The 72,089-nt window shown below is 42.2% G+C and overlaps 1 protein-coding gene across 1 annotated transcript; it reads right to left on the bottom strand.

Moving 5' to 3' along the window:
* TRUB1 (TruB pseudouridine synthase family member 1) lies at window positions 27,980-55,755 on the bottom strand. The gene is made up of 8 exons (XM_021399338.1): window positions 55,504-55,755; window positions 55,288-55,383; window positions 51,976-52,031; window positions 38,168-38,249; window positions 32,640-32,712; window positions 31,274-31,413; window positions 30,124-30,180; window positions 27,980-28,765 (listed from the first exon to the last, which is right to left on the bottom strand). Exons 1-8 carry the CDS (start codon window positions 55,634-55,636, stop codon window positions 28,551-28,553), a joined length of 852 nt encoding a protein of 283 aa, XP_021255013.1. The 5' UTR covers window positions 55,637-55,755; the 3' UTR covers window positions 27,980-28,550.

The following is a 72,089-nucleotide window of genomic DNA, read 5'->3' on the forward strand; positions in this document are numbered from 1 at the left end:
AAATTGGTTTACTGTACAGACACCAAACTACTTCCCTTCCACATACATCACATGCAGCACTATTTGCAGCAAGCATGCCAATTCACTGCAAACACACAGGCTCAGCATCTACAGCCGTAACCACGACAACTGTCCTGCAGCTACACAGGCCAGGAAAAGATCCCCAAAATACTTGTGTCTGCTGCAGCAGGATCTTGTCTTTCTGAGGCAATTCAAAGCATTTCACAAACAAAACGTCAGAATTCATCTGCCTGGGGCACTGTCACAGGGCATACAGAGGTTGTGCTGCAGATTCGGACGGAGGGTTGTGCTGTCAGAGCCACAGGAGCTCGACATTGAACACTGCTCAGTGGTGTTTGCAGAACAAGGTTCCGAGCTGGCCAGAGCTCAGCAGCATCTGCCAGGGATGGGGTCAGCCTACTTGAGCACAACAGTGTGGGCTGCAAAACTTAAGGGCAAGGATACCAAGCACTACAACAGTGCTTTGATTCTACACATTGAACTACTTGTACGTTAGTGTAAATGCCATATCAATAGCTCTTTGTATTTTACCCATCCACAATGCCAAATAGTGCTCTAAATATGTCATCATTTCTAAGATGTCTAAGTGCTCCAGTTGACCCTTTGAACAGCTATGCAATCATAATGTGTTTTTGAAATCACACACTGAACAATAAGTTCTGAGTTCCTTGGTTGGTTGGTTTGCCTTTAAAACAAAACAAACACAAAAACAAAAACTAGAATCTAGTTCCTGTTAAAGAAAAAAAAAATTACAAAAACACTTTCATAGCCCAGAACAAATGTCTTTGGCTGTGTCAAAGGCCAGAGAAGCTGGAGTTCATATGGCAGCCATTCCCCAATGCACCACAAATGCTACCCACAGAACATGCTTTAGATAAAGTTTGCAATTTCCTTTTGCTGTGTTCTTTGGGAGTTTTTTCATTCTGCCTTGGGCTTAGATCTCAACACAAAGGACTGCAATATGCAGCTCCAATTCATGTCAGAATGCCTGTGCCATGAAAAATCTCAGAGCCTTCAATGAGATATCGGTACGTCTAAGGCTTACTAATATGAGCAAGAGTTGATGACTAACATGAGAATCTGCTTCAAAAATACCACTGCTAGAGCTGAGATATTATTATAGACAGTCTATTGTACTTGCAAAAGACAAGTAAAGAGCTCTTGGTTGAGAATACATGTCAGAAAAATGACATGTTTTCATCACTTCCAGCCCTAGTTAAAAAAACTCTGAATACATTAACCAGCTGAAGGAAAAATACTTTCAGCTTTTGTATCACAGTGGGAATCTGTAAATCTGCTGCAGTGTAACCGACAAATAGTTTGAATTCAACAGTTTATCATTTCCAAAAAGTTAATATATTTTTTTAAACATACACATAAAAATGGAGGATTTTTTACCGAGTTCCCCGTGCTCCATTTTTGGGGATCCAGCAAGAAGGAATTTTGGGTGGGCAGGACTGATTCAGTAATTGCAGCTAAGTCGTCATCTAATAGAAAGCTTCAGCTGGTTATTTCATCCCAAGTACATGCTCCTGTATACTAATTCAAAATGATCCCAATCATCATGATGAAAATCTGGTAACTATTTCAGCACGCCACCTGCGTGGGATCCTGGGCTTTGCTTTCAGTAACTTCTTATCAGGAGCGGGTATTCTGGTTTCTTTCCTAGACCAGACTTGCTATTTCCTTTATCCAGAAGGCTTCAGCCATGCTCTGGAGACTGAATTCCATGCATTTGTAGGGATGGTTGTGTTATCTCTAGGAATGCCTGGCACTGCTTCTGAAATGGGTTGCTTATGTTGGCACCAGCAAGCATCTGAACATACTTGTTTTGGCTGAAGTTTTCCTTTTGTAATCTAATACTGACTCAGAATCATCTTTTCATGAAAATGAATGTGCCCGACTGGATGGAAAACACAGGTCCTTCTCCGTGATTCTGCATTTCTTAAGCTAAGCTGGACATCCTTTCTAAATTCAGACCAACAGAATGAGCCTGTTTGTTCCTTAAAAGGAATACACTGTCTAACTGGATGAGAGAGTGGCAGTAAGGTGTCTAGTCCTACAGTCTTTACTCAAATTACTTTCATAGAAAATCACTCTAGATTTAAGAATGAAAAGCAAAAAGAACAAATTAATTAGTTGCAAATAACACACTTCTTGTGGTTTTGTTGCTGTTGGTCTTTTTTATTTAAAAAAAAAAAAAAAAAAAAAAAAAATCACTCTAGATTTAAGAATGAAAAGCAAAAAGAACAAATTAATTAGTTGCAAATAACACACTTCTTGTGGTTTTGTTGCTGTTGGTCTTTTTTATTTAAAAAAAAAAAAAAAAAAAGGAAGGCGACTGATTATTTGTAAAAGCAAATAAAAAGGAAAAAGTATAAAAGTTGTTAGGGATGTGGCCATGGATACAAAAGGCATGTGCACGGCTTGGTCTTCTATCAGAGTCATATTTACAGCCAGGAGCATTACTGAGGTGGCTAAAAGGAACCACCAAGGGGATTCATGCTATGAAAAGTCTGAAAACACAACTATGCATATCATCTCAACAGTATTTGTGTATTTATGTATTTATGTACATATAGCCCAGAACACTCAGGAGGCTGCTTACAGGAAAAAAAAAAAAGCAGCAGCAGCACATCAATAGTGACACATAGTTATTATTATATATCATTTGTGCAGTGTCATAAGTGTTCGTGGCAGACAGGAAAATATGCTTTCCCGGAAAGTACATGTTATAAGGATGTTTAATTAATCTAATGGCTTAGTAGGTGCCATTAAGCACCTCTTTAGGTTAATTTCAGTCTCAGCAGGCAGGTGGATAAATAGGAAGTGATTTTATCCCTTCTTCCAGACAAAGCATCGTTTCATTAGACCAGAAGGGATTGGGCTTTTTCAGTCCTTGCATTTATCTGACTGCTGCGTGAGGTGACAAGTCCTCACTCTGTTTCAATCCTTACAGTAGCATGAAGCCCACTGCTGGAAAGACCCCCAGGTAACAGTTTATGCCTCCACTGCTCTCTTACTCACACACTAAGAAAAGTGGGAATTTAAGGGCAAACTTGAAGCCGGACAGCAGTGTCCATTCTAAAGTGAAATTACACTTGTGAGCACACTGCTGCTCTCAGCCCCAGGCAGAGCAGCTCAATTTCATTTAGAATCACAGAATTGTTTGAGTTGCAAGGGACCCTTCAAGACCATCTGGTCCAACTCCCTGCAATGAATAAGGACATCTACAGCTCCATCAGGTGCTCAGAGCCCAGACCAGTCTGAGCAACCTGATCTAGCTGGAGATTTAACTCCACTGCACACATGATAAGCCACAAGATAAACTGAGGATTCACCCAAACACTGTGATCTCAATGAAGAGAATGACTTGCTGCTATCAGCACTAGTTGTCTCTGGCAAGAACCACCTACGCACGAAATACGAAGATGCATCTAGAATAAACTACTGCAGAAAAGTTCTCAGCATTTTCTAGGCAATCTTGAAGGGTTTCTGCTATTTCAAGGTTAAAACTGTCTATTTTACTAAATGCTACAGACTTCTCTTTATTTTCAAATATTTACTCAGTAACTAGAAGATCTCTTGCTTTCCCTACAGTTCACCTTTTTAGTGAGAACATCTTTTTATACGACCTTGCACAGGCTGAGGCAATTAAACAAACACATTAAAAGACTCAGAAATTGATTTTGACAGAAGTAAAATACTGCACTGAAAATTCAAAAAAAAAAAAATTAAAAAAAGAGCTATGGTTTAACTACATCACCTTACCTTACACGCGAACTGACAAACATATTTCCAGGGCTTTGCATTTATGCACTAGAGTTCAGATACTTAAAAGTTTAAACATTTAAATCTGGATTTACTTGTTATCCTAAGCAGCCTCCTGCAGTTTTACAGCACTAAGTTCTTCAGATTTGTCTAATTGAAGGCTGTATATGCATGACACATTGGAATATCTTTAAGCAAACATACTTGTTCCTGAGCTGTTGCAGGAACCTCAGCTTGTTCTGAAATCAAGGGTGTATCTGGAAAATGTGATATGGACAGTGCTCATCCTGGGCAACCCTTGGTGACCTGTGGTTCCCAATCCTCAGCTGCACTAAGGCTCTTTGTTTGCAAGTAAAGCAGTCATTGAGAAGTAGGCCCTGCATCACCTATAGCTTGGCTTCTAACTGCTCTCATCCCCAGCATCAGAAGGAACTGAAAGAGAAACGTTAAAAAAAAAGAGAGAAAATAAAATTAAAGAGGAATTTATTTTTTATACATTCATCATCTCAAAATTGGAATACAGCAGCATTTCTGGTCACCTTAATATATTAGAAAGAATAAAATGGACCAATTTAACATGAAGTTCACTATAAGACACAATGAAGTGGTAGGAAATTGTTGATAGCCATCAAAACAAAAATAAGGCAGAGATGAGAAAACAGCCTAATACGCATTACCAACATTATCTACAGTCCATGCCGTGTCAGGCTTAGTTCCACTGAATAGTTTCTCTGCTTGCTTATTATCAGGCATTTTTGTGGTATTTAAATGTTGAAACTACAGATAATTTGTATTCCTTTCCCCACTGCATTAGGAAAGTTTAATGTAGAAGATAATATCAGTGTTTGAGTTCCCGTTACGCTCTCAGCAGGGTGTACCTGCTGTGATCGGATGCTGAGAGAAGGCTCTTTGTCAGACCCATTTCCACAAATTCTTTGCTCATTTTTTATTATAAACAGTGAACATTGCAAAACAGTGCATACTTCAAAGAGGCACTTAGAGGAAAGCGAGATTTTCTTGCTTAGTATCAGCCCTAAGGTGCATGAACCTAAGGAAGGACCATTTCATCCATTTGATGGCCTATGTGCTTACACCCATAAACTTCATTGTGCCTCAAGGCAACACACAGGGGGGAGCAGACAGTGAGTCTCACCCTCATCCTGCAGAGCCTCTTCCTAAACAAAATAAAACCTTAATTTTTGTCCTCGAGCCATGGTTGTCTGCAAGTCCGTGCGATCAATGCAGCTGCCAAAGACGCTGTTATTAAAACGCCCCTTTCAATGTAGCTTCATTCTTCAGATTCCTGAGCCCTAATAGAGAAATGCTGAACCTGTGCCGGAGTGTGTATCATTCAGGTGTAGCTCTGCTGGGATCTATTTTCATCCCACGTGAACACTGTGCTGCTTAACAGCGGGGTTACAGGGGCCAGCTCATTAGTATTGGAGGGAAATGGCAGCTGGGGAAACAAAAATTCAATGCAGAAAGTTACAAATGGTTTCAGCATTATTAGAAGCTTCTTACGTTGGCACTTCTGGGAAAAAAGTTTTCCCTTTTGCTTTCCTTTTTTTTTTTTTTTTTTTTTTTTTTTTTAGGGCAGCTGACAGCAGCAGAACCTTAGCTCTGTAAATACCACAAAGCTGAAGTTTGGCACCTGCCTGCTCCAGCACACACCTTTGCTTTCAATATTTGCTTGAGATCCAAAGGCTGAACACTGATGGAAACATAGACCTGAATGTGCTCTTTTTGGTGCCTACATGCCCGCACTCACACAACAAATGCCATCATCTCCCTGCTGTAAATTCACCATTACCCATTTCAACGTCTGTTGGGAAGTTTGTTCCTGCTACTCCCATTATAAAACTGTTGGCAAGTCTACGTTTCTCTTTTAGTCATTAAAAAAACTGATTTCCAACCTCACTATACTCGGAGCAAGTGGGTATTTACCTGCTATCCAGCGGGTGTCATGATCTGTTCTACCTCAAATACACGTCCTTTTCTGGCGTTTACTCCTCTCTACCACAATTTCTTTGCAACCATCAATGTCAGTGTTTCTCAGACTTCAATAAGAATTACATTTGTTACTTGTCAGCAAAGCACTGAGAGGGTGAGGGAAGCCAATTTACATACACAATTGCAGTCACATAGCTCACATACACAGATTTTTATCCCAAACTACCTTGCACTGACTGAGATGTCTTTTCTGGTAGCCACACACTTAAAAAATTCAGATGACTGTGTTCCATGGGCACTCAACATTTTTCTATTCCACTGGAGTACTGTTTTGAGTTCTGAAGAAAATTCTGATGTATTCTAATGAAAATTGGCCAGCCCCTGTCTCCTCATCATTTCAAAACCTTTAGAAATACTATTTACAAAGCATGCAACTGGAAAGCTACACTGAATAATGTATAAAGAACACTTTTCTTTGAATATCATAGCCTTTTGATGGCAAAAAAACACTGACAGACTGAAAGATGTGATTCTGCCATGTAGCACACAAGATGAAGAGCTCTGTAGAGCTCTCTCTCGTTCAAGCACATCCATCTCATGCAAGTGGATATCTGGGACTCCCATTACATTACACATTTTTGTTTTGTTTTGTTTTGTTTTTTATAAATACTTTTGAGCTTTGGCTTTGTTTTTTTCCTCCTGGGTCCTGGCTCTGTAGCAATAGGGTTTCCTACTGCCTAGGCACTGCCCAGAAGGGGAGGGACTGGCTTCACAACCTCTCTTTCCCATCAATCCCATCGCCTTCATTACCCCTTCTCTCTGCCACAAGGCAGGGAAATCACTTTAGGACGAGCACAAAGTACCGTACATTTAATTCCACACTTTAAAGAAATTCCTCAACAGTGCTCTCTGTTAATAGCCATATCATTACCTGTGTTTTATTCCCACTGTAAAAGTTAGTCATAATATACCATCTGTTCCCCCCTTATTCAGCAGCCAGCACATAGCACAGAGCATCAGCGGGTCCTTTCAGCATGCAGATAAATTCATAGCCATCATTTTGACTGATTCATTTGCAGAAATATAGAATTCTCCCTTTTCAAGGATGATTGTCACAGTGTGCTTCTTCTCCAAAAGTAAAATTATTAATTTAACCCCTGCAGCAGTCTCAATGCACATTGCATATGAGATATTTAATGTGCACAGCTGGTGTGACCATTTAAAAAAATTAGGGAGAAAATAGCTTCTTGGTTTTCAATTTCCTCCCAAAAAGAAAGAAAGAAAAAAAGGCACATTTTGTTCTGCTCTAATTAGTATGTGTGCCAGTGCATGACTTCCAAAGCAGGCAGATGCTCTGAATGAAGTGTAATGTAGATTTTCATTAATCTTCTTTGGCACAAGACTTTTCTTCTGTTATGCGTATGCAGGAAGTAATGACTAGAGAAGATGAGCAATCACAGGCAGTTCTAACCAACTTAAGCTGGCTTTTGTAAAGGGCAGGTTAGGGTCACCAAAGAGTAGGGTTACCTCAGTGTACGACGTCTCCCTGTTTCTGGTTTTTCAGCGTAATAAAGGTTTTGAGGTAATTCCTTTTTAGTAATAACGCATTAAAAAACTCAGACATGCTAACTAAAGAAATTAAATATCAACGTACTGAATAATGCATGCATTTCAATCAGCTACACGGCTGAGCCAAAAGGAAACTACAGACACGCTTTCCTTTCAGTAGGCTCAGAATTAAAAACTGTACTTCCTGAATCTGCATTGATTTCTGGTTCAAAGCCATCATGCAGAGGGGTCCCATCTTGCTGAAACTATCAATTAGAGCCTATCAATAGGCAGTTTAAGGAAAAGTTGGAATTACTTTCATCTTTCCTCGCTTCAATTTAGAGATATTCTCAATTGTTTTAGGTATGACTGAGGGAAAAATAACAAAAAACCTTGAGGCAGAGACTATGGATGTTCGCTCTTATTAAATAGCCGAGCTGGGTTATTCTACCAAAGAGCCAGATTCTGTCTTTGATTCACGTCCACGTGTCACAATAAGAACTAAGATGCTTCAGGCTCATTTGCCAGCAGAAAGTGCTCTCTTGTTAAGAAAAGATTGACAGAAGGAGTAAAAGACAAATACAAACTATGCTTCAGAGACACTCTGAATTATGAGTGCATACCGATGATGTGAATTTTTCCAGTGCTGAGTTTGCATTCAGCATAACATAATACCAAAAAAAACTGCTCCTTTTAGAGATCATTGCTACTATTGCCTTTTGCCTTTCTGTGGTTCCTTCCATGTCTCTCCTTTTTCTTCCAAGAGAGTTGCTGCTTCCCTCTGCGCTCCTTCCATTCATCTGTGAGCTCTGTATCGTACACATGTAAGTTGAGAGCAGTTCACACATCAGATTTGAGGATTAACTCCTGAATAAGAGTAATGGGACAGGGAAAGTCATACTCCCTCAGAGACACTGCCTTGGGCAAACACTGCTGCTCAGCTGTTTGATTTCCACTTTCAGAAGAATCTCTCTCATAACGCTGAGGTCTAAAATGTAGCTTCTGCCGTGAACGTTTCAGCTCTGGCTTCAGCAAGAGGCAAAATGCTAACCACATTACATGGCCCAGCTCCAAGCTAACGATGGCATGTTTGACATCTTCGTGTAAGAGAAGTTAAATTAAATAAATAAATCTTCCTGTAATAACACAATCATTAATTACACAAATGGATTTCTATTTACAGTCTAAGTGAAATTATGACTTAAGAAGATTACAGAGTAATGTGCAGTACAGAACATCGCTTTCAGGAAAAGCACAAGCCAAGAAAACAAAATGAAAAATGCGTGCCATCATTTGAGATAATACACACGGGACACAAAAATAACTTCTACAATTTGAGCAGAAAGAAAGATATTTCTTCCTGACTTCTTTAGAAACAGCCAAGCCCATTAAGCAATGGTACAGGAGTTTTAATGTGCCCTATCTGAACATTAAAATAAAAAAGGAGGAAAAAATGGGTTTAATCTACTCTATGCATTATCTTTTCCAAAAGGCACAGAATAAAGCAAGACATTTTCCCAAAACCAGCATGCATCTTAAAAGGGGAATATTTCCAGGAAATGGAAATGGGAGCTCTTACATTTAGGAAACCCATTTGCTTTAGGACACCAGTGTTACGGTGGTGGGACTGGACTAGATGCTATGTTCCATGGGAATAAAATGATTCAGAGATTTTACGATAAATCTTCTATTTTCACTTTGCAGAGCAGAATCATTGCAATTTAGTTGTCAGGCACTAGATATTAAGTACAATGGCACTGATAAAGACAGAGGGTCCCTTTCTGCTCTTAGGGTTGCAGCCTTCTGCCTACATAGGGACAACCCACCTATGGCAAGCAAAGTGTCAGAGCACCTTTTTGTAATGATTCCTGAACTTTTCCTTGATACCTACCTTCTCCATCAGGTAAAGAACTTAAATCCTAAAGAAAAAAAAAAAAAAGAAGAACTCTTTGCAAGTTCAAACAAAGCTAGCATTTCTCTTCTCCTTTCAAACAGTAGAAATGAAAACGTTGTAGCCTGTGCTCATGTGCAGCTGTGTTACTGCATTGGTTCCTGTAAACCTGGTCTTGTTTGCACCAGGACACCATGGCAGAGCAGATGACAGTTCCAATCTCTGCCCTTAAATGCTTTGTTAAGGGGCTAAATATAAATATATATTTGGTATGCAAGTCTCTTTGCAGTTCATTCTCAGGTATATATCTCTATCTTTTCACCTACATATATAAAGCGATGATAAATCTGTCAGTTCCAGGAATACAAAGTTGATATCATTTAGATACATAAATCAGCATAAACTCACCCGATTCTATCAGAATGAATTGACGACTCAAGCTCAGACAACTTATTTAATATTTGAAGAGAAAGAAATGATCCTCCACAGAACCAGCTCACAACTTTCCTGTAAGCCCTTCCCTGGGATCAGTAAATCACTCAGAAAAAGCACAGTGAGGCCCACTCCATAACTCAGGCACTGAAGAACACTGGCTAGAAACAGCAGATCCATGAACGTGCACGTTAGCTCTAAAACTATTTATAGAATCTATTGATTTGGTAGAGGATGCTGAAACATTGAGGCTGGACTGCCTGCATTTGTACACACGTACCTTACCACATTAATGTGACATAACGAGCTAATCAAAGCAACACAAATGATTTGGTTACTTAGATATTTGAGCCTCCCACACTGTTACATTTCACAAATGAAAATGAAAGGAGATGGGATGGACACAAGCTGCTGTATAGCTAAGAGAAAGGGGCTGTAAAGGAACAATTTTGCTAAGGCTGGCACAATGCACAGTACTTCGCCGACGCAAATAAATAACAATACTTAAGTTGCAGAAAAAAAGAAGAAATTCACCCTACAAATAAGGTTTGCTTCATAAAATGCAATTTGGAAGAAACAATCACGAGGGAGATCCGCATGAGCTGAAGGCTGGAGGCAGGTACACCCGGAGGGAGGAGGGAGCTGGGCAGCGGGCGGTGCAGGGAAGCAGGTGGCAGACTGGCAGCCGCCCTCTCGCAGGAATGTTCTGAATGATTCCAGTTGTCATTACCTCAAGGAAGTTTTCACTTGGATAGCATAAATATTACATATTTTTAAAGAGGAAAATGGCAAAGAATCTGGCTTGAAATCTTTCTTTCTTTCTTCCATACAAAAGCAGCAGTCATTAAGCAGGCTGCTCGCGGGCTGCAAAGAGAGAAGTCAATCCGCCACGCTGTGACCTTAGGAGTCATAACTATAGATCTCATTCATGTAACACCAAGCTGTGCTTTTAGAACAGCAGCTTTGACCCTTTGTGACTCCAAATATTTTGGCTGTGAAGCCTCTCTAGGGAGCTCCATACATAAATATTAAGGTGCCAAGAAAAAGAACCAGTCATAACTAAGCAAACAATTAAGATTAAAAAAAAAAATACATAGCGTGTCATGTGCTTTTATCTACATTTAACATTTCATTAAGGAAACTTCTTTTAAAGGTTCAGTAATAGCTTTAATTTTAAAGAGGTATTTAGACTACGCAACTGTGTTCAGCAAATTGTGCACGTGTAAGGGGACCAGAATAATGCACAGTTCAGCCCTAATAAATAATGTTCCCTGGAGAATTAAGTATTTCAAGCCTTTCTGGAAACAAGTGTGAGATTGAACATTTGTATGCTATCTGAATATAATGTAGGTTGCTCTGAAAGTAATGCCTCCTCTTTGTTACCATGGAAACTACAACAGATACCAAGAGCACAATCACACTATTTAATAGAGCAAATTCTCAGCTACAGACCACTGTTTTCCAGCATAGTCACCACCAGAAGCTATGCATTTCTGCCAGCAATGAGCAAGAGCATGTATGCTACACTCGTAAACATCTGAACCAGCAGAGGTGACCCACTGTCACTGTTGCCACTGCTGAAATGCACCACCCATTGCCTCACTGTGCTCACATCCTCTGTTTGTTCTCCATGCATGTTCACAAGCATCACTGACCGTCAGGGGGCACCATTTTTTCCACCTGGAGGAATTCAATGGCATACTTTCCCTTCCTACACACTTCCATGTCAGACGCCATTCTGTCAGACTGCCCCTCTGCTGCCATCAACAGCAAATGACAACAAAATGTAATAGAATATTGCTGGGAAGGTTCGATCTCTACTGCCATGCCACCAACATCTGCCTCTGACATCGTGGTCCAACATCATAACATAGGAGGCACTACTTTTGGAGTAGCCCTTGTATCTCACTGTTTTTCCAAATTAAGCTGAGCAGAACTTAAACAGGAGATGAAAGACCTCTCAGGCTCAGCTACTACAGGCTGAATCTCCTTGAAAAGGAGATACTACAGTCCCTCCTTGAAAAACATGAAGTACCGCCCTAAAAGCTGAACCTGTTTCCCTTAGCAGCTTGAGGAGGCAGGGTTTAAGTCAGCCAGGATGAAAACGGATCCCCACGGAGGCCAGAGGAGAAATGGGGATTGGTGCTATTGGCAGAACAGTCCAACAAATGGAGGTAGAAAGGGTTGCTGGGGCTGCCCATCGCCACTTGAGTTTTCCAAGAATCATAGCATCATTAAAGTTGGAAAGACGAGTGAGATCATCTAGTCCAACCACCAACCCATGCCTGTGACCACTCTAGACCATGTCACTTAGTGCCACTTTTACCTTTCTCTTGAACACCTCTAGGGATGGTGACACCACCACCTCCCTGGGCAGCCTGAGACCAGCGCATCACCACCCTTTCCTAATCCTAATATCCAACCTGAACCTCCAATCCAAGGCCAATTTGTGTGGACGTAACTCAGGTGGTGAGGACAGGGATCCAAGGACTCTACCCCAGAAATCTGAGCAGAGAAGTTAGAGACAGAGGAGCAGTAGGAAATCGCACACATCCCACCAGCTCCCAGCCTTGTTCCTGCAGCCAGATCCGCCTGCAGAAACCCACTGACTGCAACAAAAACATCATTTTGCAAACACTGAAAACGAACAGAAATTTGTGCTGTGAAAAGGTAAAGAAAATGCAAACTGACAATTTCTTATTACTCAGAGGTAATGAAGTTACGATTCAGGCATACAGAATGACAATGTATCAAAGCCCCAGCCCCAGCTGGAGAATTCACGACTTCTGGAACGCAAACAGTAAAACCCTTAATGAGATGAGGACCGTGGATAAAACTGCTGCTTCAGAAACACCCTGAGCACCCGCAGTTACCCAATTAGTGATCTGGCAGCAATGTGAGCACATTCGGCTCCACAGAAGAAAAATAAATATTTAACATTTGTAAACGCACTCACTCGCTGATCATTAAACATCACCCGAAAGAAACAGGAATATCTTACAATAAACTCACCCGTATTTTTGTTTCCCTTCTCCACATCTTTGTGAAGATTAAAGAGCAAAAGTAAGATCTAAATTAAGAGCTGCAAGTTTTCTTTGAATGTCTTGGTGTGTTTACTGCCGACATTGGAGTACTGCAAATAACTACGCCTAAAATAAAATTTAGGAGTGAGAAAATGCGCGTGATGCTGTACATCCCTCCATCTCTCGCAGGGCTTATTTGGGAAGTAGGGAAAAGCGTTCTCCACTTCTCTCTGAGGTGCAGCTTTGCTTCTCAGAGGAACAGGAGCATGGCACTTCTGCTGCCCTTCACCAAGGAGACACCATGGAGCAACAGCAGAGAATCAGAAGCAAAGAATCACTTGAGTTGGAAGGGACCCTTAAATGTCATCTGGTCCAGCTCCCCTGTAATGAATGCTCTTGGGTAGGTCCCAGAATTGTGGAGTTGGGTCACACACTGCTGGGCAGCTCTGCTTGCTACCATCCTACAAACAACTGCTTACCAAAAGCAAACCAAACCCCCAAAATGCATGCTTGACCTTCCCCTTCCCTTCTGGCTGCCAGCGTGGCAGCCTCAGTGAGTTCAGAGCAATGATGAGCCGCTCTACATCTCATTAAATGTCCCTGCAGCTCTCCAGAATTGCTGATCTGTGTCAGCTGCTACTCAGGCAGGGAGCTGGCTGCCATCAGTGGCTGCCTGCTGCAGGAAAACAGCACTGGAACACACCTGACTTCAAACGATAAGGTTTTCAGGACACAGCTTCTCAATAAAAGAATTTTTAAAAATGCAGTCCAGGTGAAACAACGGGAAGCACGAAGGAATGATACCAGCAGCCACCAAGCTGCTCTCCTGCACCCCGCCATCCACCTCTAGAGCCTTCCTCCCACCAGCTCTGCAGGACCAGGTTTGCACATGTGCTCTCTGCCAGCAGATCCTGATGCACCGAGCCCAAAAGGAACGAAACTTCACGGAGGTGATGTGCTCTTCCAGCAGTACTGAAGCCAGAGCAACCCTCCAGCTCTTCAAACCCGCAGGGCCACCGCTCTGCACACTGCAGCAGCTGGCAGAACTTCCTCACGACCCCGTAGGAATTTGCTACTTCAGGCATTTATTGTTTCACGCACAGCATCCAGAGCGATGAGCTTTTGATTAATCATATGGTGATTAATTACCTGCTCGCTTTATGGATCCATTTCAGCAGAGCAATCAGCTTCTCACAGCAGCACGTTCCCAAGCTCTGAGGTTGGCCAATTATCTGTCACAGCTGCATGTGCGCCGTATTTCTATGCACATTCCTCAGATGTTTAGATTATGGCCTCAGAGCTCTTGCACAAAAGCCATAAAAGTCAGCCCAAGAACACACCAACAGCACGGTCAGTGTCATGCAGCAAGACATCTGAGCCATGTATCACGTTTTAGCTGTCATTGATTCAAGAGGCTGATCCAGCGTCTGTTATCAGGTGTTAGACATATGTGGCTTACCTGGCCAGCCAGTGCATTCTGAAAGCAAACTTGCATTACATACAAACACTTATTTTAGTTAATAATGTAGAATATGCAAGGGGCTGCTCCAAAAGTAGTGCCTCCTATGTTATGATGTTGGACCACGACATCAGAGGCAGATGTTGGTGGTATGGCAGTAGAGGTTGATCCTTCCCAGCAATATCCCATTACATTTTGTTGCCATGTGACAGATGGCAGCAGAGGGGCAGTCTGACAAACTGGTGTCAGACATGGAAGTGTGCAGGAAGCAAAGGTGTGCCATCAAATTACTCCTTGAAGAAAAACGGCACCCACTGACAGTCACTGGTGCTTGTGAACAAATATGGAGACCAAACAGTGGATGTGAGCACAGCGAGGCAGTGGGTGGTGCATTTCAGCAGTGCAACAGTGACATGAAAGCCGAGCTACACTTTGAACGGTCCTGCAGATTTTGACAAGTGTGACATGCAGGCTCCCGTTCATCACTGCTGGCAATGCATAGCTAATGGTGGCGACTATGCTGAAAAATAGCATCTGTAGCTGAGAACTTGCTCTACTGAATAGTGTGATCATGCTCTTCATAGCTGTTGTATTTTCCTTGGGAATAAAGAGGAGGCATTACTCTGGGAGCAACTTCCATACATCTTTCTCTTGAGAAAAGCTTGTACTTCAAAGCAGAGCCTTGTATGAGTGAAGACAATAACAAAATTCGCAAAAATTGGCCATGTAGTATTTAGGAAATACTGTTTAGACAGCTTCCAGCAGGCTGGCAGGCACAGGGTCAGGGCAGCTCACCAAGCCCACCCAGCAGCTCCATGAAGGGCAGATGTTTGCCAGCCATAAGCCTGGCTTAGCACACCCAAGGCCATCCAGCTCGATGAATTACTTCTGACCATCGTGTGACAGCAATGAGTAGCAACTGCCAAAAAAAACGAGAACAAGGACAGGGAAAACACGAAGGGATCCAATTATCCCAATCTGCAGTACCCTGTGTCTCAGACTTACTAAGGAAGAGAAGGCAGCACAGCATTTATCTAGAGAACATGTTCCAGTGCAACTGCAACTCAAAGTTTAACATGTTTCTGGAATTTGCTCTAAACCCAAACGTTCTGATTAGCATGCTTTTAAATATGCATGAGTGCCTTTCTATCCTCTTACCCTCTTTGGAGGTTTAGGGGGCAGGGAAGCACAGCATCTCCTCACGTGTGGGTTCCTAGCCACAAGTTACAGGTTTTGTCAGTAGGCTGTTGGAAACAACTGCTCTCTGGTTGTTACTTAAAAAGAAAACCAGAAAACCTAAAAAAGGAGGTAAATAAACACGAAACTATTAAAGCTACTGCCTTACAGATATTTTACAAAATCAGTGTTTTGTGTTTCCTTCACGCTCCTTTGCGGATTTAGGATTGCAGAATCCTAAACCAGAACCCTGCATCATCCTTAAGCTTAGGGATTTTTATTTTACTTGTAAGTGCAGCCTCCAGGAGACTTACACAGCGATGCTTCCTCAGTCTGCGCCTGCTCACTCGGTGCCATTTCCTGGAGATCTGATGTAGTATCTGAGAGGAGACATCGCCAGGGTAATTTTAGAAGTTTCCCTGGTAACCGCTGCTGACATCTCTAACTCAAATTTTAAGACTCCGGCTCCCTGTGTCACCCTGAAATGGCAAACTGCCTCCTACCAGCGGAGATAAGGGACATCACACCTGAAAATGCAGCTTCCTGGGCTTGTCAGAGGTAAGGTATCTGCCCACAGATAGTTCCTTCTCATAAAGGAAGCTGTCCCACCTCCCCCAACCCACAAAAAGGAAAAAGGTACAGACAAACCTCTCAGAAAGTGATTCAAGGAAGGAAAATAGAGCCTGGAAAGAGGGAGGTGCTGGAGAGAGAGCAGCAGAGACACAAGGCAAGGAGTGAGAAGCTCTGGGGAGCTGCAGCATCGAGACGTCAACAGGAAACCCTGGAATAAGTGGTGAGCTGGCAAGGACAAACTGAAAGGAAATAAATGTAAAGAAATGAAGGAAACAAAAAGGGGTTGGGGGGAGCAATAGTATTTCTAGTTGTTTAAAAATCAGTAATTGCTCCTTCAGTCTGTTTTTGTGAGGATGCTCATCTCTCTCTCTACATCTGGAAGGGAGAAAAAGTGAAGAGGGTCACCATGAGATGCCACTTGTCCCTGTGTGTCAGTGCTTTATCTCTGGGCAATCTTGTCTGCAGAAGGCACAAATAGCTCAGCCATTTCTTGTTGATGACTCAGGCTTAACCCAGATAGGCAAATCTATCTCCTTCATTCAAGCAAAAATCAGAGCCCAATAGTACATCACAGACATCCAGCAATCCTCTTCAGCTGAAATAGAATTCAGCATTTCCCACTCACAAACCCTTTCCACCAGTTCCTCCCATCTTTGTTGTGCCCACCACCACCTTTCTGTTGGGCACTCACGGATGCTACTTGGTTGTTCCCACAGTCAGCAAGGACACAGCTATACGCAGCAAATGGCTTTGCAATAATTTCTTTAGGAACCAGCCCTCCCACGTCCATCTCAATCCTGCAGTCCTTCTGCATGGCCTCAGTGCTCCAACAACCAGCACCCTGCTTCCTTCCCATCCAGCTTCTTTCATGGCGGTCTCATTCTCACTCTCCCAGTGCAACACCTAATGCAACCAAAGCCTTGTTTTCCTTTTTGGAGGCCACCATAAGGGGAAAAGAAGCAGTAAATAACAACAATATAGCTAAGGACAGCAAAAATTTAAAAGAAGACTGGAGAATATCTGCCAATTACCTATATTGCACAGGAAAAACTATGGAGTGCGGCGCTCATTAAGGTGAAAAGAAAAGCAGGCAATAGAAAAACAGATACAGGTAAGTGGGAACGCAGCTGCTAGGGCTCTAACAGCAACAACAACAATAAAAAGAAAGAAAACATAATGGCAAGCCATGACAAAGGAAAGAAAATGACTGTGCATGGAAATAGTAAAGCAGAGAGAAGGAGAGAGCTATAAAGCAGTGCTCCTCAAAGCACCTTCTAAGTGCTGAGTCAGGGAAATAGCACTGCCACAGGAGAGGTGGCGAGGGAAAGTGCTGCAGGCGAGTGATGGCTGTGCCCGGAACAGTTTGGCTGCAATCAGTGCATGGAACAATTCGTAAAAGGACCGAGATGGTCAATGGTAGGGATTTTCAAAACCCTCCGAGGTTATTGGCAGTTTCAACCACAATTCTGAGCAGAGCATGGGACCAACCATGTTCTGACTGAGGCAGCACTGCCTTCCCAAACACTCCCCTCCACGCTCCCCAAGACATGCACTGCAGCATCAACCTTTCAGCATCCTATCTGAACCTTCTAACACATTTTTTCTTAGACAACTAAATGTGAAAATGTGCTTTCCACCATTATCACGTTCCTGTGCCTTCTTTCCATCAGCTTCATTATTTTCCAACTGCTTTAACATGCGTGAGAACAAGCAGCGCACAGGGGCACAACTCGCACTGTAGCAGACATTCATAAATTCAGATTTGAATTGCACTGCTGGTGCCATGCTGTGCAGCTGCTGGGAGGAAACTAGGGCAGCATGCGGAGGAAAAGACAGAAAAGAGACTCATCTCCAACAGCACTGTCAGGTAGAATTGGCTGGTCAGCATCTCCACTGTCTGAGCATCTACGAAGAGACACAAAAAGCCCTCAGCCTCTGTATGTTCCAGTATTATTGCAAAAAAAAAATCTCTGCCAGAGAATCTGGTCTTGTCATTGAGCTTCACGTCATAGAACCTCATGGAGCACGGGAGGCTTAGCACAGCCACTGCTGCACAAGTGTGACTGCAGTGCTGCAGGAGACCCTTCTCTTAAATACTGACTTTCTACATGGTCTAATAGTGACAGGACAAGGGGGAATGGCTATAAACTGAAAGAGGGGAGACTTAGGTTAGATGTTAGGAAGACATTCTTTACTTAGAGGCGGTGAATCACTGGCAGTGCTGCCCATAGTGCAGTGGGTGCCCCATCCCTGGGGGTGCTCAGGGTCAGGTTGGGTGGGGCTCTGGGCACTGATCCGGTGGGGGGCACCCAGCCCACGGCAGGGGTGGGACTGGGTGCTACTTATGGTCCCTTCCAACCTAAGCCATGCTATGATTCTATGCAAATCCACTGGCATCTTATCACCTTGCTGGGGTGCAGTCTTCACCTAGCATTCACAAGTTGTGTCTATATCCCCAAGTAAGAAGTGCAATACAAACACGCCATGCTATAAAACAACAGCCTTTGTGCCCGAACTCCTTCAGCAGGGCAGGCAAGAGGGAATAACTTATTTGCAAGTTCCTTCTTTAAAGAAAGTAATAAAACACAGTTAAGTTTCATCTGCATTTTGACTAGAGAAATTCTAAAGTATATTTCACCTAAACACTGTAAAGAATGCCAGAGCCTTCCCAGCTCAGCTTCACCTTCATGAAAACAGGACAGAGGCCAGGGTTCACTGCATCAGAAGAGTTCTATGTTGAAGTGCAAAATGTCTTCTCAGAAATGGAGCTTCAGAAAGCACTGGGCTTTGAAATACTGCCCTCAATTATGCTTTAAAGTTGTAAGTTAAACAGGATTGCAGATAACAGGTACTTCCAACCAGCAAAGCCTAAGGAGAGGCTGATTTAAAATAACTCCAAAGAGTAACCTGCAGAGATCAGACTGCTGCTAGAAAGACATTCCTGGAGGCACCGGGCTTCCTTCTGAACTAATTCTCATCTGCCAGCTGATAGGACAGCTCTCCTGCATTCCTCCTCTATCACTAGATACAAGCAAATGGGAGGAAACCATAAATGAAATTCAACTTTGACATCATTCATTTAAAGTGAGTTTAGTGAACGCTTTTGGGGTTCCAAGTTCTTATGGCAGATTTACACCCATGTAAATCTGGAATAATGCTAGATCAATGGAAATATTTGGACATCACACAGACAACTTTCAGCAGAACCGATCAAAGTTGATTTAAGTATGAGAGCAGGCCAACAAATACTTTACAGTTAGCTAATGGGTGAGGAGAATGCTGCTCTGAAAATGGAGTCCTGATCAAATTCGAAGGCATTTTGTCATTTAAAGCACATAATGTCGAAGTATGACCTACAGTTAGAGATACTTTAAAACTACTTGTAAGCAAAAAAAGAGCCTCTCTTCCTGCCCTAAGACAAAAGCAAACATTTCCAGTCAGCATATGTGAATCCTAAATTATACTGCCAGTAACATTTCTGCTGGGTGACAAGAGCCAGAAGCCAAGCGGCTCGCTGTTCAGCTCAGCCCTACAAAGTGCTCTGTCGAGCTTCATTTCTGTTGGAGTTCACAACCACAAACATCACTCTGGAGTTTGTTTCCACTCCTGATATGCCTGGGTGATTATTTTTTTTTTTTTAATTTAAGCTGGAAGATACATACAGAGGTAAATATTATTGACTGCTGCGGATACTTACATCATCTGCAAAGGAACACCAATGTTTCACATTGATGCTGTTTCGCATGCACAGGCTCAAATCTATTCCTAATGAACCAAATGCCTCAATAATTGAGTTAAAGCAAAGTTTGACATCACTGTGAGCAGGAGTCAATGCTACCAACTCTACAGTTTGCTTTTTAAATTAAAGCATAATTGTATCTTCATTTCCAGGGCTTGCCCTCTGTGATATGTGTCTGGGCAGATGAAGTGAAAGAAGATGAGCAGCTGAGTATTAATTAAAACTCAGAAGAGCCTTTACATGATGCCGCTTATGGCACTGACAGTTCTTCAATTAAGCACCACAGTTCAGACCTGTGAGCTGAGTTTCTCTTTTCATTCTGACATCAGCCTGCATAAATCGCACAGACGTGCACGTTTGACCAACCAAAGCCAGATAACTTCCAAGAAGACAAAATTTTAAAGCAAAAAGTTAATTTTCCCTCTTCCTCACGCATTTTTTTACAGCATATCCTTGTCCCTAGTGCATCTGGTGCCCTCTGATCAGATGCATCCTTCCCACAGAGTTAATTTGGATCCCTCACACTGAGCTGGCTGCAGGGCAGCTCTGGCTCTGCTCCGTTAGCCCACGGCCCTGGCAGCTCCAGCTGGTGGCAAAGGAGACCCTGGCTGGGAGCAGCCCTCTGCCAGCACTCACCCCACCCATGAGTTGATGGAGACAACAGCGCGTTGAGGATCGTCCTCTGTCCATGTGCATGAACCCATGCTTTGGAGAAGCTCCCTGCTGGCCACGCGAGACTGCTGACAGGTTTATTTCTCAAAGCAAAGGTTTCCAAACGCATTTTTTTTCCCCCTCTTTCAAATCATGCTTTGCCATTCACTTTCGTAAGTGAATGGCAAATTTCATATTCATCAGAAGAATGAAAGCAGCCGTGCTTGGGTTAAGCTCCCCCTGTTTCCCATTCAGATCACCAGGGCTGATGCTATGAGCACAGAGTGTGCATTGTAGAGGCAGGAACCAAGCCTGCCCCATACACCATGAGCACCTCTCAGATTCAGGAACTCCTCCCCAAATTTTCAAGGGCCAACAGATCAGCTTCCACTGAAACAGTACCACAATGTATTTAAATCAGATTCAGACACAAAGAAATCAGGCTAAGTCATGGAAGTGCTCTCCTCCAGTCAAGCAAATGCCCAGCATGGGAGAAGGAGTACGCTGTGTGGCTTATGTATAGTTAAAAAGTTAGTGGATTGACCTTACTTCAAAATGAATGCTGCTAAAACACTTTCCTCACTGAAGAATTAAAGGCACGAAGGCCGAAGATTTTTCACACCTCTTCCTTAAATCACCCCATCCTCAGCATCGCTCTGTGCCCCATGGAAAGGAACCTGGGATGACCCCTCCTGAAATCTACAGAAGCACGCACAGGAGTGGGAGTTCCAGCTTTGCTGGTTACCTGTTGTGCTTTATCTACAGATTTGCAAGCACTCACAGGTTGCCAGGAAATAACCAAATGCTGGATTAACTGAGCTTCCCAGAATGTGCAACCGCGCTTGACCGGATACCAATAAAACCACTTTCCTGAGATCTGTGACACTATTAAGGAAGAGCACTGCTGAGCTCTACAAACACTACAGCAAACCAAAGCACCGCTCCCAGCTGAGCACCACACCAGTTCTCAGACACCAGCCATTTTTCTGGCTTTGCCGAGAAGTCCCAGTGGCTCTCCTGCCCAGCAAGCAGCTGCTCCTGGCCACAGCTGCAGTCAGCAGCATCCCCTCACCGCCAGCTGCGGAAACTTCAGGATCTGCTGGAACGGATCGAAGTGCAGGCTCTGTGAGATGGATAGAGGGAGCAGCGCCTTGAGCGAGGGAGAGTTGGGAAGTTTCCTGCTGACACAGCAGTAAGTTGGGGGCTTTTCTCCTGTGATCCAATGGGCCCAACAGGTGCTCCCCTGGAGCCCCGCTGGGGTTGGTGTGCTCTGCATCAGATGGCACGCACACACACGGGGCAGGCTGCCTGCTGTGCCGCGGTCCTTCTGTGCAGCCATAAAACCTCAAGCGTGAGGCAGAGTGGGGATGAGCTCTGCTGTTTCCACTGATAAAAAGGAACGGTTGGATACCAGCTCCAGCTGCACGAACACGATCTTCTTTCCAGTAATAAACAACATCCTCAACATAGCAGAGAACCAACAAAACTGGTGCAAGGCAACTCTATACGATTCAGCAACAGTTACACATTCCTGGCTCTAGAAACAAATCACTAACACACTCAACAAACAGGTTTATTCATTCTGCACAGCTTTTAAGAGCAGTCTCTAGAGAAATGAATGCATTTCCTAGATAAACACATTTTTAAGATGTAACACTAATTCTATTCCGACAATTTTTAAGTTTTAAGTAGAAAATAGGACTGTTACATATTCATTAGACACAGAACAACTCTAAGTAATGTGCCACATCATTAATATTTATTCTCCTTTTCCCCCTGCAAAAAGAAATACCATTTTTCAACCCATTTGTTTGTATTTCACCAAGAAAAAAAAGGTGAAAAGGTGAAAATTAAATACATAATTCAGTGAGTAATAGCGTACATAGCTTAGTAAAACAAGGCAGGAGTCCTCTCACTGAAGTCAAGAGAAACAACCACGCGCTATAAGGTAGCTGCTTCCCTTACACACCTTGCTGACCCTTTGCAGTACAGAGCACTGCCCTGCCACTGCCCACTCTGCCTTTGCCAGAGGCGGCTGAGCACCACCAGGAGACACGTGGTCTTCTCCTGACTCATCTCTCTTACCTGCAGCACATCACATTGCTGTGCCAGTCCACGAGAAGGCCCACGGGTGGGACAGAGGAGAGGACACACGCTCCTTTCTGCTGGCAGAGGGGCAGACACTGTGCTAGGACATCATAGTGAGCAAACACAGCAGTTAAAGGCAGCAGTCACTCTGTGGGTGAGCAGCTAGGTGAAATGAATCACCCCAACAAGAAACCAATGGTCTGCCAGTGCCCTTTGTCAAATGAGAGTATCAAACTAAGAAGGAACTGTACAAGAAGCAGCGCAGCAGCAGCCAGGCTTCACACATTCTGGGTAACATTTTACTGAAAGAGCAATCTGCATAGCGAAGATTATAGAGCATTAATCCTGTTTTCTAAGTACATTTGGTGTTTGTACACAACGTTCCACTTACACTGCGAATACAGATTCTGTACCTGCAGAACTTGAAATGATTTTGTTGACCCCGAAGAAAGCCAGCTGCAGGCAGGGAGTCAGTGTTGACATACTGCTCACCAAAGAATAAGCCGTGCTGGGGATTTATTGCAATTCAATATAAGCAAAACAAAAACAGGGAAACATTGCTGCCTTTTGAAGGGCATCATAGAAGACTATCTTTTCAACTGCTGAAATGAAAATAAATGCTTTTTCCTCACGTCAGTGTACAGTAACAACCTCTATTATGCATTTCTACAAAAAAAAAGCTTCTTAAGCTTTGAAATGATGTATTTAAGATAATTGCTTTATGTGCTTAAAGAAACAGAAAGGCTAGTAAAAATGGCATCCTCTCCTTACCTTTCCTGCTTTACAATACTTAACGCATTTTCTTTCCTAATTGCCTAAAATGAGTTCATCTATTTCAAAATGTAACAACTGAAATATGCATTCACCTCTTGCCGTTCCTCTTCTATACTCCCCTCCTATTTGAACTATAAAATCATGCTCTGAAGCCACTAAAAGTAGTCTGACATCTGTGAAATGATGCATTTTGTTTTTAATGCATACACTCAGCTGCAGATCTGACTTTGAAGTGCTTAATTCTGAAAGATCAAAAATAATCCTTTGTCCCTGAGAAAGAGCACTGAAGCATCCAGGACTATGTCTTTCTTAGGAAAAGAGCAGTGTCAGGAATGGGTCAGACCTCATCATTTTCAGCTCTACTTTGTTACCAGTCTTCTTGTCCTCCCTCCCCCCAAAGCTGCACAGCATCTTTGCTCCACACTTTCCCACTGCCCTCTTGTACCTGGAAAAGAATTCAAGAGAGGATGAGAGAGTTTTAGGGTGAATGTTTCAAGCAGTAGATGAATTAATGGGATGCAAATAGAAAAGCCAGGCACAGAGCTGTAACCTAAGACGAATAAATCTGGTAAGAAGGAGGCTATTTTGTGAGCTGCAGAGACGTGTGTGTTTGTGCTACCAATTCTATTGCCTCGTTTCGACTCCCACTCTCAGTTACTACTGCCTTCTGGAACAAGCCACACGTGCCCCTTTTCTAGCATCACTGCACTGTTTTATAGCTCACAACACAGAAAGCAAAGTGATGTGGAAAAGTTAGAGAGGCTGCTGATTTGATTTGACCACACTTCTTTCAGGCTTTCCTCTGGCATCCTATGTTAAAGGATTCTCTGACACACTGCAGTATCCCCAGCACGTCTTCAGAAAGAGGACTGGAAAAAGTAAGGTTTCCTTCATGCAACGCAGCCCAGTGTTTTCACAAAGCATTTCTCGTCTCGAGCACTGAAACCACCCGCTGCCAATTACCACCATCTTGCTTTGCTGCTGGACACCTGTCTGAGCCCGTGGCTGATCTCAGAGACTGTCAGAAAAGATGTGCAACCTCATCGCTCCGAGTGAAGGTGTAAGCATTCCAGTGACAACCCTGCTTGTCTGACCCACTCTTAAGTATGGCTGATTTCCTTAACCAGGTCTCACGAAGTGAATTAGAAACAATGTCTATTATTAACAGGGACAGCAATTTTGCCCACAGACTGGCTGAATCCATTCACTGCCTACATGACTTCCCTCCAGAGCTGTTCTGTTACACTCCCACACACACGCACGTGCACCTTCGCTTTGTTTTTCCTAATGCTTTTTAATAAAGGGAGTACTATTGCCAACCAATTCCTTGACTCTGCCAAGCAAGCCAAGAACGGTCCTAGCCATTAAATTCTCAGAGCCATTCACGCTCAGAATAGCAACTTGATCATTTATTACGTTAAAAATAATAAAAAAATTCTACGATATCCCAAAATCTGGCGAGCTGACTTTATTTTCTTCTAATAAACATATAAATCAAAAACAGAACTGCAGGGCAAGATGCTAAATGCTTAGTTATTGATGAAAGCGCTCCTAGAATATTTCACTAATGGCTCCAGCTTGATGAATATATATTAAAAAAGATCCTATTGATTTTACTTAAAAACATTTAAAAAGTGCTCAGCATGCTGGCAGCAGAAAAATATTACAAAACGCACAGAAAAACTACCATTTAAAGCAGGAAGAAAGAGATCCAGCCCAGCAGGGACATTAGGAGGAGATAAATGACAAAGCCATTGTCAATCTCATTGAAGCAGCACCAGCACTGGCAGCAGAGACAAGGCCAGACTAAAGGAGCATAATGCTGTGGACTAAACTCAAGACAGAATATTCATGTCAAAACGCAGGGGTTTTTTTTGAAACAGGATTTTCTCCATGAACAATGCTCATTAAAATGACACAAATCCTTAAGTCTGCGCCACTGAAGTATTTAAGTAGTAAATCACAGAGACATGCATATTTTATGGCCAGAACAGCAACAATTTCTAACTATCCTTTGTACATAAAATACTCTCAGCCGGGCACTTGGTACCAACTTTTCTACTTGTCTCAGAAAAACTGTATATGCACTTTTCCTCTCACTTTAAATAGCCCTTAGTCTTCAGATATCATGATCATCAGTAAACAAGATCCATGATTTTCTTCTGGGAAAGCTTAAGTCTTTCTGTGGATGTCTCACAGTTCCTAAGGCTGGTATCTCAGGGACGTGCATCTTAATAAGGAGTTAAAATGAGAGAATATTTCCCTAGGTTCCCATGGGAACACAACACTTTCAGATCTGGAAAGTTTCAAGATACCGAGTCATTCACTCATTAAAAACACATCTAAAAAAGCTATTTGTATATTTTTCAGTGGCCTCTTAGCTAATACTCATTGGGCCTAATGACTCAAAGGGAAGAGACTCACTAAAGCATAGGGTTACCCAGGAAAGAGCACATTTGTGAGGTTGAGCACCCAGGAAAGACAATGGGAAGGATGAACTGCGTAGGGCTGGAACAGGCCTGATACTCTTCTGTGGTCATAAAATAAGTTGTTATTACATTACTTGTTTATGGCTTTATGCACTCTCCACAAGAAATTGTTCATTAATTCAATATAAAGTTCTGCAAGTATTTCTGGAGGTGACAGAACCTAGGGCTGGGGATGATGAGATCCCTCTCTCCCCCTCAAAAGAAGCTTAAGCTGGAGCTGGTGAAATTCTGTTCCCTACAGAGGAATGAAAGCCTTTAGGGAAGTTGTGTTCATAGACTGAAAGTGCCACCAGTCTTCAGTAACACTGCCTACACTCCTTACGCAGATTTCTGAACATGGACAACTGCATTCCTTGTCTACTCGTGCTTCCTGTACACATTAGGACCTGTGGCCTAAACCAAAGCTTGCTGATATCGCCAGGATGCATTCTTTTGACAACCATTTCATTTCTCTCAGGTAAGTAACCACAGAATAGAGTCTCTCTGGCTCACAGGTCTGCTAGCAATAATTACAACAGACCAGTAGCAAGCTAACCTAAAAGCTACTGAAGATATCATTCTCCTCTGAAATTGCAAATATTAGGGGGTCTTACATGGAACCGCAAGAAAGCCATGCTGATCATTAAACAAATGGATGAGATATGAAATGTGCAAGACACAGCACTCTATATATATACACACACAAATGCACCCTATTAATAGCAAGATTTCTCAGTTGTGCTGATTTTTAAAGGAACCAATCCCTGTAGATGGAACAAGTAGACTAACGGGATTGTATCTACTGGGCTATTTTTAAAAGTGCAGAAAGCTAAATACAGAAAATGAGAACTTATTCTATCTAGAAGACCACCGGGATAATATACATGAAGTTCCTGAAGAGAGACAGATATGGACAAGAGACAAAGTGTTACAAAGTCTTTGATGATTCAAGATAAGTATCGTGAAAAACGAAATTTTATTTCTTTTTTTCTTTATTTCTTTTAAAAATATTTTTTCTTCTCTGTTTCTATCCAATGTACCAAAAAGAATCCCTAAAAGAAACACCAAGAATTGCCCTGTTCTCTTACTTAGCACAACTCTTACTTTCCATTTCTTATATCAAGATTTTTTTTATAACAGTTACTTCACCCACGTTCTACATTAAGTATGGTGCTGCTGCAGTGCTCTAACATTGCAATTTGCGTGCAGCAATTTCAACACTTCTCTTAAGGTCTTTACAAGAATACATAAAAGAAGAAAGCTGTTTACTGGACAATACAAGATAAGCTCTATCCTCCTCCAGAAACAATCAAAAGAGGGCTTCATTAATCTTGCATAGACTTCAATTCCTCATTTTATAGCAAACAAATAAAAACTACAGTTGTCTGGAAGGGTATCTTGCAATAAAAACTTCAGGATATTTACTTCTTTTCTGAAGTTGAAAGCAAAGTTGGAACTTAATCATTTCACATAATACCAGCACACAGAGAAAGCTGCTTTACGTAAGGTGCAGAGATGTAAGATGCAGTGTGCAGATTTTCTAACTGGGACTAAAATGTCACTTCTTTCAAACAACAGAGGTAATCAGCTATTGAGACAACTTACCATGGAAAGCAGTAACACGAGTAACACAGAGTCATTAAATCAAAGTTTCACATTTGTGAAAGATACATCCACAAGACATAACCAGAGTGTTGCCTTTCCGTCATTCAGTCACTAGAGTAAGAGAAACGAGTGGCTGCACTCCAGAACCAGAGACTGATGCTGATGGTGTAGGAGTTCTGCAACCCCACAGCAGTTCACCTGGCCAGCAGCAGCATAGAACTGCAGCCACTCCACTGCTCTTGTTTGGCATTTCAGTGACAATTTCAAATGCAGGGGTTTCTCTCAGACTCTTGTTTTATCCCTTCTGTTCATTATGACAAGGGGAAAGCAGATGCGCTACTAGCTTGTTGAATGGGGACAAATATGGAAGACCTGTTTGGACAGTCTGGCACACAGAGAGAAATAATCCAGGTGCTTTTAGCACTATCAGCCCTGTCATTTAGTCATTTTGCAGACCTCTAGAGAAGCAGCGTTGAGAAACGCTGCAATCAGTGCAATCAAACTGTTGAATATGCAAACTACTGAACAGGCCCCAGCAAACTAAAATGGTTTCAGCAAAGACTCTTCGTTTTGGACCCCGCTGCTGCCCACACAGCTTCTAGTCTTGCTCTGCAGAATTCAACTCCCAAAGCCCTATGAGAGGCAAAGCGGTTGACTATACTTGAAATGACAGATCATCAACATTTAGGATATCGTACCAGAATAGGATATGTACACCTGTAATGATGAATGCACCTTTCAGAGCACTAGTTATGTAACAATTACCTTTACAGACTCTTTGAATTTATAAACTATTCACTTAAAACACCATTTCAGACCTCGCCTAAAACATCAACATTTAGGTTTAATGTATTCTGGATAACATTGGCTGAAAGAACAATCTGCATAGCAAAAACTACAGTAAAGTGGGCATTTTCTGAAATGGATTTCAAGAAAACAAATTGCCACTCCACATTCATGAACCCTTCCAGCTATGAAAGTCTTGTCACCATGGTATTTCAGTGTTTGGAAGCATCTGTAAAGGAAAAAAGGATTTTTCTTTGCAGCACGTTTGGTAAATCCTAAGGTTTGTAATTTTTTTATTGAAGAATTAGTAACAACAGCTGTATGGCACCCTGTAAGTTCTTTAAAAGTTTATGCATACTTTACACCAGTGGCAGAGCAATTTACAGTATATAATGAGGGAAATAGATCAGGGAGCAGCAGGCACTGGATGTTTTCAGTGCATGTTCTAGCCCCAGAAAACAAAAGAACCATTTGTCTTGCACTGCAGTTTGTCACCCTCCCAATACAGACCTGTAAATTTACACAAAAGGCAAGACAATCCCGATCCAATCCAAAAACGTCTCAATCATTCAGTCTTTTTCCTTGACCCAACTTATCACTTATCTTCACAGCTCACAGCAGTTTCTCCAGGATGCTCTGTCTTAAATTTTTTATGAGATTGCTCTCCTGGGAAAAGAGACATGCAATGCTCTAAGGATCGTGCAATTTCATCAATTGTCCATCTGTCTTCATGAAGCGCGTGTTCTTCTAGCGTAAACGGACCGTGTTTGGTTCGGGTCAGCTCTTGTATGCTGGCACAGGTTGAAAGTTCTACAGTACAGGAGAAATGAGAATGTAAAAGAAATACATGGTCAGATTTAAGTCACTTATTTTTGTACACGTAGCCTTCTGCATTATTCTTACAGCTTAGTTTGAAATGAAGATTCATCACTCATTTACATCTCCGTAAGTTTGAGGCAAGGAATTCCTTCGATTTCCAATAGATCTTCAGTGTAGTAAGAGTTCAAAATCTGACAGAAAGCTGTCAGGAAGTTTTCCAGATTTAAATCGGATAGAAAAATAATGACATAAAATAAAGGCAGCACATTCCATATTCACAAGTGACTGAGAGAACCGTGTGCTAATCTTCCATGTACTTACAGGTCTCAGCATTTTTGTCTTCAAGAAGGATTTTTGATATTTTCATCCTGTGCCACTCACCAGGATAATATAAACTAAGATACGGAAATATTTGAAATATAAACAAATCCTCTGATGAGTTAAATGCACGTAGGAAATAATTACATAATGAGGTGTGACCAAAGATGAGAGCAACTGGAGCTGACTCCTAAGTGTATAGGTGTACTAAAATATCCTTGTCCCCCCTTTCAGAGGGCAGGATTTTTCCTGCACTTCATACTTTGAAAAAGAGCCAGCAGGGAAGAGATTTTATCTTGGTATGTTTTTAAAGGACTAAACACAGTCCAGTATACTTAGAAGGCAGTAACAGGAGAATCTTTGACTTGCCTAAGCGGAAGCAATAACATTGAAATTCACAGGGTTCTCTCACACCACTTGGTTTTTGGTCTGCAAATGTATCACTTAATAAAAAATATCGAAAGGGACTATCTGTTCTCCATCATGCAGTTTGATAAATATTGGACACAAGACAAATAATCCTGTGGGAAAGCAACACCATTTGCAGTACAAGGGAAGGAAAAAGAAAACACTAGAAAAATAATCACAAGTGAAGAAGACTTTCCAGCAGACAGGGTTTATTATGTGCATGGTAATGTTCTGTGCAATCTGTTTTCAAAATGCGATGAATAATGTTTAAAAAGGCAGAATCTTTCTTCTGCTTCTTCTCACCCTTAATCTGAGTTAGTTTTAACATATGGAGGAGAGGGAAAAAAAAAGATTCCCACCTTGCCTTGCATTTTCTTGCTCAGTGCTACTCCTCGCTCCATTTTTATCCCCCAGCCCCCAGAGTTCTCTAGCAATTACTTAGCCTTCATTCCTTCATGCTCCCAATGAAAATGCTCTAGCACTTAAAAGCAAGTGATAGCAATACAAACCTGCAAAACAGTACCCAAGTCTGGTGGTTGGACACACGAAAAATGGCAAGAGTTTTCTATAAGCAGACACATTACTTCTTAAAACCAGCACTTTTTTAATTTCCTCGTACCTACCTTTGCCAATGTCACTGACCAGGCTCCTGACATAAAAGCCACCACCACATTCGACATCTGGAATGTTAATAGTGACATGGTAAATTGCCAGTAGAATGTGAAATCTACTTCACAGAGAGACCACACTCCCAAACAAATGGAAAAATGCACTGAGCAAACAACCCAGTGATAAAATATTTATAGGATGCAACATCAATTATTCATCCTGTAACATATGTGCGGGTGAGATTGCTAAACCAGACAGGAGGGAAGGCAAATACAATGGCAACTGAACTAACTCGCTAGAAATTAAGTACTGGCTGTGGTATGTTAGAAAAATGCTTCAGTTCTAGTCATTTTTAAGGTTTCAGAAGGTTGTTTCATATTTCTAATGATGAAACCAAGTTATTTCAGGAATAACCTAAAATATCTATCAATGCTTTTAAGATACTGCACTCGGGCAGCTCTAATGAAAGCTGCTGACATTTTAAAATTCCCCTTTAACTTTCCCTGGTGTCAGTGATCAGCTTCTGGTCACCCAACCAGAAAGTAAGGCCTGAAGTAACACAGCACTGAGATCTGTCACTCAAATCTGCTCACTGTATAAAATCTGGTCCAACAGAAGACTATGGGTCAACCAGGTATTTCCTCAATGCAAAAGATTATCCTGACCTCAGAGTAGCATGAAACATTTACAACAGGATCTTTGATTTATTAATGTGCTTCTTAATGCATGACAGAAGAAAGGGTAAGATCCTGCCTCTGTCAACTAGAAGGAAGCCTGACAGTGGCTGATACTGGCCCCTGATGCACTGGGAGAGATGCCAGCAGCTCTGGGCATCTAGGCAACAGAATGGGTCAGGTGAAATAAGCAGACCTGAGAATGGAGGAGTGAGCTGGAGGTTGCAAAATCATGGACAGATGCAAATAATCCTCTGACCAGCCTCTCAGAATTTTCCCTCACAGAAAGATTACATATAATCAGCTTATCTTAAAACCAAAATATGGCGCTTTTACCGCAAAGTGAAAGTCTCTGCACACAGGCTCACACCAAAATAAGTAGATGAGGGAAACAAAACCCATTTCAATATCTTAGTCCCGTTCTGAGTGTAAATAAGCACTAACAAACAAGCTGGTAGCAGCACCCCATGCAATAATCTTTGGTCTTTACCCAGTGTGAACAGTGGTGGCTGGAACTGCTGGAGAGAGAGGCTGTACACTCTTACTGGCCGAGCAGGCTTTGCTTCAACTGCTTCTCCTCTCTTCACTAGAGTTGATAGCCTTTCTCCATCCTTCTTCAAAGCAGAATAGCTGATCAGATAGAGCAAGAAAAACATGTCACCCAGTTGCAACAGAACAAGCTTCCCATCCTGTTAATATTGTACTACAACAGCATATACTTACTCTTCTTATCCTCTCTACATGCTCCCATACAGAAACGTAAAACCTAGCAAGTACTTCTGAAATCTCTTGGACACAAAATAATCTCATTCACCAGTAGCTATGTGAACTGGAAAACAAGAGATGGTCCTCAATTTACCTCTTGTTGCTCAGATCTAAGTGTTTCATCACTCAATTTGCAGTTTGTGAAAAGAGCTGCTATAAGAGGTACAATACTTGCCGCTGCCTCTAGCATTCTGTCACTCAGAAGTCTACAGGACATGCTGCTTCAGTGCTGTGTTGGGGTGAGCCCTGGGCATTGCTCAGGGAACACCTGTAATTCTGCCTTTCATCTTTACTCAACTCATACCAGGGTCTACCCTGAACAGCAGCTGTCAGGTTATGTAGCCTTGTTCCAGGGTCTTTAAGACAAAAAATTAATTCTTTAGTTTTACTGATAACATTAAATTTTATCCAAAGTTCCAGCTCTGACCCTGACAGAAACACAGCTATAGCAAAATCAAAAATGATCTTAATCAAATTACCGGAAAGTAATTCGAAAAGGTCACACAAACAGAACACCTACTGAATCACTGACCTTACAGGGCTCACAGTGGAGCCACAGTAACCAAGCCATTGCAAATGCAAAGGAAAGCACGTTAGTTTAAATCACCATGAAAGCCATCTGTCACAAGCTAAGCACTTGCATATTGCCAGTTACCGGGGCTCACCTGACTAGAAGAAAACTGTAATGCTAGGGAAGTTTAAATCCCTAACAATTTAATCATACTCAAAGTATTCAGAAAACTAATTTGTAAACGTTTAAGGAACTTCCACGCTGATGCCAGTAAGCCTTCCCCTGTTCTGTAACTGAAATTAAATTCATGAGGCTTTCCCTTCTAAGTGGAAGACAGGACAGAACCCCCCAAGCCCTGCAAGAGCTGTTTAACACTGCTACTCTACTTCATCAACAATATAGACTCCAGGTCACCATTTGTGCTTGATGTTCAAAGCAGCATGACCTGCAGTTGCAAACGTTAAACTTCTAAGTCTACCTACTGCCTCTACCTTCTTGCCAAAATGTCTCTATTTCCATCATAACCGGCTCCTGTTGGCAAGTCCCAACAGCTGAGAGTTCAGGATATTGTGGAACTTACAGTGGAGGAACCTGCATTATGTCCCCTGTGAACTTCTGCAGCACATTCTCAAGATCTCTTTTTGTTATCTGGTCTGTAAAAAGAAAAAAAAAAAAAAAAAAAAACATGTGTTAACAACGGTTATTCACAATGCAGTAATGGCATCGATCACATTTTGCAAACAGATACAAAAAAGCAGTACCTCGTGTCTGAAGTTAGATTGGATGAAAAATGCCAAAGAAAGATAAACAGAATGTAGGTAGGAGTGTGAATTAGCGCAACAAGAATGGAACAAACAGTCCAAGGTGATTAAGACAGTCTGGACACTTTCAGAGGGGCAGAAATCCCAACATACACAGTTCTGTTATGCAGTTTCTCTCTGTCAGTACTATTAATTAATTTTTCTTGGGAACTACACAAAAATTACAAATCTTGTCCTATTCTAACTTTTGCTAAGGGTCTAAGAAGAATAAAATGCTCATCTGACACTGGCAGCTTCTCTTTAAGAGTACCTAAGCACAGGGGAAAAACATGACGGGTTACAGGAGAACAAAAGCATTGCACTTTTTTTTTTTCCCCAGTGAAGAAAAAGACTGCATCTGGAACAACATATTGAACTCCTCTATCAAACATCTAACTTGTAGATGCTCACAAAGGTATTGTTACATATAAGTCAATTGTACTTAAGATATCCTGTAAGAGAAAGTATCCACTTTCAGAAATCCATTCTCTTCAGAGTACACATACACACGTGCCCCACTTTTATTAGATGGCTGCAATTGCAGTAGCTGGTTGCATTGGTCCTCCGTAACACTACTCAGTGGAGATGACATTAATCCCTAATTTGTTTAGAAACTACAAACATGAGATCTGTAATCACAATGCACTTCAGTAACTGTTTAGTCCTCTGCCTCGTAAGTTTTATTTTATTAGCATCACCCTAAGCCAACAGCACCCTAGCAGATAAATAAAATTAATTTATGTTCTGGGAAAGAGCTGCACTTGCAGCCCTTACAAAACAGATGTCCTTCATGCTGAAAATAAAAAGGAAGAGGTTTCTTTCCACTGAAACTTTTGAAGATGGCAATGTGGCACCTCCCTTCCACAAAGCACACTTTGCAGCCTCAGGAGCACACGCTGTCCCTAAGCAGCACCACTGCCTCCAAAAATGTTTTTAAACAGCAAGGTTGCAAGGCACACAGCTCAGCCAGGGATGCTGAGGGAGAGCAACACACAACAGAACATGGAGCAGAAATGACAAAATTGCTTGCGCAGCAAGTCTGAATCTTCTGATCTTCTTCTGAAGAGCCTCTTACAGCATCATTTCAATCTGATTGCATTCCTGTAGTTGAGCAGCGTATCACAAACAAAGTCACAGACAAAAGTTAGCTTGACTCAACTCAATGCCTGTGATCCTGTCAACCTTCTTGGAAACTCCAGGCTGTTTCAGGCTAGAATTTACAATTTAATGTCTAAGGAAAAAGAAAACCCCATGTGAGGAATGATGTATAAAGCCATTAACAAAGCTGTGTAGCGCGTTATCAAACTAAATATTTATAGATGAGTTTGCTGAGATATAGAATAAATCACATTTGCCTTCTGCGATGCGTCACGGCTCAAGGTGGCCAGAATTAAAATAACCCAAAAACCTGAAAACGTGGTGTTCTTACTTCTTCTGCTCCAGCATGCACTGCCATCATGCTAAGGGCTGTGCTGGATTCTTGCTCCTTCCTAGAGCAAGCTGGTGGAGCTTTTACCCAGCAATCTGACATAGACAAATACCTCATTAATCCAGACCCAAACAAACAGTCGCACTGTGTCTACACTGGCATAAGTTCTGTTTTTGTCCCAGGCACCAGCCTGGACTCACGGCTGTGCGGTGCGCAGGGCCCACACTGCAAACCAACTCCTTTACTGCCTTTCAGCTCCCACTCTCCTCAAGTTCACCATGCAGGTAGGAGGGAATTCACTCCTGCCCAGCAGAGATATCTCCTTTCTTGCCCTGTGCCCACAGCTTTCCCTCCCCTGGCCATAGGTTTGAGTTGAGTGGGTTAACAGCTCCTCTTCGCAGCAAGTTTAGGGCAGTGTTGGGACACAGCACTCTGTTCAGCATGGAATATAAGCACATTCATAAAAGATGAATAGTTTCAACAGTTCCCAAAGCTTCTCTCCCACGTGACTTCCCTTCTCTACTCTCTGAGAGCAAGGGGTAGAGAGAGGTTTCTGCAGTACTTACCTGCGGCAGACCCCAATCATTCCTGCTACCAAGAGTTAGCCTACTCTCCCCACTACCCTGATTGCAAATTCCAAATATCCTGATCTCCCATATCCCAGAACACAAGATTTGTTATAAGCTGGGCTGAAGCAGCAGCAATCCACCCTTTCAGAGGAGGTTTAGGGACTGCTGCCCTGCTTCAGGACTGTCTAGGTTCGTCCCATGGGATAACTGCATCCCATCCCCAGGAGTAACGACAGCCCTAGCTTCAAACAAAATGACTACAGCTGCTGTGCGAACACTATTTGAAACACATTTAATTCATCACTGTTTTCTAAATTTCTTCCTAAACTCTTACACCAAGTGTCTCCACAGACTGTTTCTTCCAGTGGAACATCCCTCGCGATTCTACCAGCACCTAAAACTCCTCCAATATCCTAAAAACAACCAGAATGCTTTGGCTCCCAAAATGGAAATTTTTAAGAACAGCGGCAGTTCTGAATGCTAATGACTGTAGAACTATCTTCCTGCTGTAATCATGCAGAAAGCTATAGAAGTTACCAAACCAAAAGGTGCCAAAGCCTCAAGAGCCTCCACTTCAGGGCGATCTTGCCCTGTGCTTGCTAACGAGCTATACCAAAGCAGAACACAGGGCCAGAAGAATTAGCCATGACTGTCCAAGGAAACTACAGCAGCTGGCCTCAGTTCAATCTGGCAGCAATTAGTTGCAAACAGACAAGCAGAATGCTGAAAGGACAACATTTTGAAGTTTTTTGAGTAGCATAATCAGCAGAAACATGTAGAAAACCCTGAGGAGTTCTGTTCCCCAAATCTGAATATAGTCTGTGAGCAGCTGGGAGGAAGCAAGTTTCAGAATGCACATTCCTCTCTGTAGTTACAGAATGGCTGCAAACACTAGAGTTCCTAAGAAAGTATCAGAGAAACACTAAACCCTTGCTGCTTCCAAAGTGAGCAACCAATAGCCTGGGAGCAGCATGAAGCCTTAAGTAAATCTCATGCGATAATACAAGTTCTCTCTCTGCTAAAAAAGCAAACAAAAACTATCAGAAGCCCAGGAAGGATTAAGCCCAAGCAGTTCTCTCCAACACATACTTCATTGTGAAGAACTTAGCACACAACAACTTAGCTTTCCAAAGTGCTGCCAAGAGTCACCTTGAGGACTACAATCTAATACTTTCTCATAGGAGGCAACTTTCTTCAGGCACTTTATTCTTTGGGTCCAGTGGAGTCATTCCAGAGGAGGTTTACACAGCCTGCAGGCTGTTTTACTGCCCTCTCCTGCTCTAGGTCCCAGCCCTGCATTCTGCTGGCATTGCAGAGTTTGCATTCCCTAGCAGATGCTCAGCTTCTCCCTGGATATCAAGAAATGCTGAAAATCGTCTCAAATGTCTTTTGTGTATGCTCCTGGAGTAGCAGTTAAGATTAGAGGTGAGTGAGTCATCCAGAAAGCCAAGCTACTTTGAGAAAACATTGGAGAAGATGAGAAATACCTGCTTTATTTGAAGGTAAGGAAAGAAGGAAATAGAAAATATGTAGGTAGCATGGAGAAAAAGGAGTACACATATTCTCTAATCCTTCTTTAGAAAGAATAAAAATCTGAATTGAATAAGGAATGCAACAGACCAATTTCACAAGCATTCCTTCCGGCAAATGGAAGCTGTGCCCCAAATCCAGTACTGTATTGCCCCACCAATGCCAGTACTTCTTTTTGTGAAACCGCACGTTGAGCTTTGCCATGGGATTGATCTCAGTTTTAAAAAGATAAGCAAGTCTAAAAAAAGAAAAAAAAAAAGGTTGTTTTTAAACTAAATCAGTTCCCCAAGCTCACTTGCCGTAAAGCCTAACAAAAAGCTAAATCACCTCAACGCAAGAGTTGGTGCAGAGGTGGAAGGTACTGTAACAATAGCTGCCGCTGGAAGAAATGCTCATGAAAACACTGTAAATTCTGTGTGCCCTAAGCAAGTCAGAATTAAAAAGCAAGTGTAGTGTTTCATATAACATTTTTTTAATTGACCGTAGGAGTTTCATCTACTTGAAAAGTTGATCCATAGTTTCTCTGTGAGCATTCTACACTGAATACTCAGTGCAGCAGAGCTACAGCATTCCACTTTGAGAGTTACAAAAGACCAGGCAAGCATTCACCAGTCATCACCAAATGTTGGCAATTAGAAATTCTCAATACCATGCTGACTATAATATCATGCATTATAATATATATATATATATATAAAATATATAATATATATAATATATATATATATTATATCATGCATTCAGTCCTTTAGAAGCTTGGAGAGAAATTTAGTCCTGAGGCAGGAGCAAATGATCCAACGTATCTGAATAGCACTGCCTAGCAAATAATACAATTTAGATTGGTTCATGAGGTTTAAGTTGGACGACAAACTCATGCTTGTATGCCTTGTATAAAAAGAAAGATTACAGAAGAAAGGAGACTGGGGTTGAGCTGTGGAATACAGGATACCTTTTTCATCATGCTATTAAAATAAGCAAATAAATAGATAATTCAGTTCATTTACTTAAAATCAGGTACCACAGTGTTGGACTTACATGACTTGCTAAGCAACCAGTTACTGCTTTTCCCTCCCCCGCCCAGCGCTGTGAAAGGACTAATGGCAAATGCATAGTGTGCCACTGGCTAGTCCCACATCACCTCTAAGAAACTGAGTGTTGTGGAATCTGCACACTGACAAAGTCACAATCAGGATTAAGCTGAAGCCTTAAACCCTTGTACTGTGCTCTGTGGGTCAGAAAATTTTATATACTAAGTTGCTAGGACACAGTCTGCAAGCAAGAGCAAGATTTGGTAGGTAAACATATGCAGAGGGAAGCTTATGCCATCCTCATTTTACGTCGTGCAGTTTGTAGTTAAACAGACATCCTGGAGGGAAGGTCTGAGTGCTTTATTCCTCCACTGCCCTTGAAGGGCAGTACTGAAAGAGCACTCACGAGACTACACACTGAAAGAGGAAAGTTCTACTGGACACAGCATGACATTTGTCAGCCTGCTCAAGATTTAAAATGGCACAGTCCGGCTCAATTCTATTCTATCTCCCTCCTAATCTACTGCCTGTACTGTTTCCCCCCCCCCAGCAGAAATGAACACTCACACTGGACAAAACTGCATGAAGCTGGACTGAATTATATGAGCACTGAAGTTGAAGATGAAACATCTTAGTTTGATTTCACATTTAAATTTAATTCACAGAGCCCCAAACATCCCTTCCGCTCCTCTAAGACAGAGTCCGTTTATGCCTTCAAATAGCATCAAGCATATTGATTCATTTGTTGTTACCATAAGGCTTCTCTTCAGTTACTTTTCCTGTAGCATCTAAGGTATCAGTAGCTCTGCCCAGCAGTCCAATGGCAGTGTACTTCTGGGAAGGAGAAAAAGAGAAAACAGAGTCAGATCTTCAAGGTTTTCTTTGGTGGGTTTTTTCCTTGTTTTCATTTTTATTTTTAAATGGCTGCAAAACAGCAAATACTTCAGATGAGACCAGGAAGAATAATACCTTTGGGTAAGCAAAAGTAAAGATCAGAGGGAACTCAAAAGAAATTAATCCCTACATTACACGGGCCTATGACTTCAGTTTTAGAAACCCTAGGAAGAAGAAAGTGATCTGATTTTTTTTTTTGTTTTACTATAAATACATCATAAAGAAAATTACTGAGTGTTAAAAATATCAAAGTCTCCGTGAGGTGTATTATGTCACTATTTAAGCAAGCCACATAGAGTACCTTTCATGCACAGTTTTTCTGATCTTTCACAATCTTTCTGTTTGTTTTTATAGTACACAAGCAAAACACCACTTCCAGTGTTCCAAGTTACAGCATTACAACAGCTCAGCCGTGAGATGCTGTGATATGCAATAGCCTAAAGCTGGAGGAGTTGCGAACACCTGGAATGTAGTAAGGACATTGTGGCTAGCACATGGAGACTAAGGCCACTGAGAGACATCTCTGCTTGTCATGGCTCCACAGAATACTTCTATTTCAGGCCTTTTCCTTAAGCAGCTATTATCTAAAGATTTCTCCCGAATGTGTATTTGCAGCTTGCAAGCACTCAAACTGTTCCCAGGCCAGTGGCTCTTATCCATATTGCCACATTTTCCCCACAGGTACTGCCAGGCTGTGGGCATAAGGCAGAACCCGCTGAAGCTGGCAGAAGGCTTCCCAGGAGCCAGGTGCCTCATGGCTTTTCACAGGGCAGCTGACACATGAAGACTCACTCTGTACAATGACTTTGGGTCAAGTTTGGTGATAACTTGAGGTATGAAAATCTGTGGTTTGAACTACTGCCTATCCCACTTTGTCACTATTCACTCAGCCCTATATCAAGCATTACCATGGTCCAGGGGAGAAAAATCAAGAAAATTCCAGCAGCCTAGCTCCTGGGAAGGCTTCAAATAACTTACCACCAGTTGAACTAGTAAGAATTTGAACCAAGTCATAAAAAGACATCCTCCAGAACCTGGTTGGCCAAATTCTACTGGAACACATCCAGACAGGTAGAAGCACTAACATTTTACAATTTGATGCAATTCATCCTTTTACATAATCTTGCAAAGAACCAACAAGTTCAAGCAATAACAGGGTTGGAATACAAATCACATCTACAGAATGGGACTACTAAGACATGTCTTGATTTTGTTCCATGCGACAACCTGCCACTTGAATGTATTTCTTCAAGCAATTGCCACTAAATGGAAGCAGCAGAAATAGTCAGACAAGAGGCAGTAGACTGCAGACTTCACTATAAAAATAGCTGTAGCCTTAACATGGTAAGCAAAGAATACTTTTTTCCAAACACTGAAGATGCCCAAATCACCAGAAAACTGCAAAAATCAGGTATTTAAATATCATCTATAATTTGTTATGTTTTCTCCTGGAAAGTACGGAAAAGAAAAGGAAGGAAGAATGGATGAAGGCTTAAAGGCTGCTCCACAATAAATAACAACTTTACAGTACATCATCTGCTTTTAGGACCATAAAATTGCTTGCACTCCGAGCTATTTAATGATCTAGTTCTTAACTTTAATAGCACAGTTAGAAAGAGACACTATTCAGCAGTTATTTCTAGAGGTTAATAAAAAGTGTGAGAGGATCTTAACAATTATAGCACGATGAATGATCTGAGCAGTTCGGGGAAACTTAAAATCTAAAAACTTCATACCTCTTCTGATTAAACATCTCCAAATGGAAGTACTGATACTAGTTCATTTTGAATGCACTTTTTCTTCCTAATTCTGTTTTGGATCAGGCTGTCTGTTTTAACAGTAAGCTTTACTTGACCTCCCAGAAGTGGACAGATAATACAGTATGTTTATATGAAAACACAAACAGTATGAAGCATACAATCCAAAGCTCAACACTTGACTTGCCCTTTTGTTTCTGCAAAAAAGGACACAAAGCCATCTTTAAAAAGCCATCAAAAAAAAAAAAATCTTAAAAATTAGTTGCAGATTGCCATTCCTTAGAGGAGCCTTCAAAGAGTCACAAAACACTCAAGTCAGAACTACAATAACCTGCTAAGAAGGCTATAACAGGTCAGGAAATTAAGAATTACAGTTGGTTTACATATCAGTCTCTGGAGTGCCCTTGGACATCTACAATTATACATAATAATTCTTACTAACCACTTAATAGGGTTTATTTCCTCTTTGTTAGTATCCAGGAGCTAGGCATTGTAGAAGGTAAGATGAGAGTCCATATTTAATCTATCGCTCCTCTTATTTTGTGTCTAAATTCAGCATTCACCCTCCTTAGCCTCTAACTTGCACAGCTCCACAAGCACCCAATGGATTGAGTCATCTAATAAGTGTTTGGTGACCTTTCCTTGCTTGTGTTGACAATCATTTATTTCTTACGGTTTTATAAAATATATCTAGCGACATTCTTCCTGTACTCTCAAGTTACAAACCCCTGCAGGAACACAGCTGGCAATGGCTCACAACCACACTGACTTCAGCCCACTCAAACTGAAACAAAAAAACAAGGTAGTAGATCTTGCAGGCAGTGGAATATCCAGGCTGCAAGAGGAAACAACCCAGCCTCTGAAGCCCATCAGAGCACACTCTGCCAATGAATAACCCTTATGCTCCTGCACCCTGCTTATCTCAAGAGATCAAGACTCAAATCATTTAAAGATTAAAACCAGCACCTCAGCTTCCCTATGGGAAGCTACAATATGCAAGCATGGCACATTAAAAGCTAAGATGAAGCATTCCCACTGACATCCTGTATGCACTGCAGCATCATGCATTAATTTCAACTTCTAATGGTGTTCTGAGTGGTCCCAAAGCAGCCTCCCAATTGTTAGAGCAATATAACCCTGAGGGGATACAGACCTTCACATAGCATCATGCATTAGGGAATGGCTACAGATCTCTGCTGTCTAGAAAACATTTTTTCTTGATGTTATGACAACTGCAACAAGAGGCAAAGTGATCAGAAGCCCTCAAGTATAAGGAACTCTTTCATTCACACTAGTGAGAGGCAACCTCAAGATGCTTTGAAGCAACAAACGCTGCACTCAGTGACAATGTAATGTGAAAAGTGTCCAGCAGACTGGGGGATATATATAAATATATGGTGTACACAACCCCAATGGGACCAGAAAGATGGGGATGTGATTTGGAAGCCACACGGCTCCTGCCGCACCTGTGAGCAGAGGGACATGCCAAAAATGCCTGAGAAAACAGGGTGACAGGAACCTTGAAGAAACAAATGACAAACCCTCTACTAAACCTGAAAGATGACGTAAAGAGAAGTTTTGTTTTAGCCACAGCTGAAGGCATTATCAGAATTCTCACAATCAATAAATAATACGATGCTTACAACAACATTTTACTAGCAAAAGAGGTATCGTTTGGCTTTTTGACTGCAAATCCAATTTAAGACAAATCCTGATACACTAGCTTGGAGGAGAAGAGGAAAGTATGAACAAAGCAAGAGAAAGGGCAGGGCTTTACCGGTACGCACATTTAACTGTGAGAGGAAGAAGAGGATGAAGAAGCCCTCTCCCCTTCAAGGGTTTCTGCAGCCGCACAGCTCCGAAGGCCCTGGGCTGACTGCCAGGCACGTCTGCCCCACTTATCAGCATGAATGCCAGACAGACGCGGAACGGAACTTCTCCCTTTTAATTGTTAATATATCAAAGGGCCTTTTTTTTTTTTTTTTTTTTTTTTGGGGAAAGAAGCCAGACAGTTGAAATCTTAAATTACAACATGTTTAAAAGCCTTTTTCAAACATGGAGAAGCAACACTTTTGAGGAACTAGGCAGAAACAGAGTTATGAAATAAGGTCACCAGCAGCTGTCAGGAAGATTTTAAGATGGCTCCCAACGCAGGAGCTTCCCAGCAAGGCGAGCTCCTGCAAGAGGCAGTTCAAAAGAGTTCATCCAAGGATGACCCATTTTCTAATCGCGGCAGCAATTGAACACAGAAGTGTAAAACGAAAATAAATAAAGGCTCCGGCCCACGTGCAAGAGACTGGAAGCCAAGAAAGAGCAGCCAGAGCTGATAGAAACAGAAAAGTCAATTTATGCAAAGCGATGCCTGCGTGTGGCTGACAAGTTTGAGGGAATTAAAAAAAAAAAAAAAAAAAAAAAAACACCACCAACAAAAACAACAAATCAGAAAAACCCAAGTGCTCCAGGGAACATGAATGAGATCAGGCAAGCACTGATTACAAGTAGCGCTCCGGTGCCTGCTCCATCCAACCTACAGGCCTGCTGCAAGCAGTGATATTTTCATACACTTAGGCCATTGAGATAGCAAAGATGCTTTCAACTCTCAGTTTTAAACTGACATTCAGTTTGTGTGTAATGATTTGTAAAGCGCATCTAGCGTGCGCTGGATTTAATAGTTGTGTAATTTGTATTTGCTCTTCGTATAACATTTGAAGCTACCAATGGTTTCCAGTATGCTAACATCCACCAAAGCAGAGTACACGAGATACACAAATACGCTGAAAGAAAAGAGGGTTGCCATAGTTTCAATTATTTTCCAAAACAAAGCACTCTCACTAAGTAGATTTCAATATATTAAAAACAAAGAGCCCTAATCTCTTAAAAGCAGGTTGCACAGAGGCAAAATTAAGGCTGTGGGATTAGGGAGGAGCTCAATAGTTTATGATAAAGCAAGTTCAAAATTAACAAACACTAAACATGTCCTCTTAATATATACAAACATTACAACTTCTCCACCATCCATTTTTCTCCTAAAAAAAAAAAAAAGCTGACTTTGTGCTAAGCCTGCACTAAATTTTATTTACTGCCAGAAGCTGTAATTGTACTGTCATTGCTGAAGAACTATCTGATCTTTACTCTTGGACTAACAGGATTTTCTGACCTCTTATGTCAGCTTATTTAAAGAGTTCAAGCTCACAGGGTGATGGGATTTTTAAAGTGAAGGAGCAGAACCTCCCGTAGGAGGGGAGCCCAGAGGAGATGCTTTACCTGGAGTCGAGAGAAGCCACAAGGCGGTAACTAAAGAAGGCAGCAAGTTTAAGGCCTGGTGCTAGAGGGAGGGGAAGAAAGGAGCGGGAGAAAAAACAACCAAAACCCACACAATCCCAAAACAACAACACTTGATCTCCCTCGATAATACTGGGTCCCCTAGAAAATACCATGGCTGCGTGTCACTTATGACCATAATACAGGCTTACAATATCCAAGATGGGATTTGAGGCTCACGTGCAGAAGCGGCTGCACAGAAACCACAATCTATTTATTCAAACCCTTCTGACACTTGCTGTCTGGAGGAACCTATCACACTCACCAAAATATCTCAGGCTGGCTCTTAAATTCTCTTTTCAGCTTCAGTACCTGTTCTTTACCCATTTCCTCATTCTGCTGTCTAGCGCCTATGCTGCAGAGCATACAAAATAAACCCGGACAGCCTTCAGCTCCCAGCTGAGAAACAGTTTTAAGCAAATTCATAATTCTTTGCCCAGAAATAAGACAGTATCTCCAGAGGGGGGAAAAATTCACACACATAAAATTCACAGATAAAACTGAAAGCAGGCAAGCCCCTAGGTGAATCCAAAGACACTGCTAAGGTTAAGATGCTGTAAGTTCCAAAAAGCAGAGCTAAGAGCATTTTCAAGTCACCTGAAAGGAGCACGACAAACTACAACGCAGAACTGCTGTTTAAACCCATTAACATATTTTCCTTCTCCTTTGACTTCTACTAAGAGTAAAGGCCTTGCCATGTTAAGGCCTTGGGTTAGTTTTCTTGCGGATTTTTTTTTTTTTTTGAATGAACAAATGCAAGGAAGACCTGTACGTGTAGCACAGGCACACACAATTATAGAAAGGTCAGGAGAGAAAGGGCAGCACTGACCTCACAAATGAAAGAACACAAAAAAATCACACTACAGCATGCTCTTAAAACATTCAGCATTTTTGGTGGAAAGAGCTTCTGTGGCACAATAGGTGCAGTCTACTCAATATTTCCAACAGTTTCAAAAAAATGTGAATATTAATAGAGCATGGAGCTGAGCTATTAATAGCTTAGGCCTCTGGGGTTAACATAAAAGAGACTTGAGCAATACACAGCATGTTAAGCCAGCTTTCTAATGGTACTGCAGCAGGAAAGCTTCTGTCTATACCATCTAACAGCTTCTTCCTCTACAACTGTGTTTGGGGATACCGGGCAGGTAAGGAAAGAGCAGGTATTCACATCAGCTTCTCTTTATTATTTGTTAGGAAAAAAAAGCAGGTTAAAAAATATACCACGTGATTGAAATAACAGGTAATTGAAGACACTACAAGTGTGTATTTGTTAAGACCACTTTTTCCAGGTACCACTTCAGCTCTTCCCAATTTCTGTATCCTCCCCTGTGCAGGCTTCACATTGCTCAGTGCATCTTGTTTTGCACAGACACCTTCTATACATTCTCAAAACACATGAAAAACAACATAACTCGTGCAGCGTCCTAGCCTTCCTTTTATGTATTTTCCTGATTTTGATATAAAATAAGACGACCGTGCTTCCATAAACTGACATTGATGATCTCTAGTTAGTATCTTGGGACTATCATCATCAGTAACGTACAATAATACACACAGGACTGAAAAACATGCTGAGTGTGCATAAGGGAGCCAGACACCTCTGCTCTGGAAAGAGGGCATGGAATTACAACAGGAAGTTCTTGTTCAGCGAAGATTTTCAGGTGTCAATAGTGGTTAAAACAAAAAGCAAACAGTATCACAGCAGCATCCGGATACAGCGGTAAGGGACTACAGCCATAAGTAGGACAAGTTTTAGTTGTAAACATAATGACTTCCACCTAAGACCTCCTCCTGTGTTTGCACAATACCATAATAAATACCAGGTAATAGAAAAGGCAAGACTTCTCTGTCCTGTTATCTGTGTTTCAGGAATCCAATGTACATTACAGAACACACAAAAATGATACCTAAATGGATGAAATTAAGCAACCACTGCATGTCGGGATGAATCACCCAGTCTACAAGGGCTGAAACACATCCATCTGCCTCTGGGTTAACACCACTCATAAAACAGTCACTCCCTCTCTGATCTGCCAGTCCTGTCCCTCAAGGGAAACCCATAAAACACCTCTCAAAACAAGCCTGGGAACTAAAATTCATAACTCCACTGGGTTCGGAAAAAAGTTGGGCTCAATAGAGACACTGGATTTATGGCACAGTGTAACATTACCTCACGCTAACCCCCTCACATTCCACAATGTATAATACACCAGGCGCTCTCCTTCCCCTAGGAGATAACCTTATCTTTCTTTCCTCTCCTACCTTCCTTGTAAGGAAACAATAACTTCTTTGGGCTTGAACACAGGCAAAGTACTGGTGTTTTATGTTGCTGAAATCCGTACTGCTTAAGCGAGCAGGTCACGTACAGCACCTTCTTCCATCTCAATACAAACAGATTCAGTCAGACCCTCAGTTGGGTGGATGGAATACCACAAACAAGGAGTAGTGAGAACAGACGGGCGTGAGCCATAGAGTGAAAAACGAGCAGGTGTTGATTAAAGACTTCCTCACAAAAGTGCTGAAGAGCAAACCGATCGGTTTTACTTGGATTCCTCATGACAAACGTAAACCGCTGCATGTGGAAGTAGCGCAGCTTGCAAGCAAAATGCCACCTAAAACTGTGGGTGAACGGAAGCAAGACAGGATGTGAAGAATCATCAAGCAAGCAACCCCAGCCTTGTGACTGGAAGCCTGGCTGATGTGGTTGTGAACAAGAACCTTGCTTCCCACACGGGACAGAAGTTGTTTTCTTACTCTGTTTTATTAAAGCAGGTAATAAAACGTAGCCCATCTGTATGGAGGAGCCTTGGGGTCCTACGTGCCAGAACTGCCCGCCCAACCAGAACTGCTGGTGTACCACAGGCACAAGCATTAATGCATTTCCTTTCAGAAGTGGTCTAAAATACTCCGCTCTCTCTAAACAGATTTGAAATTACATTCAATTTTTAAATCCATGCCTTCTGTTTCAGACCTGAGAAAGTGCTTGCACGTTCAAATGCCAAGCTGTCTTTACTATTCCAATAGATCTAATAAAAAAAGCATTACCACTACCCACAAACCTTGCCCTTCCAAGAGAATGTTAAAAGTATCAGAATACAAAAAAGAAAACAGAACAACATCGCTAGGCACTGTATGAATAAGTAGCTTTGATCTTAGAAGCTCCAAAAGAAAGCAAGATGAGGCGAAGAGCTCTGCTGGTGATACAGAAGAGAATTTTATATTAAAAATAAGAGCACACACAACCAAGAGGATCCTTCAAAAGGGAAGTCACCTCGATTTTCTTGCACTTGTAATTCATGTACATGAACTGGAGCACAAACTGCTTTAGAAATACATTTTAAAACAGTGGGGAAAAAAAGCCTCTTTAAAAAGAAAAACAGGATTTCCTAAGATTTAGCACTTTTACCATCATGTTGTACATATTAATGTGAAAACACATGAATGTTGGCAGAAGAATAGAGCTCTCAAAGATCCCATATTTCCAATGTCAGGAAAATAGGTAGATGGGGGGTGCGGGGGGACACCTATTAGGGCTGCTGCTAAGAAAAAGGCTCCAGAGGGAGCCCCACTATATTCCTAGATACCAAAGTGTCCACATGGGGCTTTGGTGTCTAACGAGCTGTAAGCAAATGAAGTCACAAGAAAGGGCTTCATTAGTTCTGCTCCTTATAAGAACTAGTAAATGTTCTTTCCAATGCATTATTAATTCATTGAACTCATTACCTAAGGATGGAAGTGAAGGACTTAATAAATAAATAAATAAATATATTCATGGAGAAAGCTAAAAACCTTTATGTTTGAGAAGTTAAGGGATACAAACTAAAGCCTAATCTTTAAGGAAAGTAAGACAATCACAGGAAGGAAAGCGAGGCAACAGCCTTCCTCATGGACACTTTGTTCTGCAGCATCTGGTCCCAACCTTCTGGAGAAACAATTCTGCAACACACAAATTCTAAGCCACAAATCACGTGGCAAGAAGCAACCTACATTTCTCTGAACAACCTGATCAAGCTGTAGATGCCCCTATTCATTGAAGGGGAGTTGGCCTAGGTGACCTTTAAGGGTTCCTTCCAATTCCAACAATTCTGTGCTTCCAAAATTCTCATACATGATGTTCAATCAAATCCTACACACATAGGACCTCTTTCATGGGATAGAAATGTAAATGGCAAGTATGAAGGCCTGATCACTCAACTAGTACTCATTTCCCATCCAGGATCCATAGAAACTAAAGCTTTTCCAATTGTAACAAGTCTAGGTTGTCCCATATCATATCACTGACGTATCCTTGTTCCGTTCACTCTCTTTCTAGTCCTTGCAATGATATGGAGTTTGTGCTTTACTCTATGCAGAGATTTTTTTTTTTCTGTATTTTTATTTTTTGTATTTTGGATAGTGTTTCGTTCAGGAGAAGCTTGAATTTCTGAGATTAAATTTTCTATTTTAAATAGTCCCTGCCCAAGCTTGGGCAAACACTGAAACCCCCTTATGTCACTGAGCTCTTGTGGTTTCAGACCATGACGTGAACATTCATCCTCAGATAAAGACAAAGCACGTATGCCTACTGCTCATCAGGAGGCAATGATTTCAACACAGTTGGATGGCCGAGTCCTGCCCTCCTTCACACCTGCAGAATGGAAATAAAATTCTTAGGGTGAGCCCAGATGTTACCTCACTGAAAAAATATGCAAAATAAGCATGGAATTGAAGCCTAAAAGTTTTAATTATCCTGTTTTATCCCACCTCAAAATAAAACATCTCCAAACAGGAGGTGTTAGAACAATGAAGAACCACACCACTTATTGTTATTCCTTTATTTTTCTCTTCTGATGAGTCCCTGATTATTTCTCCTCATTGTACCTACATTACAGCACATTCAAGGAAATGAGAGGTTTTAAAACGTAAGTTCCACTTGGGAAATTGTGCTAGTAGCTAGCATTCTCTAAGCCATTTGTCCGTGCCAAAAAGTCACTTCAATATTTTGTTTGAGACAGACCAGTCGGCCACAAGACTGAAACAATTTACCATAATAAAAGTTGGTCCTCCCCCGCTATACTCATTTTACTGGTGAAGTGGGAAATAATTTCTCATTCTACTATCTTCATTTTGCAAACACAATAAAACACTCAGAACAATGCAGTGAGAAAAGCCCTAGCAAGTCCAATCCCAAAACGTGAGATAGAAAAGTGATTCTCTATGGAACTTGTATGAAACGCTCAGTATTTACATTCCACTCCAAGAGGATTCAGTTTCTCCCTCTCACTTGAATCACAATAAAGGAAACAAAAAAAAAAAAACTAAGCCAGCTTGCATATATTTTTAATTCTGGATAAACACTAAGAATTCAGTGAGATCTGGAACTTAAGTAGGTATTGCCTTTGGCTACACATTTTTAATTGTTTTGAGTTAATTCATAAGGAGGTCAAACCAACAGAGCACCAGTTGAGAACTAGATCTACAGTGGATGAGTAACTCTCCCTGTATAATGTACATAAGTTGCAAATAGAGTGATAATGTTCATAGCTGCCACACAGAGTCAGGAAAGTTTCACACAACGTTTGAGGGAAAAAAAATACAGAAACAGTCCTGTCTCTGGCAGAGCCACCATATGGAGTTTACTGCAGAAACATACGTTCTGGCCACTCAGCATAGCTCTGCTGCCAACAACGATAGACTGAACTATTTCTTTACAAGATACATTCCTATAATGAAACAATAAATCCTAACCAGAGACGCTCAGCCAGTTCAGCCAAATCTTTATCGGAATAAGCAGAATAAAAGAAAAGCTTCAGCATACGTTATAGTTTCCACAATGGTAAAAAAATGACATCAGAGTGTAAGTTTATAGCAAATGCATAAAACATTTAGAAAAAGATACTCAAACCTATTTAGACAGTTGTTAATTTATCTGCATCAGATCCCTTGCTATGATAGGAGCCTCTGTTGTACACATGGTCAAAAGCAAAAGGCAGCTGTCTGCAGCAGATCCGTCAGCCTCCTCAAGCTTCCTGAGCTAGTGTGCCGAAGTTACCAAAGTATAAATGGAAAATAAGAAAGCTGAGGCAGACAAGCTCCAAACAAAAGCTTACGACTGCCATGCCATCTGGCACAGATGCTAGCTACCTCCCACCCTCTGCCACACCAGAACACGAACAGTTGCAGTGGAATAGCAGAGCTGCTGCAGGGACGTATCTTCACTTAACTCATGTGCACACAGCCTGTACCAATCTAATGCCAGGTGAGAGCAGATCTGGCTGGAGGACCTTGATGGACTGTCCCCACTGCTCATTTCTCCTCTGTGTCCCCTTTCTATTGTCCCACAGAAGCAGCTCTAAGCCTTCTTGAGCTACCTGGTCACAAAGGGGCTTGTGTATATGCTCTTCTGCTAAAACAGCAGGAACTACTTCATCCATCAGAGCTGTTTCCACTGTGAAAATCAGCTTAAGAGACTCTTTAGGTGCTTTAGGTGTTTTGAAATGAATAACTTCTGCACATCCACCTATGATGACTTAATTTAGCTGAATTAGTTCAATGTCTCTCTCAAGCTCTTAAAAGGGAGATGTCAGGTGATAAAAGGTTAGACTTTCTATGGAAGTTATAGCACTACAGGAAAAATCATTTCCTAAGGAAGGCTGGGAACTCACTTCTAGACCTGGAGAACTGTGCTGTCCTATTTCCAGAACTGAGCCATAGTCTCTCAGAGCTAAGACTGGCCTGCTTTAGGCAGATATCTCCTGAAAAAGCTCACAGGAGATGGATGGATGACACATGGAAGTATCAACTAAGCCAAGGCCAGAAGAATTCTACATCTGAGAGGTTAGGGCAGCCGCAGTAGAGGGCAGGAGGATACAAAAGCTCCAGTGAAACCTCTCAGAACAGCAGATATCAAAGCTATTATATGAATACATATGAAGATACTGTACAGAGTAATGCTGCTTCCATAGAAAATAACAAGGTTCAAGTGCTTTTTGGCACTGTGGAACTGATCATCAAAAGGCCATCTAAACAACAGACTCTTTAAATTTATCAAGCATTCAATCAACAACACAGGGGTTCAGGTAGAGAAGCTGCTACGAAAGCAATATTCAGTGTTGTAGTGTGCTTCTTCATGGATGCTTCTGGGTTCTGGTCACTCAACCGCAAGCAACTAGGAAGCAAGCACTGGTCAGACTGCCATAAGAAACACAGGAGGTGACTTCAGCTGAATTGCTAATATTTTTGCTTGTAATTGCAAAGACTAAAATTGCATTTGTTTTTTTTTTTTCTATTCAGATATCTATTCTAACCCCAAATTAATTTTAATCTCAGTTTTGCCCCATAGTCAAGGAAAGAAATGTAGATGTCCATAGATTTTCAGAGATAGAAACCTGCGTTTTATAAGAAATGTGATGTCTGCAGCATTCAGAATGCATTTTCAGAACACACATATTGGATTTACCATCTAACTTCTCACCTTTCAACTGTAAATCCAGCTCCAGCTGCTTACCATATGTTTCAAATCGTAAATGACTGAAGTCTGGTCCAATATATCAGTGCAAACCCATTTCAGTTTCGGATCAGTCTCTACGGCTTTTCGACCTAGTTGTATTCTCTTTTGTCAACACTTTTTTCTGTTGAGCTGAAGTGAAGATTATCAATGAAATTCTACCTCAATTTATCACTTCAACACCTATAGATGTTCATAACAGAACGGAAAAATAGGAGAATAAAATGCATTAAAAAGGCTATCAATTTGCTGAGCTACTATTGACTTTCCCCCCTGAGTACAACACAGAGAAATCAATTAACCCTTCCTATCTGTCAACCTTCCCTAAAATTCTCATTTAAAAAATAATGGCGAAAACCACAGGATTTTACTTGCAAAGAAGGAATCAACACTTGCAGATTATTCCTAGAGTTCATGCACCTGCTCGGTAAGCAATACCCACAATCTGGAGCACAGTCCACCAAAGACATAGCACACCTAATCAAAAGCAGCAATCAACAAGATTGCTATCTGCCAGGGCTCCAGTCTGGTTTATCTCATGCAGCCAGAAGGCTTCTGTTACCTTTCTCTTCTTACATCTGCCTGTCCATGTGTTTGTAGATCACCTGTCTAAAATGGACAAAATGTGAAGTGAAAGCTACCATCACAAATACAAAACACAATTCCAAAGAGAGAAAAGAGAAACATCATCCGTTACTGTAAGCTAAAGAATAGTTGTGCTATCTACATATACGAGAGGCAACCAAAAACTGAACCATCATACACAATTACCCTCCAAAAGCATCCCTCACAGTGCCACTTTTATTACGGCTTTTCAATCTTTTTTCTCTGTTGAAAACACCAAAATACTATAGCTATCTTCCTGCAAAATAGGAATTTATCCTTTATCAACACTCTTCAGGAAAACAAAGACAAATAAGGGTTTTTCAATGACCGGTCCAGACATAAGAGTCTAAATACAAAAAGGAACAGTTGTACCTATTTACAATAACTACACTGGACATTTCAGATATTTGTATGTTGGTGCAGCTCTTCCTTGGAAGAAAAGCAGAAATCAAACTAAACAAACAAGCACTAATACAGGTCATTTAGTATTCCTTACCTTGGAACCTGCCAATATAGTTTTCAGCATTTTTGTTCCCTTTCCAATACCCACCACTGCAAAGACAGAAAGAGAAATTACACTTCTAAACCAGCTCTGCAATTCTCTTATTCAGCACCATTATGAGAAAAGCTCTGATGTTCAAAAATAGGACTGGAGAAATAAAGAAGTCTAAAGCAGAAGATAAATAAGCTTCACCTAATTCTCAAAATGCTTTAATTCGACTCCTAGATTTATTTATCTTTTAATCACCAAAGAAACAGATATTGCAATTAACCCCGTCTCTCATTTGATGAAGGCTTTGGCTCACTAATAATGAATCTGGACTGCATTGTAAGTAAACAGGCCTTTCAAAGGTTGATAAGAGGCAAAGAGTAACACAGCCAAGATAGCATAATGAAACAGTTTATTGGAGTCACGGCCAACAAAGTAAATCAATCAAAAACTCCAACTGACACTGTCAGAAATCTTCCATAGTCAGGCCCTCCTATTGCTGTGTATGTACAAACCACTGTCTTTTCCATCTTAAATCGGTATTCTGCAAAGTAATTATCAGTCAGGTTTTCATAAGAGAAGCAGATGGGAAAAGGCAGTATTTTACATTTTACTTGAAAGCTTTTTACAGCAAGGTGCTTTCCTTGGATAAGCCTTTCTATTGATTTTCTCCACATACAGCAATCCAAAGAAAAAGTGACAACAGAAGGAAGATGGAGAACAGGGGTGAGTCAGATACATTGGCACAACACACATCCCTGACAACATCACCATGCTATTTACTACAATTCATTGCAGAAATTCTCCTCTATGTCAAAAAAAAAAAAAAAAAGAGTACTGATGAGAAATTAAGGAATTATTCCAAAATTATTCTACTGTTCAATAATACAGGGTCACCTTCACCTTTCCCGAACCATAAAGGGAAATTTTCATATACAAGCTAAGGAATTCGCAACTGCTTCTATCCTCAGTTTTAATAAAACTACAGGGGTTAAGTGAATTCAAAATAAATCAGCTTTGTACTAACTTGAGTCAAAAAGCCAAAAGCATCTAGCTCAATAATGTCCTTTTTAAAACAAAAAACAAACAAAACCACATTTGTGCTCTAATTTTTCCCAATCTTAACACTCTTGAGATTCATAAGAATGCATATTCTCAGTAACTTCTCCTCTTGTTCCTCAGGGTTTTTAGAGTCACATGCCCTCGTCCTTGCACTTCTGTGTACCTTCAGTTCAGCGTGTTCCTGTCAAATTCACCAGACAGAGCTACAACAAGGCTGAGAAATGGAGATAAGCACACAAAACTTTAAAACCAAGCACTTTCCTTGCAACATGCTGACATCACTCATGACTTGGATTAAAAAAATACCTACTTCAGTTTCAGAAGTATTACCATTGCTCATTTACCGCTGTCTTTTTATAAATGGCTTAGATCTCCCTAGGACACAGGACCCCATGGGCTCAGGGCTGTCATTTGCCACCTGGTCCCTAAGTTGCCCATCATTCGTGCCATACATCGCTGACCTCTGTCTCCAAAGTTCTTCCTCATCTGCACTTGCAGTAAATAGGAAAAGAAATACAAAAGTGCATCTTCTGATGACAAGCACTGCCCGGTTATTTGCAGTACACCTCACACACCAAGCAAGACTCTGTATCAGCAATTCACGTGTCTGCAACTTCATTCATGCAATTTGTGAAACAATGGTGAAAAACAAAAGGTTATACATTTCAGAAGATAAATACTTTATTACGCTATGATACATGAGGAAAGAAAGCTTCCTGTCCCCTCCTACCACACACAAAAAAGCAGAACGCATTTTATGAATGACTTGATTCTATCATGTCCTTCCTTTTCTCCTAATCACCTTAAAGAAAGCCCCAGGATATCTCAACACACGGCCTTTCCCACTCCTCTCTAGTCTTGTCCCTTCCAATCTAACTACCATTGATTTTTCTCTGTGTGCTTTGTATGGCAGTGGAATTAAACATCCTGTGCCTTTTTGGATCGATCCATAGCATATTAAGGTGATGCACTTCTCTGTCTTTACCAAGCACATCAAGCCCGAGTACTTTTTGTCATACCACATGAGCTGGCTTTGGAGACTGATGGATATCAGAGAACACTAGGAGAAGCAATTAAGGATGACAAGCGATTTTTCTTTTCCTCTGGATCAATGCTGTTGAATTCCCACAATGAGCAGCAACATGCTCAATGGGAACATCCCTGCAAAAATGGAAACGTCCACTTCAGCCAGATACACGGTATTCTCCGGTAAGTGGTCACACAGCACAGGAAAGTGGAACAAGAAGAGCTACTGCTTCCCTTCTAGCCCAGGAAGGGCACATCAACAGTTATCAGCATATATAGACCTCTACTAGCAACAGCCTTTGCAAACATTTCCTGGAAGTATTGTTCCTATTACATTAAAACCCAATGGATAGCTTCTCATTACATGAGAACTCAATGGATTTGCTTTTTGCGTATAGTAATTGTTCCACCTGTTGATTTTCAATACCAAAGAAGTATTGCTGTTATTTCTTCAGGCCAAGTAGAGCTACAGCACTATGATTAAAGCAAGCTGTAGATTTTAGCATTACTCATTAATGAAACCATTGGTGACAGTGTATGATATGGGATTAATCCAGTCCAATTGTCACAACTAGAGCTGAGTTTTCAGCAATAGCAACTGATATGTCATATTTCTTCATGAAACCAAGGAATCTGGCACACAGATTGCTATCAGAGTTAGAAAGCAAAATCTCACACAGGATCACAGGGGTTGGAAGGGACCTCTGGAGATCATCTCACTGATGACTGTTCTTTAACGAGCAAGACAGGACAGCAAGTGAAAAATATTTCTGTGCTAAGCCTCGAAAAAACAGCACCTGAATTGCTGTTAGTCATTTTTTATTTGACAAGTATTATAACCCCCAAGGGTTCCTTCAAAATCCCAGAAACGCATTAGAAACAAATACTTTAGAAAATTACGATGACTATAAATCCCCAGCTTAACTAAAAAAAAAGAAAAAAAACAACATAAATTTCAGAGGCAATTTAGAAAACACGGGATGTTGCGCAGTGAATGTGTGTGATAACCAACAAGTTATTTCAGGGACTTAAAAAAGAAATCCTTTTGTTCAGGAACTCATATGCACGTAGAAGTACATGAAAGGGAAGTGTAACCCAGAGCACTCTTCTCCAGTAACCCAAAGCCACAGTGTCTGCTGCACGTATCCCAAACCGTTCCTCCACCTGCACAGGTAGGCATGGAAGCGTTTCCCATGATCGTTCTATGAGTGCATTTGTACTTCTCATTACCCAGAACTCCTGTTGCCGCACTGTCCAAAGTTCCACCGTGTCCAATCTTCAAGGCTTGCCTTTTTCTTTTGTTATCTTTTGTTTGCACACCGGCTTCTGCAAACAGAAATGAGAAGAAGGCGTTACAGGACAACCCCAGAACACAGGAAGGGGCACGCAGACATCCACCCCCACTGACCGCGCCAGGGCTACCCAAAAGCTAGAGGGCCCGCCTACCTGCCAGCAGCCGCTCCTTCAGCAGGTTGAGCACGGCGGCCGAGGTGGGCCCTTTGGGCTTGTAGACGGCGAACAGCCCGCTCAGAGAGAAGAGCTTCTCGGCCGACCTGCCGCCCAGCTCCCCGGTGGCCATGCTCCGAAACCCAGCACCCGCCCGCCTTCCGCCCCGCCGCCCGGGGGCCTCTGGGAAACGTAGTCCGCCCGGCGCCGCGCGGAGGGGCGGGACAGAAGGAGGAGGCCGGGCCGGGTGCTGTGCGTGGGCCGTCGTCGGAGCTGCTGCGTAGGGAATAAACGCGAGTCCTTAAGAATCGCCCCGAGAGCGGCTAGAGCGCGTGGAATCCCTACAGAGCAGTCTCCCCTTTCCCCCCCACCCCGGAGCTGGGCCGCGCAGCCGCGAGACCAGCTGATTTCTTTCCAGTCGAAGTCAAACTAAGCGTCCTGTATTAAAATGTGCTCCATCTGGCTCCACGAAATCGTAGTGGGTGGTGGTAGCAGGGCTTCCCGGCTGTGCCAGCTGTGCTTACAGCACGCAAGAATGTGTGGGATTAGGGCCCAACTTTTAGTTAAAGTTCTGAGACTTCCATGACAGCTGGAGGTAATCAATGAGGAAATAGCCGTGCTGCTTTCCAATGGGCACGGTGAGACCCCTCCACTTCTGTCCTGAGCACAGAGAATAAAATCTTACAGCTGTCAAACCAGCTCAAGGGCTGGATTTAGGGCTCGTCTCACAGAGCGCTGAGTGTTTGCTTTCTGGAATATCACAGTACGGATGATAGCTGCAAATCTCAAGCACATAAGTTACATTTTGTGGTTGCGTGTGGTTCACGCTGTCCTACAGCGTGAGCAGAAAGACACACGGCCTTCTGATAAATGGGTTTGGAGAGCTGCTGTCCCTCCCCCTCACCCATCACAATGTTAGGCATTGTACCTTCCTTGCACAACTTAAAAGAATTATATTCTGCTGACTACTTGCTCAGCCCATTAATCTCCCTGCCTTTGCGTGTGTCCTACAAGGAAGTATCGCTAAGGCAGGCTGCTCATGGCTCTTGCTTCTCACAGCAGTGCAGCAGGAGGGCTTTCCTCTTCAGGCATGACTTGTGCAGATTCATTTCTCTGACAGTGCTTCCCAGAGCGTTAAAGCAAGTTATATGTGAAGTATGCAAGAGCCAAGAGCCTGGTGCCGAGGTACTGAGAGCCTGGTACCTTCATTCATTTTGTTTATTCATTGGTAAGTGCCTGCGGGTGAAACCACGAAAAAACACAGTTACAGGGAAATAAATACATGTTTAGCTGAGGGCTAAGCATGTTCCCAGTGCTTCCCAGAGCCCAAGAAGCAAATATTCCTGCTGAAGTCAACAGCTGTCTCTGCACAGAGCAAGACCAAGCCCCAAGTGTGCATAAGCACTTTTTCAGCCTGTGCTGGAGGCAGGGGCTCTCCCAGTGCCTGCTCACACTTTCCTTAGCTGCTAGCAGTGCCCAGCACCCTCCCTGACACACTTCTGGCACGTATTAGTAACAGGCTTTTGTTACCAAAGAAGTTTGTCTCCAGGACAAATGTGCAGACAAGGTTAGTGGTGCCCACCAAAACCATTCCTTCTTATTAAAAGAGTCGGGTATCTACATAAGTGCTCTGGAACTATCATGCAAGATTTTAATTATGCACCTTGTTTGCTTAGATCTCATTTACATATCTGTAATCTAGCTGTGGCAATATTTGCTGCAACCTTCAGCTGCGAGGGTGAATTCTCAGGTGGGTGGCACGGGTGGCCGTCACTGCGGGACATGGAAGCAAGGTGTCAGAGTCCTTCTCCATAAGACAAAATGTAAAACAAACAAACAAACAACAAAAATACTTTTTATGAGGTCAGAAGGAGAAATGCTACTGATTTACATGGAGTTAAAATTAAAGCTGCAGCATGGAACGCGTCTGGTAAACTGTGATGGAGTTTCTCTTGCAGATATGGCGTAGTCGGGCTAACCGCCTGGAAAGCACTTGAAAAATAGTCTCACAAACGCCCTGCTAAAAAGTGCTTAACCACAGATTGCTCTGTAAGAGCTCAAGCAAAACTATTTAAACATTACTGTTCAGAAATGGTGCAGCAAGCTTCCAGGCAAGGAGATTTGAGCCCATGGACTGAAATGCAGACCTGTCACACAGTCAGGCCCAGCGCTATCTGTAGGTCGGCAGACCGCTCCAGATGCATTGCTGAGGAGCACAGGGACATACACAACAATGAGAGCTCCTCTGCTGGTGTAAAACTGTCCCTAATGCCAAGAAAACCTCTGCTTTCCAATTACGAGGCAACGGACAGGGCCTGTGATAAACCTCTCTGTACTGCCTTTTAAGGACTGACCTAAGCTGAGAATTGTCCAAAATGATTTGTCTGCTGTAATTACCCTGACGCAGACATAGGGCATGAGCTGAAGGTCAGTCTCTGACCTTGGTACTGTTTCCACAAATTACAAAAAGCATTTTTCTCTTCTTTTTTTTTTCTTTTAAGAACGGACTTTTAAAGGGGTTTTGGCTACTCCTTCCTCTCAGTTTTAGGACTGAGCAGTAAGTTCTTGTAGGTTTCCCAAACTTCTGCATCAGCAATTAAAACCCAACACTTTGTTACCGCAGCAGATGGAGTCTTTGAAGGCTTAGAAAGAAAAGGTTTGCTTTGACTTCACTGGGCATTGGAAAAAGGCCCAAAAGAAGAAATGTGAGAGACTATTAATGACTGTCAGTATTTCAGTTAGCTAGAAGTATATGAGTGCATAAATCACACATGGCTTGCTTCACGGGGCAAGGTTATTCAGCATTCAAAATGGCGGGAACGATGTACCAAACTGTTCATCTCCAGGGCATCATTTCAGATTTGCCTCATGTTGCTAGTGATTAAAAGTCATTACCATCTGCTCAGTAGCCTATTTGAAATGAGATGTTTATCTCCAACAATTTCTAGCCAAGCCAGGATCCAAAACAACCAAAAGCACGATTAGAGTTACTGATTTTATTAGCAACTTTAATTGGCTCGGTAAAAGGCTGAAGGGATGTTGTTGCTTTACGCATGAAGGTTGGTAGGTCTAGTAGACGTGGGCCGAAAGCTCCATGCAGGTCACTGGAATTGCACAGATCAATGCCTTGAGGATCTGGAGCAATTATGCCTTATAGAGAAGAGATAATGTAGAAGACAATAGTAGCTGTACTATGTGCAAACTGCAGATAAGTGCTGTTGCAGGAGAAGATGAATCCTTTGCTTCTTTGTGCAGAAGAGAGATGCAGCGCTTCCTTCTCCAGGAAGATACTTATTTCCCTGTCTGCTTTCGGAATGACTTCTTCTGAAGTGATGCTTACACACCACCATGCAGAAGAATATGATGCTGGATTTCAGCTTTTAAAGGGCCATTTCTTATCTGTGTTCAGCAAGTCACTTTATGATTCCGGATTTATTCTCCGTATCCAAATCAGTGCAGATAATTGCAGGGAGGTCAGTCACAGCTCGTGTTCTTCCTGTAAGAACAGAGTTGCAGCTGTTTGATAGTATAGGTCCTAGTCAGGACCATTGTCAGCCAGGAGAATTTTGTCCATAATAGGGACCATAAAAGCCTAAAGCACACAGAATATTTTTCCTCTAGCTGTTCCATCTGGTTGCAATAAGGCGCAGATAAATAACTCTTCAACCTGTTAGTTTATTCAGTCCTGTCTGGATGGCACGAAGCACGTACTTGATTGTGCGTGAGTGGTTCTTCTGAACAAAAGCATCTTGTTGATCCAAGGCAAATCTGAAAGAAGAATGTCAATTACTGCATGCAAGGAAAAGTGTGGCAAGTGCCATATACTTGGACTAGACTTGGTAGTTTTTGTTAGCCATTGTCCCCCTTGTGCTAAACTGAAAATATTTCATGAGCAGATGTATGTGCTTAGTTCAGAACAGGATCAGTAGTCTTGGTTTACACCTGTTTGGATTTTACACCCAGGTGTTTGCTTAATTTCAGGAATATTCTCTTTCCACCTCTATTCTGTGTTCTCTGATATTTGAGGATTATTTTTAGCTGAGAATAGTTTAGATAAAGTGTAAGTTTTGGTTAGCTGATTTAATGCAGATTTATAGTGTTAAATTGAGTTGGACTGGACAGAATATAGTACAATTCAAATGTTTTTAGTTATTCCTTCTTAATGTGAAATGCATCTCTGACAGCTAAATAAGGAAGGGAACAGCAAGTTTTCCTGAGCACTGATAGGTCACAAATGGTGTAGGACCATTGAAAAATGTGACACAGATATGATTTAAATTGTACCTTAAAGAGCCTATTGCATTCATAGGTGAGGACATATCTGTTATGGACTGGAAAGTTACTTCTAATCTCTGGTACATGTCCAGGTGTGTCTGTAATGACATGGGATTGGGCACGGTCTGGAATCAGAAGAGTCAGTAATGCTGGAAGGAGGAAAATACATTCTGCAGATCTTTAATTTTGTTGCTAATAAAAGTCTCAGTAGGATTCTCAGTTCTTGTTTAAATTTGCACAGTTTCTTCTCACAGTTACTGTCAACGAACTAATTTTCCAAGAAGCTGCATCCTAATTAGGAATGACAAAGAACACACCAGATGTGCATGTGGAAAAACGCAGCACATGAGGGGTTGTTTATATGGACAATTCAAGCCCAAACTGCCCCCTGTAAGTTTTGAACATAAGGTTAAGAGGACCTAGACACTCCTAAATCTGAGAAGCTGCCACTGCTGCACTCAATTCAGCAAGGTGAGTTGAACTAAAGTGTGTTCTTTTATCTGGTTGTTGTTTTTTTCCAATTCAATCTTGATCGGAAGACACTGAGAGGCAGAAAAAAAAAAAAAAGGAACACAAGATTACCAGTAGTTCAGATTGATGTTGGTTTTCTTGCCTGCCTTTGTACAATTTCCATGTTCAGATGAACGTGTTACTGGTGTTACCAACCAGCTCTCGAGTGACACGTTGTCACCCTGTGAGCACACTTACTTTGATGAGCAGGTTGTGACAGATGTGCAGCAAAGGGAGTACCTGGGCTCCCACGTCTCAGTGAGATGCCTGCCTTTCCTCACCTCATTTGAATGAAGGAACAGATTGAATCTCCAGAAAGAAAGCCACCTTCATCTTCTAGCATTAAACTTACATCAAAGTTAAATAAATATTGTGTAATTTCTTGACACAAGAAAGCTGAAGCCAAGGAGGTCCTCATCTGAGGAGGGTAGGGAGCCGAGACACTCCAAAAGTTCCAAAACACTCCTGATTCAGGTTTCAGATTCAATGTGCTTGGGCAGCAGCGATGACACAGCCACCTCCTCTGCACTAGCAGCTGGGTTGGTTCAAGTCCACTGCCCACTACTGGCAGTAAATGCTTATGAAAAGCATAAGATGAAGACTTCAAGGAGTTTCCTTCACACCTTATGTACCTCACGAGACCAAGAAAATGGCTATGATAAGAAGGTCAAAGCTGTAGCTTTGCTATCTGTTGTCGTAGGAATGAATTTAGAGCCCGAGAGATGTTTGCTGTGTTCTGTGGCAGGAGGGGTCAGTGGCCATTCTGGCAAGTTTTGCCTGGAAGATTGCCTGCTGGCACGAGAACAAGCACGGCACACCTCCTCTGTCCTCTGTTATTGGCAGATCATCACCCTAAATAAGCACAAGTAACCATGGATTAGTCCCAATTAATTCAGAAGTGCAAACAAACAAAAGTAGCCATTGCCCGTGGGTGAGAGCTGCCAATTGCATCTCTAATGAGAACTCCAGAATCAATAATCAAGCAGCTCCAGGCAGTGAAGTGTGTTTCTAATGCATGTTATAATACTGATAAAGGGAATTGTTCCATTTACCATAAATTATTCAACTTATAATTGCTTAGGCTTTGGAGTCTGTAAAGATGCTAATTGCCACCTGTAAGATTAAATTGATGTCTGCTTTTTATTTTCATAAAGCCAGACTTAAAATGGCATAGAGAAGAAAGATGATTCTACAAATACTTTGCCAAAAATAAAGAGATACTAACGGTGATAAACATTCTGCTTTTGTATTCTGGGTTGCCATCATTAAAATGACTCTCCATATTTACCATGTCTCCATGAACAAATACATATTTGGACATAGCCAGATCAATATTCAACTCCATCCCGATTACTCTATCTCATTGTGATCATGGACAGCGAGCAACCCTAAGACGAGACTCTACTTTTGCCTGTCACTTGAAGTCCTAAACTCTTTTTTTCTTATTAATAAGAAAGGAAAATGGAGTCAAGTGTTTGCTAATTTTCTGACATTTCCTCCAGGTTTTTGTAATTTCTTTTGTGATTCTTTCTTTGACCATTCTGTCTGGCCAGATCTGTAACGCTGTTGTCTAGACAGACAGAGAGACAGAAAGTTTGCTTTTTGTAATTGTCATGGGGGAAAGATAATGAGAAGATTATTCAGAAATATTTTTGCTTATAAAAGAGATTCCATTAACTACAACTCTAAATCCAATATCACCTAGAAAGTCAGTCTGGTTTTTAACCAATTACCTTTAATTTGAACTGTTGTTTAAGATATTTAATGAGGAAAGGACTATGCTCTTTGTGGTCTCCTCATTCACTTCTGAAATGAACAGTGCATCCGATCTCAAATGTTAAACTAAAACAAAGAACATTTTCCCGTGTTAGATGTTGAAAACCTCCTTTCAGGAAAGCTGAAAAAAGTCCAAAGTATTTTTTTTTTTCGCTTAGCTCAGAAGTTCGCTTTGAAGCAGTATTCACTTACACAGCTGAAGAGCACGATCCCAGGAGTGCTATCTGTAGAAGTCAGTGAGAGGTAAAGAATGCTCAAAATCATGCCCTAATTGCTAACTTGGCTTGAAGATACGTTCTGTGTCCTACTAAGAAGACATTCCTACAGTTTACAGTAAACATCTTGAGTTGTAGTAAGGTCATGGTAAGCTGTGGTGGGCAGCACTACCAGTGTACGTGTAGCATTAAGGGGACACAAAATGGACAGTACCATAGCAGTGGTATTTTGGTAAGTGGTAGTCTACAAAAGGTGACATGGAATGTGCATAAATTCATTTGCGTGACCTACTGCTCAGTAAGGATGCTCTGCTGGAGCACCCTTTTGGTTTGAGACTTTGTGCTGGTGGGCAGGCCATTAAGTTACTTTGTTTCTGGAGTATATTTATTACTTTTAAATCCAGTGCAGTCTATTGAGTCTTTCTTGGTGCTTCTTTGTGAAACATTAATGAGAAGCTCACACAGAATTTGTCTGATTACCCCATTCATATTTAATAAGCTTGCTGCTTACACTTCAGAGCAACAACAGAAATTAGATACTGCACTACTTCAGTGCTGGAGTGACCCTAAATTTGGCTCTAAATTATTCATTACACTGGATGAGGGTAAGAGAGAACTGTCATAACCTTAAATTTATCTAAGTCATACATTGTTTAATTTATGCCTCTTTGTTGTTATTCTCATTTCAAAAAATAACTAATTTTTATTAAGACTGAAAAACACCCAGCTTTAATCTGTTGCAGATTTATCATCATTCTCCCCAGAATTACTGCAGTCAGCTAAAGGCAAAATAATTTAGTTGGACTTCAGCTGTATATACAACATGTGAGCTCCGTAATCAAATAAGACTGGGAAGATCTGTTTTGTTAAAGTAGTGATTGTATTTTCTAGCTAAGACAGTATGTTTAAAACTGTCATTTAGATGAGAACACAGATTAACCAGATGTGATCTCACATTTTTAGGATTTTATGTTTTCATTTTAAAAACTAAGTGTCTCTTTCTCGTGGGGTTTCATCAAGAAGCACACACCCAGTGTCATCTCTTTTAGAGTGTTTAAAATAAATAAATCCTATAAGGCTAAAGGTCTTATCTAAAAATAGGTCTAATCTGGACATCAAGCAGAATCTAAAATCATGTTGGTGGGCTCATTATCTATTTATTGGAACAGAAATCATATCTTCATAACTGTCATACCTCCAGATTCATCTTCTGGAATGTTCCATTTTCTGAAAGCAGGATGGCAAAACACAGCCCAGTTCCCATGTATCCCATCTTTCATGAAATGTCACGAGAATGACTCAGGTAAAGACAACTCTGCCATCTGATCAGATCTGGTAGAGATTTCCTCTTCTCATGCACGTGGTTCACACATGACTTCTGAGCATAAACCCTTAGGCCAATACAAGTGCCCAGCATCACCTCTGATCATCCCCTAAGGCACTGGTCCTGCAGCTCACTGCCAGGTGTTACCATCGATTAGCTCACTGCCCAGCAGCACAGGGCAGAACCAGGTTCATGGGGAAGGGAACGTGAGCATACAGCGTGGAAACTTGTTCCTCCTTCTCGCACCTCAGCTTGGCCAGACAACCTGCCCTAAAGGGTCAGCACAAGGAAATAGAGCATAAAATGCTCTCACATTGTCCTAAAACACAGGAAGAGTCCATTGGAGGTTGGAAGCTTTTTTGTGTTCATTGCCTTTCAGGTGACGTGTGTAATAATGTGTCATTATCATCATCTGTTATTAAGAAATAATGTCACACATTTAAGAGTTGGAGGCGTTTTATTGTAACTCCGTTGCTGTCTGCAATGCTCACCAAGACAGATTGCAGATCCTGACAGCAGTCCAAGGGGGAAAAAACAACTTTGGGAAGGAAACACAATCTAAATTTCGTAGAGTTGAGCCAACAAACAGATGGCAGGAACTAAACCTCCTTAAAAAGCATTAATCCCATGGCCATGGCTGTCCTGGCATCAGCCCGAAACCCTGCCAAGTGGAGAGCTGCACTGAATGAGCTGCAAGTTGCTCAATCATCCCAGTCCAAAAGAACTTAAGGGGAAGAGTTGGAAAGAACTGCTGCAAATGATAGCAAATCAGGAAGTTACTATGGGAGCCTGCCCATTAGAAGCAGGGAAGAGAGGGTCTCTGAAAGAAATTGGTGAGCTGGTCATCAAATTAATAAGTTATTTTTTAGAAGTAGTGGAACAGTTACTGTAACTGCTCCACAGCAGGCAGCTTCAGCTGCTGGAAAATTTACCTCTTGTGCAGAGAACAAGGTGAGTCTTTTCCCCACTTAAGTCCTCAATAGAAAGTGTGATGAGGCTTATTCAGGACCTGGCAGAGGCAGCTCTCTGGACCAGCAGCCTCTCACTCGCCCTTCAGCAGCACTGAGCCTGCAGCAGCCCCACATCACCCACTGTGCTCCTGCCACAGCACTGGGTAGGGATTTCCTTTGCTGACTGATCACACTGAATAACGTTATGGACTTGCGAGAATTTTTTTCTTCGTTATTTTAAATACAGCCTAATGGTTCAAATAACTAATCCTAGAATCATAGAATGGGACGGGTTGGGAGTTAGCTTAAAGATCATCCAGTTCCAACCCCCTGCCACAGGCAACTCCACTAGTTCAGCTGCCCAGGGCCCCAGCCAGCCTGGCCTTGAGCACGCTCAGGGATGGGGCACCCACAGGTTCCCTGTGCAGCAGGATCTGCTTTCCCATTCAGAAGCATTCTGTGCTCACAATTGATCCAGATTATTTTCAAAGTCCAACACTGTAATATTGAAAACTGTGGATTCTGTGAGAGTTCTGGCTGAGTTCTTCACCAGGATGACACTGGCAGCAATGCAGTACACTTGTTCTCCCCAGGAAGCTCTGCATTCTCTGACCAGCATCAAACAGCAGCAGAGGCAGAGCAGATGCTCACAGGCAGAACCCCCCCACTGCCTCCCAAACCAGCCTGGGGTCAGCAGCCCTGCGGGTGGGCAGAGCTGTGGATCTTAGGCACTCACTCACAAAAGTACCCACGTCTCTGGATGACTCACGTTCCTGTGCATTTCTGGGCTCTTTTCAGATGTTTTACAATGCAGGGAACAGACAGGATGACCTTCCCGCAGAAGCTTCAGTCCCAGTGGGTAGAGTTGGCAAGGTCTCCCACTCCCAACTCACATTTCCATCTGTCCTCCTACTGAAGGATGAGGGTGAAATCTTGCCTGGGGGAGGGCTGGCCACACAGCTAGCATTGATTTTGCCTGCATCACTGCTGTCCAAAATGAAGGAGATGCCCTGACCAGCCACTAGCAGGCAGGAGGGGCTGCAGACATGAAACACTGAGCTGATTAAACTTGCTTTGATCTTCACAGTAATTCTGCATCCAAGATGCTGTGGCACATCATTGCACACATCGCTGAGCTGGAGCCATTCCTGAGGGAATGTTTTTCCCCCTAGAGCCCTCATTCCGTAGAAAAAAGCAAGGGAGTGAAGCATGCTGTGGGAGCAGCGAGCAGGATGCGGGGCTTCTCCTTTGTGCTGGGGCCTGCCTCCCCAGGCAGCCCGCTCCTGGCTGCTCCTCTGCTCTCTGGGTTTGACTGCCATGTGCTGTTTGCCTGCAGATCCAGGCCTTCACTGTTCTCTTTACCCTTCCCAGAAGCGCACTTAGTGGTAAATGGAAGGTTCGAATTCAGACATTCACTCTGGGGGAAAAGTAGGTTGCGATAAATAATGGTCACAGGTTAAGTCATCCAGGTATTGTGCGTTCCCGTTAATGGGCATCAGAGAAAAAATATGCCATAATGCTTGCAAATAACTCTCTTTTTTTTTTTTCTCCCCAACAACATCCATTTTAAATTACGTCTCATGAGAGGTTTCAGCTATTTTCTTTGCTTTCAAACCCAGCTTCCCTCTGAGTCTCTGAGTGAAGCAGAGAGCTGAATTGGAGCTGCAGAGAAAGCTGTTAGAAGATGCCCCCAGGTATACGTGGCACAAAGACACAGGAACTTTATCTTATTTTCTGGCTGCTCTGAACTGATTACGAGGATTAATGATTTATCTCTCTTTAAAGAACTCCTTGGAGCTACATAGTCTCAAATCAGATAAAGTATGCACCATTCCCTCACCAGGCACCTGCCAATTTAGGTTTATCCTTTAATCTGGGCATATCTAGTTTTACAAAGATTTGACTTAAAGTTTCTTGAGAGACATCGTCGGCGCTCATCAGTTCTCCAAATCCCGTGTGATGTTTCTTCTGAGACCCCCTCTGGCCTGGGATTTTTCTGTGATGAGAGGAGAAAGCAGAGATTCACCATTCTGCTGCGAATGAGCCGGTACCGCAGCTGTGTGCTGGGTGAGTCCCTTGAGAGGTGTGGAGGGCTTGAGCCAGCTTCTGACACAAGGACAAAGTTTTCCTCAGAGAATATCACAGCTGTATGTCATCCTGCTGCCAGCACCAATGTAGGTTGCCAGCAGGCACAGAGAAAGCAGGCAGCTCCCTCATCTACCCAGCGTCTGTTTAAGTTTGCTGCAAACTTATGTGTCATAGAATCATAGAATGGCATAGGTTGGGAGGGACCTTAAAGATCATCGATGTCCAACCGCCCTGCATATCCATGCAAAAAGGAAGCAGGAGGTTGCTCATACACAAACACATGACACTGCCCTATTCTATAGACAAGTCTTTAAGAAGTCAATACAAACGTTTCTGCAAGTGCACCAGAGACAATGTGGCTCAGTGACATTTTAAATCTGATTATTGACTCCCTTGCAACTAAGTCAATGGGAATCATCATAGTGAAAGCGTGTTTCAACTAGATACCTGTCTGATTCACGTCCTCATTGATGTGAGTCCGAAGTGGGATTTGTTCCTTGGAGTAAAAAAAAAAAAAAAATAGCAACAACCAATAACTCATTCACATATACAACAAAAAGGAATTCACACACAGTCAGAAGTCTGCCAAATGCAAGGCAGCTCCAGAGAAAAATGGCATTGTAAACCACTTCATAGCTCAAAAGAAAATAAGCTGGGCGTGCAACAAGGTAGGAACCATCTGCTTGGCTTCAGTGGGAATTTCCCCTGAGTAATCACTGCAGGGGTGGATAGATCATGAAACGGAGGAATTTTTTTCCTCCTTTAGTAATTAAATTTACTGGATTTCTGCAGAACAGTTCCTGGCACAGAGTAAGACATGTATACGTAGCACCTTATCATTGTAAGGCCACATAATTGCGGTGATAAACAAGCTCGTTCAGTTAAGCAGAGTCTGACATTTTGGCTGATTGACAGACCTTCATTTGCTGCAGACCGTAAGTCCATTCTGTGTCAGTATTCCCACTCCGCCTCTGGTCCATGCACCAAAATGCCTTTCCCTCCCCTTAACGCCCAAGATAAATATCGATTCGATGTAGCCCCAGATTTCCCTGGGAAGCTAAAATTTGAAGGTGGCTCCATATTTGCTTCATCCTTCTTCATGACATTCAGTCTGAACAGCTGGCCTTTCCCTGCGTCCTGTGGGGCTGGGCACAGGGAGCATGAATCAACGCGGCAGAGGTCTGCACGACCTTGTAATAAATTGGCATTGTCCTTTGACTCGGCGGTGTTGGACCTGCACCATAAATTCTCGTTCAGGATGTAAACCCAGACCTACTCCTAGGCTGCTCCTCCTGTGGTACCTGGAATTCATACAGCAGGTTGTGATTCAGTTTTGCTGCAACTGCAGTTAAATAATGCTGTCCATCTAAGTACACTTAATTAAGAAGTATTTACAGAGCAGTTAGCTGTTCTGAGAACTGTAATATAATGACTTGGAATTTTTCATTACTTCTTTTTCTTTCTTTTCCATTTCAGTACTTACATTCCCATTTCATCTTTTGTGCTGGTAATTTAATGTTGTGCCATATCTAAGGTAAGGAACTCACATTCAGAGGTAAGGAAGCTGGGACCACCATGTTGGTTCTGTGCTTCTTTCCTTAGTTCCAAATTCTACATATTAGACTTACTTTTATTTTCCAATCAAAACGAAACCAACGTTGGGAATTGCACGGTGTCAGGAGGAATGGTTTTTCCTGGTTTGATCTTGCTGAATCTTGTTGGATATGCTGTGCTTCGTTTTTCTAGTTCCTGTGCTACATGGAAAAGGCCAGAAGAACACACAATAATTGTTTGGTATTATCTTTAGTATTAATTAAAAATCCATAAATTACAAGTACAACCAAAGATGAATAATTCATCTCCAAACAGTGGGTCTGACAACGAAAATCCATATTCTGGCTGTATTTTCTCTAGATACATCCAGGTAATGGAATTAACTCCCATAAAGGAGTTTAAAATTATCTTGTTTGTATATCTTGAACGTAAATATAGGCAGGTGAGTTTACAGAGAGACAGAAAAAAAAAAAAGAGAGAGAATTAAGGGAAGATTTACAGAATAGGCCTTTAGTATCTATTACAATGTTTGATTGACTTTCTAATGTCCTCTTTAGTAGTTTCATTCTGCATAATCAGAGCCAGAAGAAAAAATCGTCAATGAGCGAGGCAATCTAATCAGCATTTCCTCCACGCGGCGGTCAGAGGGAGCGTACAGCCCGAGACCGCGGTGAGCAGCGCTCAATAGCAGACCCAGCTCGAGACACTGGTCAATCAATGAAGCCAAGCTCCTGGAGTGAAGGGCAGAGCGTGTCCAGCCACTTGTGTCTGGGCTCCAGTTTTGGGCATCCTGTCCGCTGCTGGACAGCTGGATGTTTCCGTATCTCTGAAGTCTTACATTAACTGCCTCCAAGCTTTCTTAAATGCCTCACACTCCCCCAGCAAAGTTTCTGAACCTCCTGACTGTGCCAGTGTTTGTCCTTCCCGGAACACAAGGAGGATATTTTGTCTCGGAGCTGTGATGCACAGAGCTCCCAAGGAGAGCCCATGAGCACTCAAACACAGAACTTGTGATTTTGCTCCATTCTTTCATTTAGAAAATATAGATGTTAGATAAGGTTATGCTGGACTCCCGTAACCTTCTCATTTACAGGGCATCTCACTGCAGGAATCCATCCATAAAAGAGCTCCTGAGCAAGCACATACCCTATCTCACACAGCCACAGTGATTTACAGATACTTCCGTGCCCACTCCCACTCCTGCTGCCCCTCTTGGGGGATGAATGAGCTGCACAACTGCCCAGCAATGAGCAGGTTCTGCAGCCCTTGCCCGATGATGAGCTGCACGTGTCAGCTTTAATTAGCTGCGAGGAGCCAGAGGTATCGGAACTGCTTTACTTCTGCAGAGTAAATCCTTGCTCCCTGACTTCCCCCTACCCTGGAATTTATTCCTCACTTGGATCTGACCACATCTGTGAGTCAGGGAGGCAGACACAGGGGAGTGAGGAGGAGTTTTGCAGCCTGCCCCTCAGGGCGAGGAGCTGCAGCTCGGCCTTTCACACTGACCCATTTTTCTAAAATGTTTATGCCTGATCATCCACTGCTGCTTACCTCCTGGCCTGCCCTCCTGGCTCACCCTGAGCTCCTTACCAGCCAGCCTCCGCTATTTAGGAAGCATAAAACAAAACGCCAGGAATCTGAAATTGGAGGAAACCCTTTTTGCCAGACACTGAAGCATCTGCTAAGGGAGCTGTGCAGAATTAATGGTGTGGGCAGGAAGGGCTGCGAGTGGAGACCAGCAGGTGCCCCAGCAGCGGCACATGAGCATGTAAAGGGCAGGGTGCCCTCACCTTGGCAGCAGCAACTGCTCTCAGTTTTGGGTAGGAATGGATTTTCAGGGCCAATTTTTAGCTCTGAGTGGTGCGTGCAGCTGTTCCATCCACGCTGGATGCTTTCTCACTGCCTGCTCACAAGCCACTGCAGCAGGAACACTCCGAGCAGGAGGCAGAAAGCTGGTTAGCGTTCTCCACAGAGGCTTCTTTCTTATAGCCCTCTGTATTCGTACTTTCTAATGGATCCTTTATTTTCAGAGCCGTGTGCTCTCCCCTCTGACCTGCCTCATTATCGGAGGAAAGGGGCAGCCCAAAGCACATCGATGTGGAAAAGACCCATCAGGTCCTGAGATCCATCATGCTGCTAGAGGAAGAGTACGGCCTCTCCGAGGTCACAGAGGTAGCTGAGATCAGCAAGTTCGGTCGTTTAAACAATTTTACAAGAAAAGGTTCTGTTCTTTTGCTGTGGGACTTGGGGTTGCTTTGGTCGGTTCTGCTTTTTCCCTGTGTCTGATCCAGGCTGCCTGGAGGTAACCATGGTTTTGTCAATGATTTCACTGTAATGGGAATTTGATCTTGAAGTATGCTGAGTTCACAGGCCTTATAAACTATAATATTTTGCACATGTCTGCTCTCGATCCAGACAGCCAGAGGGCTGGAGGTACATTTCCTCACTGCAAACAGCATGAAATAGGTTTTGACTTAAAGGAGAGCCACATCGCTGATGTTCGTGTCGTACCTTAGGGAGGGAATGGAAGGAGAATCGTGACCACCCACACTTTATTGACTTTATTCCTTCCTTAACTCACTGGCAAACTTCTGAAAATGTGCACAGTAGCCATTTTCTGAGGTATGAATGCAAGCTCTAAATTACGATCCTCAAATCACCAATTCAGAGACCTTAGATATATATATTTTTCTCTATTTCTTCCACTATAATTTCCGGGCTGGAGCTCTGGCCATTAATAGCAGCTACATCATTACGTTGCCGTGACACTCAGGCAGCACCCTCATCCATTTCAGTCATTGATCCGCTAATGCGTGCCGGATGAGAAAGGAAAAGGTCCCACTCATTCATCCTGCCCTCCCTCCTCCTCCTCTCACCAGGTGGCGACCACTCACCCTGTGTTTAAATCCCAATCGGATTTCAGATGCTCGGTGTTAATTGCCTCGGTACAAGGACTGACCCCAGACAGCAAAACTAAAATTAAAGTAACAGAGCCATAGAAGTGGGTGAGATGCTGCAGAAGTGAGTGGCTCTGCAGCTGCTTCCCGTGGTTACAGTCTGCGGGCAGCACTGGAAACGGCAAGTGAGAGCTGGAGCTGTGAAGCGTGCATGGAGTATGAAGGTGAACCAGGAACAGAGGAGAAGAAAGGCTAAAGAAATGAGGCGATAAGGAGATCAAAGGTGCAGCAACATGCTGCTGCAGGAATGGCACCTTAAGTAGTATCAATTGTGCAAGCAATGCTGTAATTCCTGCTGCGTGTGAGACCATAAAACTCCTTCCTATGGGCAGCCTGTCCTAGCATGGGCACCCAGCCCACAGCAGGGGCTGGTACTGATGAGCTTTAAGGTCCCTTCCAACCCAAGCCATTCTGTGATCCTGTGACCTACAGTAAATCCACACTGCAGCTCTGTGTCTATGTCACGAGTCACAAAGATACTCTGCTGAAAGATACATTGGTGATGCTTGTAGCTCCTTGGGATCTTCTAACCCAGCAACTGGATTTTTTAAATCTATCCAAGCAGTCTATGAGCTGATTCCTCCTTTCCCTGTCCACGTGTTGCTTGGTACATCTGTTCTTTTGTTCTGCTTTTCCTTATCCTTATAGTGCTCATTTTGGGGATCAAAGGATAAAGGAAATAAAAATCTTGTTAGTTTTCAAAGGTCCCCACAGCAGTAGATAATTGGTTTCCAATCAAGCCCAGCCTGCCTTTGATCTCCAGCTCGCACAGAACACTCTGCTCAGCCACAAGCATGTGTTCAGGAGCACTACCAGGAGATCTAATTTTGAACATCCGCAATTACCTGCGCAGTGGCACTTATAAAGATGAGAAGCACTGATAACAATGCTCTGTTTTTGTGCCATCTCACGTTAATGAGACGTTACACACCCTCCT

Source organism: Numida meleagris, chromosome 5, assembly GCF_002078875.1.
Source record: "Numida meleagris isolate 19003 breed g44 Domestic line chromosome 5, NumMel1.0, whole genome shotgun sequence".
NCBI classification, from domain to species: Eukaryota; Metazoa; Chordata; class Aves; order Galliformes; family Numididae; genus Numida; species Numida meleagris.

Bases quoted from the DNA above. Each gene is read 5' to 3' on its own strand.
- TRUB1 (XM_021399338.1), bottom strand. From the start codon at position 55,636: ATGGCCACCGGGGAGCTGGGCGGCAGGTCGGCCGAGAAGCTCTTCTCT. The intron at 31,414-32,639 runs GTAAGTTCCACA...CTATCTGATCAG, and splicing joins ATAATGCAGGTTCCTCCACT to CTATTCTGCTTTGAAGAAGG. The intron at 28,766-30,123 runs GTAGGTACGAGG...CCTGTACTGTAG, and splicing joins GGTCAGTGACATTGGCAAAG to AACTTTCAACCTGTGCCAGC.